Source organism: Oncorhynchus clarkii, chromosome 23 (genome assembly GCF_045791955.1).
Source record: "Oncorhynchus clarkii lewisi isolate Uvic-CL-2024 chromosome 23, UVic_Ocla_1.0, whole genome shotgun sequence".
Classification (NCBI taxonomy): domain Eukaryota; kingdom Metazoa; phylum Chordata; class Actinopteri; order Salmoniformes; family Salmonidae; genus Oncorhynchus; species Oncorhynchus clarkii.
The window spans coordinates 53953279-54014882 of record NC_092169.1 but is presented as its reverse complement, the minus strand read 5'-3'; the positions used below and the strand labels follow the sequence as shown (position 1 = coordinate 54014882).

The 61604-nt window shown below is 42.7% G+C and overlaps 1 protein-coding gene across 3 annotated transcripts; it reads left to right on the top strand.

The window, feature by feature from the left end:
• The first annotated feature begins 7219 nt into the window (after window positions 1-7219).
• LOC139382039 (growth hormone-inducible transmembrane protein-like) lies at window positions 7220-42494 on the top strand. Of its 3 annotated transcripts, none has more exons than XM_071125976.1 (9): window positions 7220-7321; window positions 11148-11291; window positions 18936-19038; window positions 19226-19337; window positions 27798-27939; window positions 31568-31676; window positions 32072-32260; window positions 33719-33890; window positions 41741-42494. In XM_071125976.1, the coding sequence occupies exons 1-9, from the start codon at window positions 7220-7222 to the stop codon at window positions 41823-41825; spliced, it is 1158 nt and encodes a 385-aa protein (XP_070982077.1). In that variant the 3' UTR covers window positions 41826-42494. The 3 variants fall into 3 exon arrangements, with proteins under 3 accessions (XP_070982077.1, XP_070982078.1, XP_070982079.1); XM_071125977.1 differs by having other exon boundaries at window positions 7235-7321; window positions 11134-11291; XM_071125978.1 differs by having other exon boundaries at window positions 7244-7321; window positions 11108-11291.
• The last annotated feature ends 19110 nt before the right edge of the window (window positions 42495-61604 follow it).

Sequence of the window (61604 nt, the reverse complement as noted above, 5' to 3'; positions counted from 1 at the left end):
ATGTGTGTGACCAGGGCGGCAGGGTAGCCTAGTGGTTAGAGCATTGGACTGGTAAGAGGAAGGTTGCAAGTTCAAATCCCTGAGCTGACAAGGTACAAATATGTTGTTCTGCCCCTGAATAAGCATTTAACCAACTGTTCCTAGGCTGTCATTGAAAATAAGAATTTCTTCTTAACTGACTTCCCTAGTTAAATATTTTTTTTTTTTTTTTAATTAGACCATTTTTATTGTCCTTCTAAGCATTAAAAATGTAATGAGTATTTTTGGGTGTCAGGGAAAATGTTTGGAGTAAAAAGTACATTATTTTCTTTAGGAATGTAGAGAAGTAAAAATAAAAGTTGTCAAAAATATACATAGTAAAGTAAAGTACAGATTCCCAACAAAACAACTTAAGTGGTACTTTGAGGTATTTTTACATAAGTACTTTACACTACTGCTCCTGAGAAATCAGTTCCCTGAGCTATGAAAATAAAGACAGTCACCTTCTACAGACCTGGCCAAATGTTTGGAGAATGACACACATATTAATTTTCACAGTCTGCTGCCTCAGTTTGTATGATGGCAATATGCATTCAAGAAGAGCGGTTCAATTGTTGTGAAGAAGGCTTCAGGGCACCCAAGAAAGTCCAGCAAGCACCAGGACCATCTCCTAAAGTTGATTCAGCTGCGGGATCGGGGCACCACCAGTACAGAGCGTGCTCAGGAATGGCAGCAGGCAGGTGTGAGTGCATCTGCACACACAGTGAGGCAAAGACTTTTGGAGGATGGCCTGGTGCCAAGAAGGGCAGCAAAGAAGCCACTTCTCTCCAGGAAAAACATCAGGGACAGACTGATATTCTGCAAAAGCTACAGGGATTGGACTGCTGAGGACTCGGGTAAAGTCATTTTCTCTGATGAATCCCCTTTCCGATTGTTTGGGGCATCCGGAAAAAAGCTTGTCCGGAGAAGGCAAGGTGAGCGCTACCATCAATCCTGTGTCATGCCAACAATAAAGAAACCCGAGACCATTCATGTGTGGGGTTGCTTCTCAGCCAAGGGAGTGGGCTCACTGACAATTTTGCCTAAGAACACAGCCATGAATAAAGAATGGTACCAACACATCCTCCGAGAGCAACTTCTCCCAACCATTCAGAACAATGCATTTTCCAGCACGATGGAGCACCTTGCCATAAGGTAAAAGTGATAACTAATTTGCTAGGGTAACAACATTTCGATATTTTGGGTCCATGGCCAGAACTCCCCAGACCTTAATCCCATTGAGAACTTGTGGTCAATCCTCAAGAGGCAGGTGGACAAACAAAAACCCAGAAATTCTGACAAACTCCAAGCATTGATTATGCAAGAATGGGCAGCCATCAGTGGCCCAGAAGTTAATTGACAGCATGCCAGGGCAGATTGCAGAGGTCTTGAAAAAGAAGGGTCAACACTGTAGTATTGACTCTTTGCATCAACTTCATGTAATTGTCAATAAAAGCCTTTGACACTTATGAAATGCTTGTAATTATACTTCAGTATTCCATAGTAACATCTGACAAAAATATCTAGACACTGAAGCAGCAAACTTTGTGGAAATTAATATTTGTGTCATTCTCAAAATTTTGGGCCATGACTGTATATATAAACTCTATGTAATTTATTAGGTAAATAACCAACATTTCGGTATTACTGTGCCTTCTTCAGGGCCTGGATGGTGACACACTTCTGCTTCAAGCTGCCTGCCTGAATACGGAGGCCTTCAGTGGTACCTTCCCTTCGAGTAGAGCAAGAGTCTCATTATCTCTGTCTCGTAACAATTTAACATGTACTGTATGTAACCACTCAGATTCATACAAACTGCTGCAAACACAACAACTGACTCGTATTCACTTGTCCCTGGCTGCGTTTAGACAGGCAGCCCAATTCGGATCTTTTTTCCAACAATTGGTATTTTTTCAGATCAGATCAGAGCCTATGTTCGAATGCAGTGAATAGGAGCCATTTGGTATACAGGCCCAGACAGACGGCAGCTCCCATTAAAGCTGAGGATGAAGCTCTTGTTGTAACTCCGGACCCAAATACACTGCAGCCTTGGTGTATTTTAGACATTTTCACTCTGACACTATTAGGTTTGTGCTTTGTCATAATAGACTTCCAGTCATGGTGCCATCGCTAGTTAGCATTAGCTTACGAAACTACCTCTAACTTCCTTTGTGCCATCGCTAGTTAGCATTGGTTTGCGAAACTACCTCTAACTTCCTTTGTGCCATCGCTAGTTAGCATTGGTTTGCGAAACTACCTCTAACTTCCTTTGTGCCATCGCTAGTTAGCATTGGTTTGCAAAACTACCTCTAACTTATTTTATTCTGGATGCAGAGGCATAAGAATGGTATCCATGTATTCATCCAAAATCCCAGTACACCTGATGTTCCCCCCTTTCTGTCTTCTGAATTCCCATGATGCCTCAGATTTCCTATCTATTTTTTTGTTGCTATGAAGGCTGAGTTCCAACACCCTGTTGCAACCTCTGTCTGCCTCAGGCTGCTACAGTAGCCTGTCCAAAAGACTGCAACTCTTAACTCCCAAAATGATTAGACAAATCCTGTGAAACCCTCTCAATAAGTGAAGGAGTTATAGGACTTAGAGTAAAAGTTTTCAATTGGAACTAGACCCAGCACTCACTGGTGACGTGGACTAGTTGGTAATCACAAGTTGGACTTACACAGAGTACACTGAGTCTGTGTTTTCTCCAGAGAGGAAATCTCCCTCTGACCATCTCCGTCTTACACCGTCTGCCCACATGACACAGACACAAACGTCTCTCACAGAGTTCACACTGTAAAAAAACTTCTGTCCTGAGATCACAGCATTGCGATCTTTTTCAGCTCCCGAGTGGCGCAGTGGTCTAAGGCACTGCATCCCAGTGCAAGAGGCATCACTACAGTCCCTGGTTTGAATCCAGGCGGTATCACATCTGGCTGTGATCGGGAGTCCCATTGGGCAGCGCACTATTGGCCCGGCGTTGTCCGGGTTTGGCCGTCATTGTAAATAAGAATTTGTTCTTAACTGACTTGCCTAGTTAAATAAAGGTTAAATAAATCAAGTCTCTAAGCAGGGGCACAGCCATGGGGGGGTATAGTTTTTAACTGACCTGTCTAGTTAAATGTACATTTTTTAGGTCACAGGTTGACGTTTATTGCCAATAGTCTTGACTTGGAGGCAGAAATGAGACGCTTCCGACTAGATTGGCCAGCTGCAAAGTCAAAATGATCTACATTGTAAATGTAAGGTTAGGGTTAGGAATTAGGGTTAGCAGAGTGGTTAAGGTTAGGGTTAGGTTTAAAATCAGATTGTATGACTTTGTGGCTGTGTCAGCTAGTGACCACTCTGTAGAGCTGCCTCCAATACATGAATCATCTCAATAAATGCCGACCAGCCCTAGAGTCACCTGCACGTCAGCTGGTCAGAGACTGACAACTCTCCTGGCCTGTTTGGATCCCTGTCATGCCAAGGCCTAAGGTGTTACTCATTGGAAAACCATTGTACTCTCCCAAAGGGTTGTTGGTGCGTAAAACCAGTCAGTCACAATACACTTTGTCCACACAGAGAGGGCCCAGTGTCCCTCAACTGGTTAGTCACTAAAGATCCCAACCCAGGCCTTTTTAAATTCACTCTGTGGCTCTTTCCCAATTCATTCTTTCTCGATTCCCTGCGTCCTTTCTCCTCAAAACACATTGGATGATTAGGTCAGAAGGGATGGACCTTGGATCTTTTCCTCCAACGATGTTTCAGAAGGAAGAGGACGTGAGGAATCATAGAAAGACTAATCGAGGAGGACATTTGAGTGCATGCATGAGAGGTACTCAGCATCATATAGCCACAGACCACAGCCAATGGGAGACATGCCATCCTCATATAGCTACCGACCACAGCCAATAGGAGACATGCCATCATCATGTAGCCACAGACCACAACCAATGGGGGACATGCCATCATCATATAGCCACAGACCACAGCCAATGGGAGACATGCCATCATCATATAGCCACAGACCTCAGCCAATGGGAGACATGCCATCATCATATAGCCACAGACCTCAGCCAATGGGAGACATGCCAGGGGAAATGAGAAGGGAAATCCATTGAGAGCTTCCTGATGATTGCTTAACAATTGCCCATAGCTGGACGAAGATTGCTTCATTTGTTATTTGTCATACGGGTGGTTTTTGGCATAGTTTAATAACACCACGTGACTGTGTTGGGTCCAACGGTTGTTCTCTGACATGTTGTATTTGTATCTTCAGTAAAAACTCTACTACACTACATGTACAACATTGTCGCTAAGTCCCATAGCATGAGCTATAGAATGGAATAGCATTTTTAATTTGTACCTTTTTTTAACTAGGCAAGTCAGTTAAAAACAAGTTCTTATTTTCAATGACAGCCTACCCCTAGACAAACCCGGAACAATTGTGAGCCGCACTATGGGACTCCCAATCCTAGCCGGATGTGATACAGCCTGGATTTGAACCAGGGACTGTAGTGACACCTCTTGCACTGAGATGCAGTGCTTTAGACCGCTTGCGCCACTGGGGATCATAGATTACTGTGCAAACCATCAAAAGAACATCTACAAAATAGTATTTTCTTTCAAATGGTTTCATGATTTATAATGTAAGCCAGTACACACCAATTATCTGAGCTTATTATCCCGTAGAAGCGTGGTGTCAGAAAGAACTCATCTTTATAGAGCTGCCATCGAAACATTCACAACCCACTGAGGCGTATGACACATTTGATGATCAGCTCATGAAGGAACCACCATCTCCCCATTTATCAGCATGTTACAAATGCTTTTAATGGATGCCTCCTTCTTAAGGCTCAAATAGGATTGTTTTTTTTAAATGAAAGGGGACTGAAGATAGAAGAGCCAGCATGACAATCACATTTGTAACCATTTCTCTGTGTGAAATTTCAATTAATGCACTCAGCGAAGCTTGAAGAGCATATGGTTTAATTTTCACCTGTTCTGGCGGTGCAAAGCAGTGTATCAAGTGAAATCTTGAATCATTTCAGAATAGAAACTATCAGCTGTTTTATTTTTTTACCCTACCTTGACAAAGTAATTAACAGTTTACCATTGCAGGTATATTAGGCGACCATAGGCACCACAGACATATAGCAACATGACTTCACTTCGGGTGATTTTGCCTACCCCTATCAACAGACGTTTAGCTTAACATACTGTAATACTGTAATTACACAGGGATATTTAAAGCATGATACTCTAGTCTACTTGCATGATGAAGTAAAGGCTGTGCCCCATGCCCCTATGGCAGCTTGCCTCATACTTACAGAGAGCAGTTCAGTGGTACTCTGTAATGGATCTAGCCTGGACTCAGATATGTTTGTGCTGTCTTACCAAACCCTATGTCCAAGAAAGTACAAACAGATCTGGGACCAGGCTAAGATTAAGATCAAGATGACTTTATTGGTCAATTGCACACAAGGTCCAACCGACATGTCACTTCTGCCTTTAACCAACCCCTCTGAAGGAAACACATACATGTACAGGTTTTGGAGCAGCGCTGTCACACTGGGTGTCCGGGGAGCTGTTGTTGAGAGGGGTTAAGTGCCTTGGTCAAGAGCACAACGGCAGGTAATGCATCTAGGATTTGACACCAGCAACCTTCCAGGTTGCCAGCTCACTTCCAGAAAGATTAGTCCTATCAGACCCGGGATTCAAACCAGCAACCTTGCGGCCACCGGCCCGCCTCTAACCACTAGGCTACCTGCCGCACCAGGCTGTATTGGATCTTGACAGGCTGGCACATTGACAGAGGGCAGAGCTGGTATCATATCATGTGGGTTGTTTGATACCCTAGAAGTCCTCATCCAGGTCCTCATCCAGCTCATGCAGGTATGCCCAGTAGGTAAAATATAGTGTTTGGTCTTTAGAAATCAAGCCAAGGGCTATCAGGTAAGATACAGCACAAATCCTGTGTAGTCATCCACACTGGATACAGTACATCATTTATACAGCAGGAAGTCCTTATACGGTAATTAGTTAATAGGCTAGTAATAAAGTAGGAATACGTCATCAATAAATAATCAATAGACCATGCCATGTTATTTGTTCTCAAATAATAAAAAGTAGCAAACACTTTTTAAAAAGAATGAAAACACTAAAGCAACAACTTAAAAAAGAAAGAAAACATTTATAAAAAATACATTGGTTTAAAACAGGAGCATTCCTTACCATTTTATTGTGACGCTCTCAAGCAAACAGTCGCCTAATCGACAGTTGTGCGCTCGAGGGGTTCCCTCATGGTCTAGTCTTCCAAAAGCACGCTGCCTTATTCACGAACAAAAGGCACCTTGTGTGGGAAAAGTTGATAAACTCCTCCATGTCCGTTAGGCTATTTCTAATATCCCCAAGATGATTCCATAGACGAAGGTGAGCTACAAAAACACGCGAGCAAACTTTGACATTTTAGAAAGAAAAGTTTAGAAATAAAAAAAGTATTTTTCTCAAAATGTCCACACGAAAAATAAAGGGGGAAAAATCCGATCAATAATGAGATGAAATAAACTTGTGAAGATATATGTAACAAACAAACAAAAAAACGCATTAACGGTTGAATAAATATTATTTTACATCTCTAATCCTAACGAAAGGGCAAGAACACACCGTGACCGAGTGTGCCACTTTTCCTCTAAAAATGGACACTGTAGTCACATGTGGAGAGGTTGGCCCCTCACCCATCGCTGTTTTTACATAGCCGCATATAGAGGGCCACTCTTTCTCTGTCTCGCTCGCTTTCGCCTCCCTCTCTCCATCTTTCCCTCTCTCAATTCAATTAAATTCAGAGGGCTTTATTGGCATGATAAACATATGTTTACATTGCCAAAGCAAGTGAAATAGATCAAAGTTAAATAAACAATCAGAAATTACAGTAAACATTACACTAACAGTAAACGTATGTATTTCTTTATCAACGTAAATGTCTAAAGGCCCGTTTAAAAATATATATATATTTCCAAAGAGTCATAAGCAAGTTGAAACTGACAGATATGCTATCCTAAAAAGTTGACTTGCAAAGGTTGCAGCACTTTTTGGTGGATGAAGATGTGCCGCCACCTGTTGGAATTCATTTTACACGTCTTTAGAATCTCTAGAAAGAAAAAAAAATCGACCTAAGAACTACAAGTCACATAATTTCACTGAAATTCGTCCCTTGATTATGACGACATCTGTCAGAACGTTCACGAAATTGCGTCATATTACGTCGGTGAAGTGCGCACTTATCTCAAGGAAGGTGAACAGAAATCTAGCTACACGCTTGGTATGTAATATATAGCGATTTGACTTGTCTTTTAAACATTGTAAGTAGGATTACTGTGTTTTATTGTTGACATGCTCTATCAATGTATATATTTGTAACCTCGTTTCCTCCTTGAATGCGTTACTAACTTGTCAACTCGATATGATTCACAACAGCGACTAGCTACTTACTATAGCGAGCAAGCTGCTAAGTTAAATCACTTACGCAATGGTTACAAAGCAAGAAACATTCTCTGCCAAATTCAATTAAATATATATTTTTTATGACTATGAAAGATAGTTATGGTACTTTTGTGTTCATGATCCTCGTTATTTAATTAAACTTTTCCAAGCTTTGCGATTCTGTAGTTAGCTAATGTTAGCTAACATACTGTGTTATGAAAACCAGAATGATCAGCGTGTAAGCTAGCTATGTTTATCACTCGCCTTTGTATACTGAACAAAAATATAAAAGCAATAATTAAAAGATTTTACGGAGTTACAGTTCTTATAAGGAAATCAGTCAATTGAAATAAATTCATTATGCCCTAATCTAATGAGTTCAAGTTTCTGGGCAGGTGCACAGCCATTAGTGGACATGCCAGGCCCAGCCAATCAGAACGAGTTTTTCCACAAAAAAGGGCATTATTACAGACAGACATACTCCTCAGTTTCTTCAGCTGTTTGGGTGGCTGGTCTCAGATGATCCATGCAGGTGAAGAAGCCGGATGTGGAGGTCCTGGGCTGGCGTGGTTACATGTAGTCATTTTGAGGCCGGTTGGACTACTGCCAAATTCTGTAAAACGATTTTGGATGCGGTTTATGGTAGAGAAATGAACATTACATTCTCTGGCAACAGATCTTGTGGACATTCCTGCAGTCAGCATGCCAATTGCGCGCTCCCTCAACTTGAGACATCTGTGGCATTGTGTTGTGTGACAAAACCACACCTTTTAGAGAGGCCTTTTGTCCCCAGCACAAGGTGAGCCTGTGTAATGATCATGCTGTTTAATCAACATTTCCGCTCATGAAACATGGGAGTCACACTACATGTTGATTATATTTTGTTCATTATAGAAAACGAGCTTGTTGCCTGACAATGACTGTGATAGCAAATATATTTTTTTTATAACTAACCCAAGATAGACCAGAAAATGTTGTTTCCAATGGGAGTAAATGAATCATAGTTTTGGAAATGAACTGTATGGAGATGAGAAAATTCCGGCCACTGGGCATCCTCTCATCACCATATTTGGTAGTGAGTGGAAACGCCAACTGGATGCTGGCCATCCTCTCATCACCATATTTGGTAGTGAGTGGAAACGCCAACTGGATGCTGGCCATCCTCTCATCACCATATTTGGTAGTGAGTGGAAACGCCAACTGGATGCTGGCCATCCTCTCATCACCATATTTGGTAGTGAGTGGAAACGCCAACTGGATGCTGGCCATCCTCATCACCATATTTGGTAGTGAGTGGAAACGCCAACCGGATGCTTCATATTTATACATCCTTTAAAATATCTGGCTCATTGTTCTATCTGTGGTGATACCTCTGGTTCACAGTCTAAGATTATTGGCATATATTTGTCTGTAAAATTTCTTCTCACAAGCTCTACAAGCCAGAATGTTGAATACAATTATATTTTAACTTACTTTACCTGTTCGGTTTCTCCTTTTGCAGGTTGGAATGTGAGACAATATATTTAATTACAAACTTTTCAGAGCGCTGGTATGGAGTTAATATTTCTATCACCTGAAGCATGGGCAGAAACATGTATTCACGTGGACGAACTCTGCAAGCAAAGACCTACAGTATAGAGACAGGCAGAGACTGCTTCTCCAATAGAAATCCCAGATCGTGGCGACGTTGATTAGCTCATACACAGAAACGTCATCGGCTTGTGTCAAACTGAGGATGTGTAGGCCGTCAAATCAAAGGCACTGCTTCGATTTAAAGTTGATTTAGAAGAAAATGAAAACGTGTCACTTTGTCACTTTCACGAGGTTGAAGTAATGACATGTTCAACTACTGAAGACATTGTGCCTTTTTTAGATTGAGAAAGTTAACAACTAAGGAAGATTTGTTCACTTCTCTCGTTGACTTCTCAAACCCCAACCTGGTCTGCTTGGTTTGTTTCGCAAGTGTTCCCGGAAGTCTTGCGACGTTGCTACAAGTATCCATGCTTCTCCTGCCTCTATTTACAAGTATCCATGCTTCTCCTGCCTCTATTTACAAGTATCCATGCTTCTCCTGCCTCTATTTACAAGTATCCATGCTTCCCCTGCCTCTATTTACAAGTATCCATGCTTCCCCTGCCTCTATTTACAAGTATCCATGCTTCTCCTGCCTCTATTTACAAGTATCCATGCTTCTCCTGCCTCTATTTACAAGTATCCATGCTTCTCCTGCCTCTATTTACAAGTATCCATGCTTCTCCTGCCTCTATTTTCAAGTATCCATGCTTCTCCTGCCTCTATTTTCAAGTATCCATGCTTCTCCTGCCCCTATTTACAAGTATCCATGCTTCTCCTGCCCCTATTTTCAAGTATCCATGCTTCTCCTGCCCCTATTTACAAGTAGCCATGCTTCTCCTGTCTGTATTTAAGTATCCATGCTTCTCCTGTCTGTATTTAAGTATCCGTGCTTCTCCTGTCTGTATTTAAGTATCCATGCTTCTCCTGCCTGTATTTAAGTATCCGTGCTTCTCCTGCCTCTATTTAAGTATCAATGCTTCTCCTGCCTCTATTTAAGTATCAATGCTTCTCCTGCCTCTATTTAAGTATCAATGCTTCTCCTGCCTCTATTTAAGTATCAATGCTTCTCCTGCCTCTATTTAAGTATCAATGCTTCTCCTGCCTCTATTTAAGTATCCATGCTTCTCCTGCCCCTATTTTCAAGTATCCATGCTTCTCCTGCCCCTATTTTCAAGTATCCATGCTTCTCCTGCCCCTATTTTCAAGTATCCATGCTTCTCCTGCCTGTATTTAAGTATCCATGCTTCTCCTGTTCGTATTTCAGTATCCATGCTTCTCCTGCCCCTATTTACAAGTATCCATGCTTCTTCTGTCTGTATTTAAGTATCCATGCTTCTCCTGCCTGTATTTAAGTATCCGTGCTTCTCCTGCCTGTATTTAAGTATCCGTGCTTCTCCTGCCTGTATTTAAGTATCCGTGCTTCTCCTGCCTGTATTTAAGTATCCGTGCTTCTCCTGCCTGTATTTAAGTATCCATGCTTCTCCTGCCTGTATTTAAGTATCCATGCTTCTCCTGCCTGTATTTAAGTATCCATGCTTCTCCTGCCTGTATTTTCATCTTGCGCTCATGCTTCATATGATAGAAATGTTAACTCACTACCAGCGCTTTGAAAAGTTGACTTTAATTATACTTTCCTGTAGAGATATTGTATTATATTCATAAAAAAGGAAATAAAGTTAAAATATATGATGTATTTGACATTCTGGCTTGCTGAGGTCGTGAGAGGAAACTTTCCTGATCCAAACGCTCATTAATGCCCGACGTAGAAATCAATGCAATTCAACATTTGGTTTTCAGGCTGGTGAGCTAAAGTTAGCTGCTTTTAGCCACACGTTTGTATTTACATAGACAAGTGTTGCTCCCTATTGGGTTGCACGAAAACAGCCAGTGGGAAGCCAGAATCTTAAATACAATTCAATCCACTTACTGTGCCGATGGGCAGGACAGTTGGTCATTATGACGGGGAATTTGAGACGGCATATCTAAAGGAATGTTTCAAAACGTGGATCTGTTGTAGACCCGTTTCCTCTCTGCTTACCTCATGCTTCAGTTGATAGAAATCGGGACTGTTTTCAGAGCTGTAATTCCAGAGCTTCATCATGACCATGTTGGTGAGGCTAGCATGCCTGCGCAGTCTCCCTGTGTCCGGGCTGCGTCCTGTGTTCACCCAGGGCTCTCCAGCCCTGAGGAGCTCCACCCTGAAGAGCTGCCCGCCCCTCCTCAAGCGCCACCAGGTAACACATCAGGGATGGGCTTTTGACATTGTTGGACTGTTCCAACACTCACATTTTTACTAAAATAAAGTAAGACATTTATAGAACACAATGCCTCTACTGGGGGAAAAAATATGTGCACATTTATCTATATGCCAACAGTTTTTTAAAAAATGCCTTTAATGATCATAACCAGTACAGATAACATCCTAATTGTTAAATAGCCTCATACTTAAACAATAAAAGACAAGTACCTTTTGTTTAATTTATTGAAACCGTAATATCAACTGGTTGACATTCAGGTGCGTCAAAGCAGGGACCGAGAGACTGAAAAACAGCTTCTATCTCAAGGCCATCAGACTGTTAAACAGCCACCACTAATATTGAGTGGCTGCTGCCAACACACTGACTCAACTCCAGCCACTTTAATAATGGGAATTGATGTAAAATATATCACTAGTCACTTTAAACAATGCTACTTAATATAATGTTTACATACCCTACATTATTCATCTCATATGTATATACTGTACTCTAAATCATCTACTGCATCTTTATGTAATACATGTATCACTAGCCACTTTAAACTATGCCACTTTGTTTACATACCCTACATTACTCATCTCATATGTATATACTGTACTCGATACCATCTACTGCATCTTGCCTATGCCATTCTGTACCATCACTCATTCATATATCTTTATGTACATATTCTTTATCCCTTTACACTTGTGTGTATAAGGTAGTAGTTTTGGAATTGTTAGGTTAGATTACTCGTTGGTTATTACTGCATTGTCGGAACTAGAAGCACAAGCATTTCGCTACACTCGCATTAACATCTGCTAACCATGTTTATGTGACAAATAAATGTGATTTGATGAAATTGTATTGTGGAACACTATTCAATAAGGCAGTGATGTCATAAGTGGCGCTTGCTTGTAGAAGCCTATGGCTGTGCAATGGAATAGCCTTGTTTTGTTAATTTAGCAGACAGTATGCTCTTATTTCCCGAGGCCTTATCAGTCAAGACACCTATTTTATTGTAAAAAAAAAAAACATTGTAATGTTACAGAATAAAATAGAAGAGAATTTGAAACGGGGCTCAATTTGGTAAGTAGATTAAAAAATTTAAAAAATCAGGGTTACAAAACACAATTATTTTCAATATACAGCAGTTCAATGTAGTTTATTCCGCCTGCACTTTGGAACTTTTCTAAGTGGATTAGCAATTCCACATTGAGCGCTGCATGGGGATGAATTACGGCTACGACATCTGTTTGGTGAGTAGGCCTAGGCTTAATGATTCTGGTTTAAAATAGGCTTTTTATGAATGTAATGTTCTAGCATATTTTCAGTGTGAAACCTGCCTATGTTTACCACTGGCCTAGGCTATAAGCCTGCTAATCAATCCTGTTAATCCTGTTACCTACGCACTGTGGGATTTGGTTCCAACTGGGCACCACACCTTTTGTATTTATTTTATTTAACCTTTATTTAACTAGGAAAGTCAGCTAAGAACAAATTCTTATTTACAATGACGGCCAAACCCGGACAACGCTGGGCCGATTGTGTGCCGCCCTATTGGACTCCCAATCAATTGTTCAGTATCAGTTATTCCCTAAATGAAACACACAAGGTCTTCCAGGTCAGTTAAATCCAAAACGTAAAGCCAGGGGGGGGGGACACTAACAGTTCACAAAGTAGGTTCATCACTAGTTACCACAGCCACAAAGTCATAAACCCCGCCTATTTCTACAATTTAATCTTGATTAAAATCCGATTTTAAACCTAACCCTAGACCATAACCGCACTGCTAACCTTATGTCTAACCCTAACGAAGACCAAAAGCACTTAAAAAAATAATAATGCATTTTTACTATATAGCCTATTAGCCAATTTTGACTTTGTGGCTGTGGTAACTAGTGACAACCACAAAGTAGCCTAATGAGGAAAATAGACTGGACGCAGTTATTACCAACCTGCAGGTCGTTGTTGGAAATAGATATTCCTAAACTTCAGTCAACAAGTCCAGTTTGAGTTTTGTGAATAAGATGTCGGCGTTTGGCAAGGTATTTAGCTTGTGTATCGATCAAATGTATTTGAAATCAAATCTAAATAAACTGTATTAACATAATCAACAAACAAAAGAGGAATAGTCACAAGCAAACAAGCATACAACATACAAACTATTTACATCGCCAGGAATCGTAAACAAACAAATCATATTCATTAATAATACAACAAGTTTGAATTGCCTTTTTGTTATTCATTGTAGGTAAAGTAGTGCCATATTGTTTAAATTCATTTATGAAGTGAAAAAAGTTAGGTTTTGAATTAGACCATTTGCATTTGTGAATATGAAATGTACCTAGTATTATTTTGCAGTTGAATTAAATATACTACATCTTTATCTATATCAGAATTTCTGAAATAAACCATTATATCAAAACCATTATATAGGACAACCGGTCCTATTTTTTTGGGTAACAACATTCTGTATGTCAATCCAAAACATTCTACTATAAATACAGGCAAAAAACAAACGCAAAATGGTCTCCTTCTCCATTCCACAGAAATCACGTTAATAGTCAACTTGAATCTTTCCAGAACATGTTTCACAGGATAAATTCTATGTAACATTTTAAAATGTTTTACATCAGCAGATTTTTTAATTTTTTATTTCACCTTCACTTTATTTAACCAGGTAGGCCAGTTGAGAATAAGTTCTCATTTACAATTGCGACCTGGCCAAGATAAAGCAAAGCAGTTCGACACATACAACGACACAGAGTTACACATGGAGTAAAACAAAACATACAGTCAATAATACAGTAGAAACAAGTCTATATACGATGTGAGCAAATGAGGTGAGATAAAGGGAGGTAAAGGCAAAAAGAAGAAGGCCATGGTGGCAAAGTAAATACAATATAGCAAGTAAAACACTGGAATGGTAGATTTGCAATGGAAGAATGTGCAAAGTAGAGATAAAAATAATGGGGGTGCAAAGGAGCAAAATATATAAATATGTCACAAAGTGCTATACAGAAACCCAGCCTAAAACCCCAAACAGCAAGCAACGCAGATGTAGAATCAGTTAGACTAGTTTCTATAGGCGTTTATTTCTGTAGGTCTAACGGGAGCTTGTGTATGCACGGGTGTTTACAGGGAGTGGTTGGAAACACAGTTGAGTGAGTGAGACACCGAGGGGAAAGGGAATTTAGGGAGAATCACTGTGGGATGCTTGGCTTGGTTTTCTTTGTTTTGTCCTTACCAGTAGTACAGATAGACATAAAATAGAGAAATAAGTCATAAGATAACAAAGTTAATAATCAACACTAGATTAATTAATTACACTACAAGAAGACACATGGTTGGAATTGATTGAGCCATACAGACCAACTCTTGTCTGTATGTAGTTGCTATATATCTGAGTTTTTTCTGAGAGGGGGAGATGAAGAGAGACCAGTCTCTCTGTAGCTGGTGGCTCCCTGCCCTGTTATGCTGCTGATTTACTCCTTGGTTACCGACTTCTCCAAGTCCAAATGTTTTGGCCCCAAAGCGTGACTGTTTCTATAGCTACTTCACATACATTTCCATGCAGTCACAATGCTGGCACAGGCTCAATGAGAGCTTGAATCTCTCCTAAGGCGGCAAATATTTGGATATGTAAGTCCCCTAAGGCGGCAAATATTTGGATATGTGTAGCTTGTTTTGGAGGTGTGTGTGTGTTTTTCATATTTTCTCTGGTATTGTCTCGGTCACGTGTTGGCACCCTCCAATGCCCCCTTCTTTGCCTCAGGGTCTTTAGCATGTCATGTTTCAGCTGGCATGTCTCAGGGTCTTTAGCATGTCATGTTTCAGCTGGCATGTCTCAGGGTCTTTAGTATGTCATGTTTCAGCTGGCATGTCTCAGGGTCTTTAGCATTTTATGTTTCAGCTGGCATGTCTCAGGGTCTTTAGCATGTCATGTCTCAGGGTCTTTAGCATGTCTCAGGGTCTTTAGTATGTCATGTCTCAGCTGGCATGTCTCAGGGTCTTTAGTATGTCATGTTTCAACTGGCATGTCTCAGGGTCTTTAGCATGTCATGTTTCAGCTGGCATGTCTCAGGGTCTTTAGCATTTCATGTTTCAGCTGGCATGTCTCAGGGTCTTTAGCATGTCATGTTTCAGCTGGCATGTCTCAGGGTCTTTAGTATGTCATGTTTCAGCTGGCATGTCTCAGGGTCTTTAGTATGTCATGTTTCAACTGGCATGTCTCAGGGTCTTTAGCATGTCATGTTTCAGCTGGCATGTCTCAGGGTCTTTAGCATGTCATGTTTCAGCTGGCATGTCTCAGGGTCTTTAGCATGTCATGTTTCAGCTGGCATGTCTCAGGGTCTTTAGCATTTCATGTTTCAGCTGGCATGTCTCAGGGTCTTTAGTATGTCATGTTTCAGCTGGCATGTCTCAGGGTCTTTAGCATTTCATGTTTCAGCTGGCATGTCTCAGGGTCTTTAGTATGTCATGTTTCAGCTGGCATGTCTCAGGGTCTTTAGTATGTAATGTTTCAGCTGGCATGTCTCAGGGTCTTTAGCATGTCATGTTTTAGAATGTCATGTTTCAGCTGGCATGCCTCAGGGTCTTTAGCATGTCATGTTTCATGGTCTTTACTATGTCATGTTTCAGGGTCTTTAGCATGTCATGTTTCAGCTGGCATGTCTCAGGGTCTTTAGTATGTCATGTTTCAGCTGGCATGTCTCAGGGTCTTTAGCATGTCATGTTTCAGATGGCATGTCTCAGGGTCTTTAGCATGTCATGTTTTCAGCTGACATGTCTCAGGGTCTTTAGCATGTCATGTTTCAGCTAGCATGTCTCAGGGTCTTTAGCATGTCATGTTTTCAGCTAGCATGTCTCAGGGTCTTTAACATGTCATGTTTCAGGGTCTTTAGCATGTCATGTTTCAGGGTCTTTAGCATGTCATGTTTCAGGGTCTTTAGCATGTCATGTTTCAGGGTCTTTAGCATGTCATGTCTCAGGGTCTTTAAATCAAATGTAATTTGTCACATGCTTTGTGTAGACTACCAATTACTCATGGGCCCTTCCCAACAATGCAGAGAGGAAAATAAAAATAGTAATACTAGGATTGATAACTTGTCTATATACACGTGATACCAGTACCGAGTCCATGTGCAGGGTTACGAGGTAGATATGTACATATAAGTAGGGATAAAGTGACTAGGCAACAGGATAGATAATAAACAGTAACAGCAGCTGATGTGATGAGTCAAAATAGTTTGTGCAAAAAGGGTCAATGCAGGTAGTCCTGGTAGCTATTGGTTAATTATTTACCAGTCTTATGGCTTGGGAGTATAAACTGTTTAGGATCCTATTGGTTACAGACTTCGTACGCTGGTACCGCTTGCCGTGTGGTAGCAGAGAGAACAGTATGACTTGGGTGGCTGGAGTCTTTGACAATTTTTAGGTCCTTCCTCTGACACCACCTGGTATAGAGGTCCTGGATGGTGTGGATCTCGGCCCCAGTGATGTACTGGGCTGTACGCACTTCCCTCTGTAGAACTTTGCGGTCGGATGCCAAGCAGTTGCCATACCAAGCGGAGATGCAGCCAGTCAATATGCTCTCAATGGTGTAGCTGTAGAACTTGAGAATCTGAGGGCCCGTGCCAAGTCTTCTCAGCTCCCCCTCGGGAGGCTGAACAAACTTAATGATGGTGTTGGAGCTATGCGTAGCCACGCAGTCGTGGGTGAACAGGGAGTACAGGAGGGGGACTAAGCACGCACCCCTGAGGGGCCCCCATCTTGAGTGTCAGTTTGAGGGATGTGTTGTTGCCTACCCTCACCACCTGGGGGTGGCCAGTTATGAAGTCCAGGATCCAGTTGCAGAAAAAGGTGTTCACTCCCAGGGTCCTTAGTTTAGTGATGAGCATGGAGGGTACTATGGTGTTGAAAGCTTGGCTATAGTCAATGAACAGTATTCTTACATAGGTGTTCCTTTTGTCCAGGTGGAAGAGGGCAGTGTGAAGTGCAGTAGAGATTGTGTCAGCTGTGGTTTTGTTGGGGTGGTATGCAAATTGAAGTGGGTCCAGGGTGTCTGGAATAATGGTGTTGATGTGAACCATTACCAACCTTTCAAAGTATTTCATGGCTACAGGATGATAGTCATTTAGACAGGTTAACTTGGCATTCTTGGGCACAGGGACTTTGGTGGTCTGCTTGAAACATGTTGGTATTACAGACTGGGTCAGGGAGAGGTTGAAAATGTCAGTGAAAACACTTGCCAGCTGGTCAGCGCTAGCTCTGAGTACGAGTCCTGGTAATCTGAATGTTAACCTGTTTAAAGGTCTCACATCAGCTACGTAGAGCATGATCACACAGTCCGAACAGCTTGTACTCTCATGCATGATTCAGTGTTGCTTGCCTCGAAGCAAGCATAGAAGGTTTTTAGCTTGTCCGGTAGGCTTGCGTCACTGGGCAGCTCGCCGCTGGGTTTCCTTTTGTCATCTGTGATAGATTGCTAACTCTGCCACATCCGACGAGCATCAGAGCCGGCGTAGTAGGATTCGATCTTAGTCCTGTGTTGAAGCGCCGCCTGTTTGACGGCTCGTCGGGGGTTGTGCTGGAATTTCTTATAAGCATTAGTGTCCCACTCCTAGATTAGTGTCCCACTCCTAGATTAGTGTCCCACTCCTAGATTAGTGTCCCACTCCTAGATTAGTGTCCCACTCCTAGATTAGTGTCCCACTCCTAGATTAGTGTCCCACTCCTAGATTAGTGTCCCACTCCTAGAATAGTGTCCCACTCCTAGATTAGTGTCCCACTCCTAGATTAGTGTCCCACTCCTAGATTAGTGTCCCACTCCTAGATTAGTGTCCCACTCCTAGATAGCAGCAATGGATTACATCTCTATCAAATAATTGTTTTCCCCCACTGTAGGTTGGAGTCATCAAACAACTCATTTTTCAACCACTCCACAAATTTACTCTTAACAAACTATAGTTTTGGCAAGTCGGTTAGGACATCTACTTTGTGCATGACACAAGTCATTTTTCCAACAATTGTTTACAGACAGATTATTTCACTTATAATTCACTGTATCACAACTCCAGTGGGTCAGAAGTTTACATACGCTAAGCTGACTGTGCCTTTAAACATGGCTTTAGAAGCTGCTAATTGACGTCAATTGGAGGTGTACCTGTGGATGTATTTCAAGGCCTGCCTTCAAAATCAGTGCCTCTTTGCTTGACATGCCAGTACAGATGATGATGATGATGATGATGATCAATGGATCGGTTTTAGACAATAGTGAATGCATTACGGGGGTGGGGGGGGGGTCTACTAAGCTAACATATGGAGTAGTTTTAACATGGTCATACCAAGGATCATTTAGCTACTTGAGTTTTAGGACCCTTAAGATATAAAAAAATTATATATATATATATAAAATATTAGATGAAACATTGAATCGAGCCTTATTGCTATTAGCCCATAGAAACACATTGAATAACAACTTCATACATGGATAAACAGAGAGCCTGTACATCTCCAGCTTAAACTGACACATTTTTATGGCGATTAAAAAAATATATAAATAATTTTAATTTTCTACATGCCGTAATATTAACTGATTCTGTGTAATATTAACCTTTTATTTTCCTCTTTCATCAGGGCTATTCCACCAAATCCAGATTTGGTTTCCGTCGTGGGAAAACGGCCAAGGACCAGCTCCAACAGGCAGCTTTCGAACCAGCAACTGATACGGCCATCAGAAGTGAATATATTGACTTACTAAACCATCTTTAAAAATGTCACCTCGTAACACAAGGGGGGCAGGATGGACCTGTCATGTAAACAGTGGCCCGTCTCACACCCCTCACAGTTACATCATGAAGTCAGTGCCTTGTGCCGGTCAGCAGCAGGTTTTAACTGGTGTAAATGTGCTCTGTATTCCCTTGCAGTGGATAACATGGGCAGGATGTTCCTGGCTGGAGGGGCTGCTGTAGGCCTGGGAGCTCTGTGCTACTACGGACTAGGCATGTCCAATGAGATCGGTGCCATCGAGAGGGCAGTGTAAGTGCTAATGCTTCCATTGGTAGTGTGTGTTGTACTAGTAGTGTCCCATGGTAGTGTGTGTGTTGTACTAGTAGTGTCCCATGGTAGTGTGTGTTGTCCCATGGTAGTGTTTGTGTTGTACTAGTGTTGTCCCATGGTAGTGTGTGTTGTCCCATGGTAGTGTGTGTGTTGTACTAGTGTTGTCCCATGGTAGTGTGTGTGTTGTACTAGTGTTGTCCCATGGTAGTGTGTGTGTTGTACTAGTGTTGTCCCATGGTAGTGTGTGTTGTACTAGTGTTGTCCCATGGTAGTGTGTTGTACTAGTGTTGTCCCATGGTAGTGTGTGTTGTACTAGTGTTGTCCCATGGTAGTGTGTGTGTGTTGTACTAGTGTTGTCCCATGGTAGTGTGTGTGTGTTGTACTGGTGTTATCCCATGGTAGTGTGTGTGTTGTACTAGTGTTGTCCCATGGTAGTGTGTGTGTGTTGTACTGGTGTTATCCCATGGTAGTGTGTGTGTGTTGTACTAGTGTTGTCCCATGGTAGTGTGTGTGTGTTGTACTAGTGTTGTCCCATGGTAGTGTGTGTGTGTTGTACTAGTGTTGTCCCATGGTAGTGTGTGTGTGTTGTACTAGTGTTGTCCCATGGTAGTGTGTGTGTGTTGTACTAGTGTTGTCCCATGGTAGTGTGTGTGTGTTGTACTAGTGTTGTCCCATGGTAGTGTGTGTTGTACTGGTGTTGTCCCTTGGTAGTGTGTGTTGTACTGGTGTTGTCCCATGGTAGTGTGTGTTGTACTGGTGTTGTCCCATGGTAGTGTGTGTGTGTTGTACTGGTATTATCCCATGGTAGTGTGTGTTGTACTGGTGTTGTCCCATGGTAGTGTGTGTTGTATGGGTATTATCCCATGGTAGTGTGTGTTGTACTAGTGTTGTCCCATGGTAGTTTGTGTTGTACTAGTGTTGTCCCATGGTAGTGTGTGTGTGTTGTACTGGTATTATCCCATGGTAGTGTGTGTGTGTGTTGTACTAGTGTTGTCCCATGGTAGTGTGTGTTGTACTAGTGTTGTCCCATGGTAGTGTGTGTGTGTTGTACTGGTGTTGTCCCATGGTAGTGTGTGTGTGGTGTTGTACTAGTGTTGTCCCATGGTAGTGTGTGTGTGGTGTTGTACTGGTGTTGTCCCATGGTAGTGTGTGTGTGGTACTAGTGTTGTCCCATGGTAGTGTGTGTGTGGTGTTGTACTGGTGTTGTCCCATGGTAGTGTGTGTGTGGTGTTGTACTGGTGTTGTCCCATGGTAGTGTGTGTGTTGTACTAGTGTTGTCCCATGGTAGTGTGTGTGTTGTACTAGTGTTGTCCCATGGTAGTGTGTGTTGTACTAGTGTTGTCCCATGGTAGTGTGTGTGTTGTACTGGTATTATCCCATGGTAGTGTGTGTTGTACTGGTATTATCCCATGGTAGTGTGTGTTGTACTGGTATTATCCCATGGTAGTGTGTGTTGTACTGGTGTTGTCCCATGGTAGTGTGTGTGTGTTGTACTGGTATTATCCCATGGTAGTGTGTGTTGTACTAGTGTTGTCCCATGGTAGTGTGTGTTGTACTGGTGTTGTCCCATGGTAGTGTGTGTTGTATGGGTATTATCCCATGGTAGTGTGTGTTGTACTAGTGTTGTCCCATGGTAGTGTGTGTTGTACTGGTGTTGTCCCATGGTAGTGTGTGTTGTATGGGTATTATCCCATGGTAGTGTGTGTTGTACTTGTGTTGTCCCATGGTAGTGTGTGTTGTACTAGTGTTGTCCCATGGTGGTGTGTGTTGTACTAGTGTTGTCCCATGGTAGTTTGTGTTGTACTAGTGTTGTCCCATGGTAGTGTGTGTGTGTTGTACTGGTATTATCCCATGGTAGTGTGTGTGTGTGTGTGTTGTACTAGTGTTGTCCCATGGTAGTGTGTGTGTGGTGTTGTACTGGTGTTGTCCCATGGTAGTGTGTGTGTGGTTTTGTACTGGTGTTGTCCCATGGTAGTGTGTGTGTGGTGTTGTACTGGTGTTGTCCCATGGTAGTGTGTGTGTGGTGTTGTACTAGTGTTGTCCCATGGTAGTGTGTGGTGTTGTACTGGTGTTGTCCCATGGTAGTGTGTGTGTTGTACTAGTGTTGTCCCATGGTAGTGTGTGTGTTGTACTAGTGTTGTCCCATGGTAGTGTGTGTTGTACTAGTGTTGTCCCATGGTAGTGTGTGTTGTACTAGTGTTGTCCCATGTTAGTGTGTGTTGTACTAGTGTTGTCCCATGGTAGTGTGTGTTGTACTGGTGTTATCCCATGGTAGTGTGTGTGTTGTACTAGTGTTGTCCCATGGTAGTGTGTGTGTGTTGTACTAGTGTTGTCCCATGGTAGTGTGTGTGTGTTGTACTAGTGTTGTCCCATGGTAGTGTGTGTGTTGTACTAGTAGTGTGTGTTGTACTGGTGTTGTCCCATGGTAGTGTGTGTGTTGTACTAGTAGTGTGTGTTGTACTAGTAGTGTGTGTTGTACTGGTGTTGTCCCATGGTAGTGTGTGTTGTACTGGTGTTGTCCCGTGGTGTTGTACTAGTGTTGTCCCATGGTAGTGTGTGTGTGGTGTTGTACTGGTGTTGTCCCATGGTAGTGTGTGTGTGGTGTTGTACTGGTGTTGTCCCATGGTAGTGTGTGTGTGGTGTTGTACTAGTGTTGTCCCATGGTAGTGTGTGTGTGGTGTTGTACTGGTGTTGTCCCATGGTAGTGTGTGTGTTGTACTAGTGTTGTCCCATGGGTGTGTGTGTTGTACTAGTGTTGTCCCATGGTTGTGTGTGTTGTACTAGTGTTGTCCCATGGTAGTGTGTGTTGTACTGGTGTTATCCCATGGTAGTGTGTGTGTTGTACTAGTGTTGTCCCATGGTAGTGTGTGTGTGTTGTACTGGTATTATCCCATGGTAGTGTGTGTGTGTGTTGTACTAGTGTTGTCCCATGGTAGTGTGTGTTGTACTAGTGTTGTCCCATGGTAGTGTGTGTGTGTGTTGTACTAGTGTTGTCCCATGGTAGTGTGTGTTGTACTAGTGTTGTCCCATGGTAGTGTGTGTGTGGTGTTGTACTGGTGTTGTCCCATGGTAGTGTGTGTGTGGTGTTGTACTGGTGTTGTCCCATGGTAGTGTGTGTTGTACTGGTATTATCCCATGGTAGTGTGTGTTGTACTGGTATTATCCCATGTGTAACTCTGTGTTGTCTGTTCACACTGCTATGCCTTATCTTGGCCAGGTCGCAGTTGCAAATGAGAACTTGTTCTCAACTAGCCTACCTGGTTAAATAAAGGTGAAATAAAATAAATAAAAAAGTGTGTGTTGTACTGGTATTATCCCATGGTAGTGTGTGTTGTACTAGTGTTGTCCCATGGTAGTGTGTGTTGTACTGGTATTATCCCATGGTAGTGTGTGTTGTACTGGTATTATCCCATGGTAGTGTGTGTTGTACTAGTGTTGTCCCATGGTAGTGTGTGTTGTACTGGTATTATCCCATGGTAGTGTGTGTTGTACTAGTGTTGTCCCATGGTAGTGTGTGTGTTGTACTGGTGTTGTCCCGTGATGTTGTACTAGTGTTGTCCCATGGTAGTGTGTGTGTGGTGTTGTACTGGTGTTGTCCCATGGTAGTGTGTGTGTGTGGTGTTGTACTGGTGTTGTCCCATGGTAGTGTGTGTGTGGTGTTGTACTAGTGTTGTCCCATGGTAGTGTGTGTGTGTTGTACTAGTGTTGTCCCATGGTAGTGTGTGTTGTACTAGTGTTGTCCCATGGTAGTGTGTGTTGTACTAGTGTTGTCCCATGGTAGTGTGTGTGTTGTACTAGTGTTGTCCCATGGTAGTGTGTGTGTGTTGTACTAGTGTTGTCCCATGGTAGTGTGTGTGTGTTGTACTAGTGTTGTCCCATGGTAGTGTGTGTGTTGTACTAGTAGTGTGTGTTGTACTGGTGTTGTCCCATGGTAGTGTGTGTGTTGTACTAGTAGTGTGTGTTGTACTGGTGTTGTCCCATGGTAGTGTGTGTTGTACTGGTGTTGTCCCGTGGTGTTGTACTAGTGTTGTCCCATGGTAGTGTGTGTGTGGTGTTGTACTGGTGTTGTCCCATGGTAGTGTGTGTGTGGTGTTGTACTGGTGTTGTCCCATGGTAGTGTGTGTGTGGTGTTGTACTAGTGTTGTCCCATGGTAGTGTGTGGTGTTGTACTGGTGTTGTCCCATGGTAGTGTGTGTGTTGTACTAGTGTTGTCCCATGGTAGTGTGTGTTGTACTAGTGTTGTCCCATGGTAGTGTGTGTTGTACTAGTGTTGTCCCATGGTATTGTGTGTTGTACTAGTGTTGTCCCATGGTAGTGTGTGTTGTACTGGTGTTATCCCATGGTAGTGTGTGTGTTGTACTAGTGTTGTCCCATGGTAGTGTGTGTGTGTTGTACTAGTGTTGTCCCATGGTAGTGTGTGTGTGTGTTGTACTAGTGTTGTCCCATGGTAGTGTGTGTGTTGTACTAGTAGTGTGTGTTGTACTGGTGTTGTCCCATGGTAGTGTGTGTGTTGTACTATTAGTGTGTGTTGTACTGGTGTTGTCCCATGGTAGTGTGTGTTGTACTGGTGTTATCCTATGGTAGTGTGTGTGTTGTACTAGTGTTGTCCCATGGTAGTGTGTGTGTGTTGTACTAGTGTTGTCCCATGGTAGTGTGTGTTGTACTGGTGTTGTCCCATAGTAGTGTGTGTTGTACTAGTAGTGTGTGTTGTACTGGTGTTGTCCCATAGTAGTGTGTGTTGTACTAGTAGTGTGTGTTGTACTGGTGTTGTCCCATGGTAGTGTGTGTTGTACTAGTAGTGTGTGTTGTACTAGTGTTATCCCATGGTAGTGTGTGTTGTACTGGTGTTATCCCATGGTAGTGTGTGTTGTACTGGTGTTATCCCATGTTAGTGTGTGTTGTACTGGTGTTATCCCATGGTAGTGTGTGTTGTACTGGTGTTATCCCATGGTAGTGTGTGTGTTGTACTAGTGTTATCCCATGGTAGTGTGTGTTGTACTGGTGTTATCCCATGGTAGTGTGTGTGTTGTACTAGTGTTGTCCCATGGTAGTGTGTGTGTGTGTGTGTTGTACTGGTGTTGTCCCTTGGTAGTGTGTTGTGCTGGTGTTGTCCCATGGTAGTGTGTGTTGTACTGGTGTTGTCCCATGGTAGTGTGTGTGTTGTACTAGTGTTGTCCCATGGTAGTGTGTGTGTGTGTGTGTGTGTGTGTTGTACTGGTGTTGTCCCTTGGTAGTGTGTGTTGTGCTGGTGTTGTCCCATGGTAGTGTGTGTGTGTGTGTTGTACTGGTGTAATCCCATGGTAGTGTGTGTGTTGTACTGGTGTTATCCCATGGTAGTGTGTGGTGTTGTACTAGTAGTGTGTGTGTTGTACATGTGTTGTCCCATGAAGGTACTGTGGTTTAACAATTCAACCGGTATCAAGTGCTTGTGTCATTGTTATTACTGCAGCTATTTCTGTGTAGTTCCATAGGTTTCACCACAACTCAAAGGAAAGTGTTACTTTATCTGTGTCCCAAATGGCACCCTATTCCCTACAGAGTGCACTCAGAGCCCTAATGATTCCTGGTTGAGTATAGTGCCCTATGTTGGGAACAGGGTGCCTATTGTGCATGTCTATCAACTAGAGGTCGACCGATTATGATATTTCAACAACGATACCGATTATTGGACAACCAAAAACCGCCATTGCCGATTTTAAAAAAATGTATTTATTTTTATTTATTTTAATTCTTTTTTTTTAAATAAAATGATTATTTTTTATATTTTTTTTATATATATGTATTTGTAATAATGACAATTACAACAATACTGAATGAACAATGAACACTTATTTTAACTTAATATAATACATCAATAAAATCTATTTAGTTTCAAATAAATAATGAAACATGTTCAATTTTAAATAATGTAAAAACAAAGTGTTGGAGAAGAAAGTAAAAGTGCAATATGTGCCATGTAAGAAAGCTAACGTTTCAGTTCCTTGCTGAGAACATGAGAACATATGAAAGCTGGTGGTTCCTTTTAACATGAGTCTTCAATATTCCCAGGTAAGAAATTTTAGGTTGTAGTTATTATAGGACTATTTCTCTCTCTACCATTTGTATTTCATATACCTTTGACTATTGGATGTTCTAATAGGTACTTTAGTATTGCCAACCTCGGGAGTTGATAGGCTTGAAGTCATAAACAGCGCAATGCTTGAAGCATTGCGAAGAGCTGCTGGCAAACGCACGAAAGTGCTGTTTGAATGAATGCTTACGAGCCTGCTGCTGCCTACCACCGCTCAGTCAGACTGCTCTATCAAATCATAGACTTAATTATAATATAATAACACCCAGAAATTCAAGCCTTAGGTCATTAATATGGTAAAATCCGGAAACTATAATTTTGAAAAACAAAATGTTTATTCTTTCAGTGAAATACGGAACCGTTCCATATTTTATCTAACGGGTGGCATCCATAAGTCTAAATATTGCTGTTACATTGCACAACCTTCAATGTTGTCATAATTACGTAAAATTCTGGCAAATTAGTTTGAAACGAGGCAGGCGGCCCAAACTGCGGCATATACCCTGACTCTGCGTGCAATGAACGCAAGAGAAGTGACACTATTTCCCTAGTTTAATGTTGCCTGCTAACCTGAATTTCTTTTAACTAAATATGCAGGTTTAATAAAATATACTTCTGTGTATTGACTTTATAGTTGGGTACGATTGTGCTTTTTCACAATGCGCTTTTGTTAAATCATTCCCCCTTTGGCGAAGTTGGCTGTCTTTGTTAGGAAGAAATAGTCTTCGCACAGTTCGCAACGAGCCAGGCGGCCCAAACTGCTGCATATACCCTGACTCTGTTGCACAGAACGCAAGAAGTGACACAATTTCCCTAGTTAAAAGAAAATCATGTTAGCAGGCAATATTAACTACATATGCAGGTTTAAAAATATATACTTGTGTATTGATTTTAAGAAAGGCGTTGATGTTTATGGTTCGGTACACACTGGTGCAACGACAGGCCTTTTTTCGCGAATGCGCTTGTTAACCTGTCTGGTACCAGTGGGATGGTAGCGTCCCACCTCGACAACAGCAAGTGAAATTGCAGGGCGCCAAATTCAAAACAACTGAGATCCCATAATTAAAATTCCTCAAACATACAAGTATTTTACACAATTTTAAAGATAAACTTGTTGTAAATTCAACGACTGTGTCCGATTTCAAAAAGGCTTTACGGAGAAAGCACACCATGCGATTATGTTAGGTCAGCGCCTAGTCACAGAAAACCATACAGGCATTTTCCAGCCAAGGAGAGGGCTCACAAAAGTCAGAAATAGCGATTAAATTAATCACTAACCTTTGATCTTCATCAGATGGCAGTCACAGGACTTCATGTTACACAATAAATGTGTTTTTTTCGATAAAGTTAATCGTTATGTCCAAAAACCTCAGTTTTGTAGGTGTGTTTAGTTCAGTAATCCAAAGGCACAAAGCGAGCTCTCAACATCAAGACGAAAAGTAAAAAAAATACAATAAAACTTAGTAGAAACATGTCAAACGATGTTTAAAATCAATCCTCAGGTTGTTCTTGTCATAAATAATCAATAATATTTCAACTGGACAAAAGCTTCGTCAATAGAAAAGGAGAAACAAAGGCGCGCTCCCGATCACACGCTTGGCTCATGTCTGTAAATGTCCACTGTCCACTCATTGAAAGTGCTGTATCTCCCTCCATTTTTCGGAGTAAAATCCTGAAACAATGCCTAAAGACTGGCCACATATAGAAGAAGCCATAGAGATCGTGAACTGAGTCCTAAAGTCTTTGTATGGTGGATAGGCTTTCAATGGAAAAACAGATTTTGAAAATAATAGTACTTCCTTAGTTTTTTGCCTGCCATATCAGTTCTGTTATACTCACAGACATTATTTTAACAGTTTTGGAAACGTTAGTGTTTTCTATATCCTAGCTTCTAGGCCTGAGTAGCAGGCAGTTTTATTTGGGCACGCTTTTCATCCAAAATTCTGAATGCTGCCCCCTACCCTAGTGAAGTTAAATCACCCGTTTGGCGAAGGAGGCTATGATTCAATGATAAATTAACAGGCACCGCATTGATTATATGCAACGCAGGACAAGCTAGATCAACTAGTAATGTAGTTAACTAGTTATGTTAAGATTGATTGTTTTTTATAAGATACGTTTAATGCTAACTAGTACCTTACCTTGGCTCCTTGTTGCACTCACATAACAGGTAGTCAGCCTGCCTCGCAGTCTCCTCGTGGAGTGCAATGTAATCGGCCTTGATCGGTGTCCAAAAATGCAGATTACCGATTGTTATGAAAACTAGAAATCAGCCCTAATTAATCGGCCTTTCGGATGAATCGGTCGACCTCTGATATCAACGTGCTGTCCTCTGTAAATGTTCATTTTCCCTGTGTCTCCTGCCCCAGAATCTGGCCCCAGTACGTGAAGGACAGGATCCACTCGACCTACATGTACTTTGCAGGCAGTGTGGGGATGACAGCTCTGTCGGCTGTAGCCGTCAGCAGGACCCCAGCCCTCATGGGTGTCATGATGAGAGGATCCTGGCTGGTAATTCACATTGTATTATTTCTCCAGGATTTAACCAGTCAAGACAGCTTGTTTTTATATGGTGGATTCAGCTAAATGACGTTGTCACGAGCAGCACCACAGATATTAAGATGAGCGAGATGCAAGACTTCACTCTCACACAGTTACACAAAGATCTGCCTTTTGCATAGATTTAGTTTTACGCTGTTACAGCAGGGTAGCCACGGGACCAAAACAACAGGGTAGCCACGGAACCAAAACAGCAGGGTAGCCACGGGACCAAGACAGCAGGGTAGCTGTTACAGCCGGGTAGCCAAGGGACCAAAACAGCAGGGTAGCCAAGGGACCAAAACAGCAGGGTAGCCACGGGACCAAAACAGCAGGGTAGCCACGGGACTAAAACAGCAGGGTAGCCACGGGACTAAAACAGCAGGGTAGCCACAGGACCAAAACAACAGGGTAGCCAAGGAACCAAAACAGCAGGGTAGTCAAGGAACCAACACAGCAGGGAAGCTGTTATAGCAGGGTAGCCACGGGACCAAAACAGCAGGGTAGCCACGGGACCAAAACAGCAGGGTAGCCACGGGACCAAAACAGCAGGGTAGCCACGGGACCAAAACAGCAGGGTAGCCACGGGACCAAAACAGCAGGGTAGCCACGGGACCAAAACAGCAGGGTAGCCACGGGACCAAAACAGCAGGGTAGCCACGGGACCAAGACAGCAGGGTAGCCACGGGACCAAGACAGCAGGGTAGCCACGGGACCAAGACAGCAGGGTAGCCACGGGACCAAGACAGCAGGGTAGCCACGGGACCAAGACAGCAGGGTAGCCACGGGACCAAGACAGCAGGGTAGCCACGGGACCAAGACAGCAGGGTAGCCACGGGACCAAGACAGCAGGGTAGCCACGGGACCAAGACAGCAGGGTAGCCACGGGACCAAGACAGCAGGGTAGCCACGGGACCAAGACAGCAGGGTAGCCACGGGACCAAGACAGCAGGGTAGCCACGGGACCAAGACAGCAGGGTAGCCACGGGACCAAGACAGCAGGGTAGCCACGGGACCAAGACAGCAGGGTAGCCACGGGACCAAGACAGCAGGGTAGCCACGGGACCAAGACAGCAGGGTAGCCACGGGACCAGAACAGCAGGGTAGCCACGGGACAAGAACAGCAGGGTAGCCACGGGACCAGAACAGCAGGGTAGCCACGGGACCAGAACTGCAGGTTAGCCACGGGACCAAAACAGCAGGTTAGCCACGGGACCAAAACAGCAGGTTAGCCACGGGACCAAAACGGCAGGTTAGCCACGGGACCAAAACGGCAGGTTAGCCACGGGACCAAAACGGCAGGTTAGCCACGGGACCAAAACGGCAGGTTAGCCACGGGACCAAGACGGCAGGGTAGCCACGGGACCAAGACGGCAGGGTAGCCACGGGACCAAGACGGCAGGGTAGCCACGGGACCAAGACGGCAGGGTAGCCACGGGACCAAGACGGCAGGGTAGCCACGGGACCAAGACGGCACTGTAGCCACGGGACCAAGACGGCACTGTAGCCACGGGACCAAGACGGCAGGGTAGCCACGGGACCAAGACGGCAGGGTAGCCACGGGACCAAGACGGCAGGGTAGCCACGGGACCAAGACGGCAGGGTAGCCACGGGACCAAGACGGCAGGTTAGCCACGGGACCAAGACGGCAGGTTAGCCACGGGACCAAGACGGCAGGTTAGCCACGGGACCAAGACGGCAGGTTAGCCACGGGACCAAGACGGCAGGTTAGCCACGGGACCAAGACGGCAGGTTAGCCACGGGACCAAGACGGCAGGTTAGCCACGGGACCAAGACCGCAGGGTAGCCACGGGACCAAGACCGCAGGGTAGCCACGGGACCAAGACCGCAGGGCAGCCACGGGACCAAAACAGCAGGGCAGCCACGGGACCAAGACAGCAGGGAAGCTGTTACAGCAGGGTAGCCACGGGACCAAGACAGCAGGTTAGCCACGGGACCAAGATAGCAGGGTAGCCACGGGACCAAGACAGCAGGGTAGCCACGGGACCAAGACAGCAGGGTAGCCACGGGACCAAGACAGCAGGGTAGCCACGGGACCAAGACAGCAGGGTAGCCACGGGACCAAGACAGCAGGGCAGCCACGGGACCAAGACAGCAGGGAAGCTGTTATAGCAGGGTAGCCACGGGACCAAGACAGCAGGGTAGCCACGGGACCAAGACAGCGGGGCAGCCACGGGACCAAGACAGCGGGGTAGCCACGGGATCAAGACAGCAGGGTAGCCACGGGACCAAGACAGCAGGGTAGCCACGGGACCAAGACAGCAGGGTAGCCACGGGACCAAGACAGCAGGGTAGCCACGGGACCAAGACAGCAGGGTAGCCACGGGACCAAGACAGCAGGGTAGCCACGGGACCAAGACAGCAGGGTAGCCACGGGACCAAGACAGCAGGGTAGCCACGGGACCAAGACAGCAGGGTAGCCACGGGACCAAGACAGCAGGGTAGCCACGGGACCAAGACAGCAGGGTAGCCACGGGACCAAGACAGCAGGGTAGCCACGGGACCAAGACAGCAGGGTAGCCACGGGACCAAGACAGCAGGGTAGCCACGGGACCAAGACAGCAGGGTAGCCACGGGACCAGAACAGCAGGGTAGCCACGGGACCAGAACAGCAGGGTAGCCACGGGACCAGAACAGCAGGGTAGCCACGGGACCAGAACAGCAGGGTAGCCACGGGACCAGAACAGCAGGGTAGCCACGGGACCAAGACCGCAGGGTAGCCACGGGACCAAGACCGCAGGGCAGCCACGGGACCAAGACAGCAGGGCAGCCACGGGACCAAGACAGCAGGGAAGCTGTTACAGCAGGTTAGCCACGGGACCAAGACAGCAGGTTAGCCACGGGACCAAGACAGCAGGGTAGCCACGGGACCAAGACAGCAGGGTAGCCACGGGACCAAGACAGCAGGGTAGCCACGGGACCAAGACAGCAGGGTAGCCACGGGACCAAGACAGCAGGGTAGCCACGGGACCAAGACAGCAGGGTAGCCACGGGACCAAGACAGCAGGGTAGCCACGGGACCAAGACAGCAGGGCAGCCACGGGACCAAGACAGCAGGGAAGCTGTTATAGCAGGGTAGCCACGGGACCAAGACGGCAGGGTAGCCACGGGACCAAGACGGCAGGGTAGCCACGGGACCAAGACGGCAGGGTAGCCACGGGACCAAGACGGCAGGGTAGCCACGGGACCAAGACGGCAGATTAGCCACGGGACCAAGACGGCAGGGTAGCCACTCAACGCTTTTAGTTGTTGTGGGAATTGACCCACTGTGCTGTTGACTTTCTGCATCTACGTCATATCGCTGAGTTTTACCTTCAAGGAAATATTAGTTTTTACCATGACTATTGCCGCTGGGCCAGTGACTAATGACTAAAAGTATATCTGCATCCACTGAATGTTATTAACCCTTAAAAAGGAATGTAGTGGTTTGAGGGCCCACCTAACCTCATTGTTTTGTGTTGATACGTCTGGTGCTGATTTTCAAACCATTGTTTATGATTTCGAGACACTTTTCAATAGCCACTGTGGGTATTTTTTTGTTGTTCAAATAATACAGACATTTGTCATTTTTTTCCACCAGGCTATTGGAGCTACCTTTGCAGCCATGATTGGAGCAGGCATGCTGGTCAGATCTATCTCTTATGACCAGAGCCCAGGAGCCAAACATCTAGCCTGGATGCTACATGCAGGTGTTGGACTGCTTCACCTTCTCATTTTACCAAGCATTTGTCAATTGAAACGTCCCACTTGCTTGTTTTCGCCACTAGAGGGCAGTACTATAAAGGTTCAGAATACCCTCACTATGCAGCAGCAGTCGCCTTGAATGAAACAGGGTTTTCTAGTACTTACTGACACCGGTGCTGTGCCTGTGAGAATATTCTGAGAAGACTGTTAAATACCAGATCTGTTTTCTTTAAGTAGAACATCTTGTTATATATATAAAACCTCTTTATTTGGACCTCAGATGATAAATAGCTGTGTAGCTAAAAATCTGGTGCTTTTTCATGTTTGATGTACGTACATGGTCCCTTTTTTTTAAACTAACCTAATAATTAAATCCATCCATTTGTCCCTGTGTTTCCAGGTGTGATGGGAGCGGTCATAGCCCCCATGACTCTGCTAGGTGGGCCCCTGATGATGAGGGCAGCCTGGTACACAGCGGGCATAGTGGGGGGTCTGTCCACCGTGGCCATGTGTGCCCCCAGTGAGAAGTTCCTCAACATGGGAGGACCCCTGGCGGTGGGCTTCGGAGTCGTCTTCGCCTCCTCCATCGGTTAGTATCTTTAGATCAATGACCCTGGCAGTGGGTTTCAGTGTTCTCTATCGGTTAGTATCTTTAGATCAATGACCTTGGCTGTGGGTTTCAGTGGTCTCTACCTCCTCTAACAGTTAGTATCTTTAGATCAATAACCCTGGTCCTAGGTTTCAGTGGTCTCCACCTCCTCTATCGGTTAGTATCTTTAGATCAATAACCCTGGATGTGGGTTTCAGTGTTCTCCACCTCCTCTATCGGTTTGTATCTTTAGGTCAATAACCCTGGATGTGGGTTTCAGTGGTCTCTATCGGTTAGTATCTTTAGATCAATAACCCTGGCTGTTGGTTTCAGTGGTCTCTATCGGTTAGTATCTTTAGATCAATAACCCTGGATGTGGGTTTCAGTGGTCTCTATCGGTTAGTATCTTTAGATCAATAACCCTGGCAGTGGGTTTCAGTGGTCTCTATCGGTTAGTATCTTTAGATCAATAACCCTGGCTGTTGGTTTCAGTGGTCTCTATCGGTTAGTATCTTTAGATCAATAACCCTGGCTGTTGGTTTCAGTGGTCTCTATCGGTTAGTATCTTTAGATCAATAACCCTGGCAGTGGGTTTCAGTGGTCTCTATCGGTTAGTATCTTTAGATCAATAACATGGTAGACGGACATCAATGGAAAATAAAATAACATGGTAGACAGACATCAACAAAAAACAACATGGTAGACAGACATCAACGAAAAACAACATGGTAGACAGACATCAACGAAAAACAACATGGTAGACAGACATCAACAAAAAACAACATGGTAGACAGACATCAATGAAAAACAACATGGTAGACAGACATCAACAAAAAACAACATGGTAGACAGACATCAACGGAAAACAACATGGTAGACAGACATCAACAAAAAACAACATGGTAGACAGACATCAACAAAAAACAACATGGTAGACAGACATCAATGAAAAACAACATGGTAGACAGACATCAACAAAAAACAACATGGTAGACAGACATCAACGGAAAACAACATGGTAGACAGACATCAACAAAAAACAACATGGTAGACAGACATCAATGAAAAACAACATGGTAGACAGACATCAATGAAAAACAACATGGTAGACGGACATCAATGGAAAACAACATGGTAGACAGACATCAATGGAAAACAACATGGTAGACGGACATCAATGAAAAACAACATGGTAGACAGACATCAATGGAAAACAACATGGTAGACAGACATCATTGAAGTCCGTTGAACCGTAGCCTTTTGTTTCATCAAACCCAGTAAATTGTTAGTGGATTATTCAAGATACCAGTGTGCTGGAGTTTCTTCTGTCAAACAGCATTATTTAGGATCTGGCTCTCTGGTGACTAACACCCTTGACACATAATTTCCCCTCGGTTATTAATTGAGCTTGAGGACATGGTGTTAATATAATGTCCTCTCCACTCTCTCTGTCCCCAGGCTCAATGTTCCTGCCCCCTACCTCAGCGATGGGAGCAGGCCTCTACTCCATCGCTATCTACGGAGGTCTGGTCCTCTTCAGCATGTTCCTGCTCTACGACACCCAGAAGGTCATCAAGAGGGCGGAGACGTACCCCATGTACGGGATGCAGAAATACGACCCCATCAACTCGTAAGTGACGTCTGCAGAGTAATCTGTCCTGCTGTCTGATTTCTGTTCCTTACTGTTTAAACAGATATGAAGATATCTAGTCCAGTTCTGTCCCTTACTGTTTAAACAGATAGTCAACTAGTCCAGTTCTGTCCCTTACTGTTTAAACAGATAGTCAACTAGTCCAGTTCTGTTCCTTACTGTTTAAACAGACAGTCAACTAGTCCAGTTCTGTTCCTTACTGTTTAAACAGATAGTCAACTAGTCCAGTTCTGTCCCTTACTGTTTAAACAGATAGTCAACTAGTCCAGTTCTGAACCTTACTGTTTAAACAGATAGTCAACTAGTCCAGTTCTGTTCCTTACTGTTTAAACAGATAGTCAACTAGTCCATTTATGAACCTTACTGTTTAAACAGATAGTCAACTAGTCCAGTTCTGTTCCTTACTGTTGAAACAGATAGTCAACTAGTCCAGTTCTGTTCCTTACTGTTGAAACAGATAGTCAACTAGTCCAGTTCTGTTCCTTACTGTTGAAACAGATAGTCAACTAGTCCAGTTCTGTTCCTTACTGTTTAAACAGATAGTCAACTAGTCCAGTTCTGTACCTTACTGTTTAAACAGATAGTCAACTAGTCCAGTTCTGTACATTACTGTTTAAACAGATATGAAGAGAACTAGTCCAGTTCTGAACCTTACTGTTTAAACAGATAGTCAACTAGTCCAGTTCTGTACCTTACTGTTTAAACAGATAGTCAACTAGTCCAGTTCTGTTCCTTACTGTTTAAACAGATAGTCAACTAGTCCAGTTCTGAACCTTACTGTTTAAACAGATATGAAGAGAACTAGTCCAGTTCTGAACCTTACTGTTTAAACAGATAGTCAACTAGTCCAGTTCTGTTCCTTACTGTTTAAACAGATAGTCAACTAGTCCAGTTCTGAACCTTACTGTTTAAACAGATATGAAGAGAACTAGTCCAGTTCTGAACCTTACTGTTTAAACAGATAGTCAACTAGTCCAGTTCTGAACCTTACTGTTTAAACAGATATGAAGAGAACTAGTCCAGTTCTGTACCTTACTGTTTAAACAGATAGTCAACTAGTCCAGTTCTGAACCTTACTGTTTAAACAGATAGTCAACTAGTCCAGTTCTGAACCTTACTGTTTAAACAGATAGTCAACTAGTCCAGTTCTGTTCCTTACTGTTTAAACAGATAGTCAACTAGTCCAGTTCTGTTCCTTACTGTTTAAACAGATAGTCAACTAGTCCAGTTCTGTTCCTTACTGTTTAAACAGATAGTCAACTAGTCCAGTTCTGTTCCTTACTGTTTAAACAGATAGTCAACTAGTCCAGTTCTGTTCCTTACTGTTTAAACAGATAGTCAACTAGTCCAGTTCTGTTCCTTACTGTTTAAACAGATAGTCAACTAGTCCAGTTCTGTCCCTTACTGTTTAAACAGATATGAAGAGAACTAGTCCATTCATCCCGTTATTGTTTTATTTCTTTGTCCTGCTTTGATATATATATATATTCTGAACAGAAATATAAACGCAACATGTAAAGTGTTGGTCCTTTGTTTCATGAGCTGGAACAGAAGAGCCCCAACATATTCCATATGTACAAAAAGCTTATTACTCTCTAATTTTGTGCACAAATTTGTTTACATCCCTGTTAGTGAGCATTTCTCCTTTTCCAAGATAATCCATCCACCTGACAGGTGTGGCATATCAATAAGCTGATTAAACAGCTTGATCATTACACATGTGAACCTTGTGCTGGGGACAATAAAAGGCCTCTAAAATGTGCAGTTTTGTCACACGACACAATGACACAGATGTCTCAAGTTTTGAGGGAGTTTGCAATTAGCATAGTGACTGCAGTAATGTACATTCGAGCTTTGGCCAGATAATTGAATGTTCATTTCTCTGCCATAAGCCACCTCCAATGTCGTTGACAGTACGTCCAACCGGAGACCACGTGTCACCACGCCAGCCCAGGACCTCTACATCCGGCTTCTTCACCTGTGGGATCGTCTGAGACCAGCCACCTGGGCAGCTGATGAAACTGGGGGTTTGCACAACCAAAGAATTTCTGCACAAACTGTCAGAAACCATCTCTGGGAAGCTCATCTGTGTGCTCGTTGTCCTCACCAGGGTCTTGACCTGACTGCAGTTCGGCATCATAACTGACTTCAGAGTGCAAAATGCTCACTTCAGTGGCCACTGGTACGCTGGAGAAATGTGCTCTTCACGGATGAATCACGGTTTCAACACCCGGGCAGATGGCAGGCAGCATGTATGGTGTCGAGTGGGTGAGCGGTTTGCTGATGCCAGCATTGTGAACAGAGTGCCCCATGGTGGCAGTGGGGTTGTGTGGTATGTGTTGGCATAAGCTATGGACAACCAACACAATTGCGCTTTATTGATGGCACATTGTCGTGCCATTCATCCGCCAGCATCACCTCATGTTTCAGCATGATAATGCATGGACCCATGTTACATCTGTACGCAATTCCTGGAAGCTGAAAATTCCCATTCTACCATGGCCTGCATACTCACTAGACATGTCAACCATTGAGCATGTTTGGGATGCTCTGGATCGACGTGTACGAAAGCTTGTTCCAGTTCCCGCCAATATCCAGGAACTTCGCACATCCATTGAAGAAGAGTGGGACAACATTCCACAGGCCACAATCAACATCCTGATCAACTCTATGCGAAGGAGATGTGTCACGCTGCATGAGGCAAATGTCACACCAGATACTGACTGGTTTTATGATCCACGCACCTACCTTTGTTTTTTAAAGGTATCTGTGACCTACAGATGCATATCTGTATTCCCAGTCAGGTGAAATCCATAGATTAGGACCTAATGCATTTATTTCAATTGACTGATTTTCCTCATGAACTGTAACTCAGTAAAATCTTTGAAATGGTTCCATGTTGCGTTTTTATATTTTTGTTCAGTGTAGAATACCACTATGATGCAGTATAATACTGTCAGTACCATTATGGTGCAGTATAATACTGTCAGTACCACTATGATGCAGTATAATACTGTCAGTACCACTATGATGCAGTATAATACTGTATAATACCACTATGATGCAGTATAATACTGTCAGTACCACTATGATGCAGTATAATACTGTCAGTACCATTATGGTGCAGTATAATACTGTCAGTACCACTATGATGCAGTATAATACTGTCAGTACCACTATGATGCAGTATAATACTGTCAGTACCACTGTGATGCAGTAGAATACGGTCAGTACCACTGTGATGCAGTAGAATACGGTCAGTACCACTGTGATGCAGTAGAATACGGTCAGTACCACTGTGATGCAGTAGAATACGGTCAGTACCACTGTGATGCAGTAGAATACGGTCAGTACCACTGTGATGCAGTAGAATGCGGTCAGCACCACTGTGATGCAGTAGAATGCGGTCAGTACCACTGTGATGCAGTATAATACGGTCAGTACCACTGTGATGCAGTATAATACTGTCAGTACCACAGTGATGCAGTATAATAATGTCAGTACCACTGTGATACAGTATAATACTGTCAGTACCACTGTGATGCAGTATAATACTGTCAGTACCACTGTGATGCAGTATAATACTGTCAGTACCACTGTGATGCAGTATAATACTGTATAATACCACTGTGATGCAGTATAATACTGTCAGTACCACTGTGATGCAGTATAATACTGTCTAATACCACTGTGATGCAGTATAATACTGTCAGTACCACTGTGATGCAGTATAATACTGTCAGTACCACTATGATGCAGTATAATACTGTCTAATACCACTGTGATGCAGTGTAATACTGTCAGTACCACTGTGATGCAGTATAATACTGTCAGTACCACTATGATGCAGTATAATACTGTCTAATACCACTGTGATGCAGTATAATACTGTCAGTACCACTATGATGCAGTATAATACTGTCTAATACCACTGTGATGCAGTATAATACTGTCTAATACCACTGTGATGCAGTATAATACTGTATAATACCACTGTGATGCAGTATAATACTGTCTAATACCACTGTGATGCAGTATAATACTGTATAATACCACTGTGATGCAGTATAATACTGTATAATACCACTGTGATGCAGTATAATACTGTCTAATACCACTGTGATGCAGTATAATACTGTATAATACCACTGTGATGCAGTATAATACTGTCTAATACCACTGTGATGCAGTATAATACTGTCAGTACCACTGTGATGCAGTATAATACTGTCAGTACCACTGTGATGCAGTATAATACTGTATAATACCACTGTGATGCAGTATAATACTGTCTAATACCACTGTGATGCAGTATAATACTGTCAGTACCACTATGATGCAGTATAATACTGTCAGTACCACTGTGATGCAGTATAATACTGTATAATACCACGGTGATGCAGTATAATACTGTATAATACCACTGTGATGCAGTATAATACTGTCTAATACCACTGTGATGCAGTATAATACTGTCTAGTACCACTGTGATGCAGTATAATACTGTCAGTACCACTGTGATGCAGTATAATACTGTATAATACCACTGTGATGCAGTATAATACTGTCTAATACCACTGTGATGCAGTATAATACTGTCAGTACCACTGTGATGCAGTATAATACTGTCTAATACCACTGTGATGCAGTATAATACTGTCTAATACCACTGTGATGCAGTATAATACTGTCTAATACCACTGTGATGCAGTATAATACTGTCAGTACCACTATGATGCAGTATAATACTGTCAGTACCACTGTGATGCAGTATAATACTGTATAATACCACTGTGATGCAGTATAATACTGTCTAATACCACAGTGATGCAGTATAATACTGTCTAATACCACTGTGATGCAGTATAATACTGTCAGTACCACTATGATGCAGTATAATACTGTCAGTACCACTGTGATGCAGTATAATACTGTCAATACCACTGTGATGCAGTATAATACTGTATAATACCACTGTGATGCAGTATAATACTGTCTAATACCACTGTGATGCAGTATAATACTGTCAGTACCACTGTGATGCAGTATAATACTGTCAGTACCACTATGATGCAGTATAATACTGTCTAATACCACTGTGATGCAGTGTAATACTGTCAGTACCACTGTGATGCAGTATAATACTGTCAGTACCACTATGATGCAGTATAATACTGTCAGTACCACTGTGATGCAGTATAATACTGTCTAATACCACTGTGATGCAGTATAATACTGTCAGTACCACTGTGATGCAGTATAATACTGTCAGTACCACTATGATGCAGTATAATACTGTCTAATACCACTGTGATGCAGTGTAATACTGTCAGTACCACTGTGATGCAGTATAATACTGTCAGTACCACTATGATGCAGTATAATACTGTCAGTACCACTATGATGCAGTATAATACTGTCAGTACCACTATGATGCAGTATAATACTGTCAGTACCACTGTGATGCAGTATAATACTGTCAGTACCACTGTGATGCAGTATAATACTGTCTAATACCACTGTGATGCAGTATAATACTGTCTAATACCACTGTGATGCAGTATAATACTGTCAGTACCACTATGATGCAGTATAATACTGTCAGTACCACAGTGATGCAGTATAATACTGTCTAATACCACTGTGATGCAGTATAATACTGTCAGTACCACTATGATGCAGTATAATACTGTATAATACCACTGTGATGCAGTATAATACTGTCTAATACCACTGTGATGCAGTATAATACTGTCAGTACCACTGTGATGCAGTATAATACTGTCAGTACCACTGTGATGCAGTATAATACTGTATAATACTACTGTGATGCAGTATAATACTGTCAGTACCACTGTGATGCAGTATAATACTGTCTAATACCACTGTGATGCAGTATAATACTGTCAGTACCACTGTGATGCAGTATAATACTGTCTAATACCACTGTGATGCAGTATAATACTGTATAATACTACTGTGATGCAGTATAATACTGTCAGTACCACTGTGATGCAGTATAATACTGTCTAGTACCACTGTGATGCAGTATAATACTGTCTAATACCACTGTGATGCAGTATAATACTGTATAATACCACTGTGATGCAGTATAATACTGTATAATACCACTGTGATGCAGTATAATACTGTATAATACCACTGTGATGCAGTATAATACTGTATAATACCACTGTGATGCAGTATAATACTGTCTAATACCACTGTGATGCAGTATAATACTGTATAATACCACTGTGATGCAGTATAATACTGTCTAAAACCACTGTGATGCAGTATAATACTGTCTAGTACCACTATGATGCAGTATAATACTGTCAGTACCACTATGATGCAGTATAATACTGTCTAATACCACTATGATGCAGTATAATACTGTCAGTACCACTATGATGCAGTATAATACTGTCAATACCACTGTGATGCAGTATAATACTGTCTAATACCACTGTGATGCAGTATAATACTGTCTAATACCACTGTGATGCAGTATAATACTGTCTAATACCACTGTGATGCAGTATAATACTGTCAGTACCACTGTGATGCAGTATAATACTGTCTAGTACCACTGTGATGCAGTATAATACTGTCTAAAACCACTGTGATGCAGTATAATACTGTCAGTACCACTATGATGCAGTATAATACTGTATAATACCACTGTGATGCAGTATAATACTGTCAGTACCACTGTGATGCAGTATAATACTGTCAGTACCACTATGATGCAGTATAATACTGTATAATACCACTGTGATGCAGTATAATACTGTCAGTACCACTGTGATGCAGTATAATACTGTCAGTACCACTATGATGCAGTATGATACTGTATAATACCATTGATACAGTATAATTCTGGCCTACTATACAGTAGAATACTGGCCTAGTGGTGTTATCCTGTCTTGTATAGTGATATAAAACTGACGGTTGGTGCTCTGTGGTGTTATCCTGTCTTGTATAGTGATATATGAAGCTGACGGTTGGTGCTCTGTGGTGTTATCCTGTCTTGTATAGTGAGTGATATATGAAGCTGACGGTTGGTGCTCTGTGGTGTTCTCCTGTCTTGTATAGTGATATATGAAGCTGACGGTTGGTGCTCTGTGGCGTTATCCTGTCTTGTATAGTGATATGAAGCTGACGGTTGGTGCTCTGTGGTGTTATCCTGTCTTGTATAGTGATATATGAAGCTGACGGTTGGTGCTCTGTGGCGTTATCCTGTCTTGTATAGTGATATGAAGCTGACGGTTGGTGCTCTGTGGTGTTTATCCTGTCTTGTATAGTGATATATGAAGCTGACGGTTGGTGCTCTGTGGCGTTATCCTGTCTTGTATAGTGATATGAAGCTGACGGTTGGTGCTCTGTGGTGTTATCCTGTCTTGTATAGTGATATATGAAGCTGACGGTTGGTGCTCTGTGGCGTTATCCTGTCTTGTATAGTGATATATGAAGCTGACGGTTGGTGCTCTGTGGTGTTATCCTGTCTTGTATAGTGATATATGAAGCTGACGGTTGGTGCTCTGTGGCGTTATCCTGTCTTGTATAGTGATATGAAGCTGACGGTTGGTGCTCTGTGGTGTTATCCTGTCTTGTATAGTGATATGAAGCTGACGGTTGGTGCTCTGTGGTGTTATCCTGTCTTGTATAGTGATATATGAAGCTGACGGTTGGTGCTCTGTGGTGTTCTCCTGTCTTGTATAGTGATATATGAAGCTGACGGTTGGTGCTCTGTGGTGTTCTCCTGTCTTGTATAGTGATATATGAAGCTGACGGTTGGTGCTCTGTGGTGTTCTCCTGTCTTGTAGGTGCATGGGGATCTACATGGACACTCTGAACATCTTCATGAGGATGGTGATGATTCTGTCTGGCGGAGGAAACAGAAAGAAATGAAGACGTTCCAGTCTGACTTTACCTCTACGTTAAACCTTCAACCTTCCACACAGTTGAACAACAACGATATGTTCTACAATTAGCACCGTACATCAGCTGTTACCTACTTTTTAGTTTGAAAAATGTTCAACTGACACAATAAAAAAATGTGTTGCTTTTGTGTGAAGAAGAGGATTGCAATTTCCTAGAGCATATTGACACTCATCCAAGTAAGGACGACATCTTGCTCTGTTCCATATTCAGAATGTTAAAAAATATGTTTTTGTCTTGATTCTGAGGGAGGCATATTTTTATTTCAAGTCAGGATTGTTCATGGGGATATCTGTCAACATCACAGATCGTCCCTCAGTCTCCTCCTCTTAATTCTTCCTTTATATTTTATATATATTTATTTTCACTTGAGGTGGGTGTTCCCATTCCTGGCCAGCAAGACAAAGCTGAGCAAACATCATATTTATATCATCCCTCAACCTTGTACTTCTAGCCTCCACACATACAATACGTGTGACTATGTGCTTAACTCCTTGACAGAGACTGAACTTGGATGTGTTGTATCGGGCCGAGCCTTGGATGGGTGGTGCTTTGACATGTTGTTTCTGTTAGAATGAAAGTGATTGAATGTGATCAACGCTGTTCTGGTATCATTCAATAAAAGTGAAAGAGAATGCAGTCGGTGTATTTACGTTGAGCTATTTCATGAAAACAAATGGACATTTTGGGAAAGCCCTTCTGGATAAATATCACTGATAGGAGGAAAACCTCACCTGTCTGGATAAAGATCACTGATAGGAGGAAAGCCCTTCTGGATAAAGATCACTGATAGGAGGAAAGCATAACCCTTCTGGATAAAGATCACTGATAGGAGGAAAGCCCTTCTGGATAAAGATCACTGATAGGAGGAAAGCCCTTCTGGATAAAGCTCACTGATAGGAGAAAAGCCCTTCTGGATAAAGATCACTGATAGGAGGAAAGCCCTTCTGGATAAAGATCACTGGTAGGAGGAAAGCCCTTCTGGATAAAGATCACTGGTAGGAGGAAAGCCCTTCCGGATAAAGATCACTGATAGGAGGAAAGCCTAACCTGTCTGGATAAAGATCACTGATATGAGGAACGCCCTTCTGGATAAAGTTCACGGATAGGAGGAAAGCCCTTCTAGATAAAGATCACTGATAGGAGGAAAACCCTTCTGGATAAAGCTCACTGATAGGAGGAAAGCCCTTCTGGATAAAGATCACTGATAGGAGGAAAGCCCTTCTGGATAAAGCTCACTGATAGGAGAAAAGCCCTTCTGGATAAAGATCACTGATAGGAGGAAAGCCCTTCTGGATAAAGATCACTGGTAGGAGGAAAGCCCTTCCGGATAAAGATCACTGATAGGAGGAAAGCCTGACCTGTCTGGATAAAGATCACTGATAGGAGGAAAGCCCTTCTGGATAAAGATCACGAATAGGAGGAAAGCCCTTCTAGATAAAGATCACTGATAGGAGGAAAGCCCTTCTGGATAAAGCTCACTGATAGGAGGAAAGCCCTTCTGGATAAAGATCACTGATAGGAGGAATGCTCTTCTAGATAAAGATCACTGATAGGAGGAAAGCCCTTCTGGATAAAGCTCACTGATAGGAGGAAAGCCCTTCTGGATAAAGATCACTGATAGGAGGAAAGCCCTTCTGGATAAAGATCACTGATAGGAGGAAAGCCTAACCCTTCTGGATAAAGATCACTGATAGGAGGAAAGCCCTTCTGGATAAAGATCACTGATAGGAGGAAAGCCCTTCTGGATAAAGATCACTGATAGGAGGAAAGCCCTTCTGGATAAAGATCACTGATAGGAGGAAAGCCCTTTTGGATAAAGATCACTGGTAGGAGGAAAGCCCTTCTGGATAAAGATCACTGATAGGAGGAAAGCCCTTCTGGATAAAGATCACTGACAGGAGGAAAGCCCTTCTGGATAAAGATCACTGATAGGAGGAAAGCCCTTTTAGATAAAGATCACTGATAGGAGGAAAGCCCTTCTGGATAAAGATCACTGACAGGAGGAAAGCCCTTCTGGATAAAGATCACTGATAGGAGGAAAGCCCTTCTGGATAAAGATCACTGATAGGAGGAAAGCCCTTCTGGATAAAGATCACTGATAGGAGGAAAGCCCTTCTGGATAAAGATCACTGATAGGAGGAAAGCCCTTCTGGATAACGATCACTGATAGGAGGAAAGCCCTTCTGGATAAAGATCACTGATAGGAGGAAAGCCCTTCTGGATAAAGATCACTGGTAGGAGGAAAGCCCTTCTGGATAAACATCACTGATAGGAGGAAAGCCCTTCTGGATAAAGGTCACTGATAGGAGGAAAGCCCTTCTGGATAAAGATCACTTATAGGAGGAAAGCCCTTCTGGATAAAGATCAATGATAGGAGGAAAGCCCTTCTGGATAAAGATCAATGATAGGAGGAAAGCCCTTCTGGATAAAGCTCACTGATAGGAGGAAAGCCCTTCTGGATAAAGATCACTGGTAGGAGGAAAGCCCTTCTGGATAAAGATCACTGGTAGGAGGAAAGCCCTTCTGGATAAAGATCACTGATAGGATGAAAGCCCTTCTGGATAAAGATCACTGGTAGAAGGAAAGCCTAACCTGTCTGGATAAAGATCATTGATAGGAGTTAAGCCCTTCTGGATAAACATCACTGATAGGAGGAAAGCCCTTCTGGATAAAGATCACTGATAGGAGGAAAGCCCTTCTGGATAAATATCACTGATAGGAGGAAAACCTCACCTGTCTGGATAAAGATCACTGATAGGAGGAAAGCCCTTCTGGACAAAGATCACTGATAGGAGGAAAGCCTAACCTGTCTGGATAAAGATCATTGATTGGAGGAAAGCCTAACCTGTCTGGATAAAGATCACTGATAGGAGGAAATCCTGACCTGTATGGATAAAGGAGATCACTGATAGGAGGAAAGCCTGACCTGTATGGATAAAGGAGACCACTGATAGAAGCAAAGCCTAACCTGTATGGATAAAGGGGATCACTGATAGGAGGAAAGCCTGACCTGTATGGATAAAGGAGACCACTGATAGGAGGAAAGCCCTTCTGGATAAAAGATCACTGAGGAGGAGAACCTAAACTGGATGGTGTTCAGAGATAGATGGGAGGGGTTGAGTGGAGCTGAAGGATGGGACTGGATGGTGTTCAGAGATAGATGGGAGGGGTTGAGTGGAGCTGAAGGATGGGACTGGATGGGGTTCAGAGATAGATGGGAGGGGTTGAGTGGAGCTGAAGGATGGGACTGGATGGTGTTCAGAGATAGATGGGAGGGGTTGAGTGGAGCTGAAGGATGGGACTAAAAACAAACAAAAGATAACTATTGCAACATATACTGTGTCCATAAAATGTATATTGTATGTATAAGCTGGAAGTAGAAACGTACTTGTTGTCCATTCCTCCAGTTAGGGGATGGGTAGTAGGGTTATCATATATTATAGTACAATCAGATTTAAAAAGCAGGTAAAAATACACCCTATGGACCACTAGGACGGTGAAGTAACCCGAACATAGGCACATGCACACACACACACATGATAACATACACACGTACACATGTATGTTTCGTTGTAGATACAGTGGGTCAAAAAAGTATTTAGTCAGCCACCAATTGTGCAAGTTCTCCCACTTAAAAAGATGAGGCCTGACATTTTCATCATAGGTACACTTCAACTATGACAGACAAAATTATTTTAAAAAATCCAGAAAATCATATTGTAGGATTTTAATGACTTTATTTGCAAATTATGGTGGAAAATAAGTATTTGGTCACCTACAAACAAGCAAGATTTCTGGCTCTCACAGACCTGTAACTTCTTCTTTAAGAGGCTCCGCTGTCCTCCACTCGTTACCTGTATGAATGGCACCTGTTTGAACTTATCAGTATAAAAGACACCTGTCCACAACCTCAAACAATCACACTCCAAACTCCACTATGACCAAGACCAAAGAGATGTCAAAGGACATCAGAAACAAAATTGTAGACCTGCACCAGGCTGGGAAGACTGAATCTGCAATAGGTAAGCAGCTTGGTTTGAAGAAATCAACTGTGGGAGCAATTATTAGGAAATGGAAGACATACATGACCACTGATAATCTCCCTCGATCTGGGGCTCCACGCAAGATCTCACCCTGTGGGGTCAAAATGATCACAGGAACGGTGAGCAAAAATCCCAGAACCACACAGGGGGACCTAGTGAATGACCTGCAGAGAGCTGGGACCAAAGTAACAAAGCCTACCATCAGTAACACACTACGCCGCCAGGGACTCAAATCCTGCAGTGCCAGACGTGTCCCCCTGCTTAAGCCAGTACATGTCCAGGCCCGTCTGAAGTTTGCTAGAGAGCATTTAGATGATCCAGAAGAAGATTGGGAGAATGTCATATGGTCAGATAAAAACCAAAATATAACTTTTTGGTAAAAACCCAACTCGTCGTGTTTGGAGGACAAAGAATGCTGAGTTGCATCCAAAGAACACCATACCTACTGTGGAGCATGGGGGTGGAAACATCATGCTTTGGGGCTGTTTTTCTGCAAAGGTACCAGGACGACTGATCCATGTAAAGGAAAGAATGAATGGGGCCATGTATCGTGAGATTTTGAGTGAAACCCTCCTTCCATCAGCAAGGGCATTGAAGATGAAACGTGGCTGGGTCTTTCAGCATGACAATGATCCCAAACACACCGCCCCGGGCAACGAAGGAGTGGCTTCGTAAGAAGCATTTCAAGGTCCTGGAGTGGCCTAGCCAGTCTCCAGATCTCAACTCCATAGAAAATCTTTGGAGGGAGTTGAAAGTCTGTGTTGCCCAGCAACAGCCCCAACACATCACTGCTCTAGAGGAGATCTGCATGGAGAAATGGGCCAAAATACCAGCAACAGTGTGTGAAAACCTTGTGATGACTTACAGAAAACGTTTGACCTCTGTCATTACCAACAAAGGGTATATAACAAAGTATTGAGATAAACTTTTGTTATTGACCAAATACTTATTTTCCACCATAATTGGCAAATAAATTCATAAAAAATCACACAATGTGATTTTCTGGATTTTTTTCTTCTCATTTTGTTTGTCATAGATGAAGTGTACCTATGATGAAAATTACAGGCCTCTCTCATCTTTTTAAGTGGGAGAACTTGCACAATTGGTGACTGACTAAAGGCCGTGGACACCACACCACACGGTAGGCCATGGACACCACACGCCAGGCCGTGGACACCACACGCCAGACCGTGGACACCACACGCCAGGCTGGGGACACCACACGCCAGGCTGTGGACACCACACGGCAGGCCCTGGACACCAAACGGCAGGCCGTGGACACCAAACGGCAGGCCGTGGACACCACACGACAGGCCGTGGACACCACACGGCAGGCCGTGGACACCACACGCCAGGCCGTGGACACCACACGTCAGGCCGTGGACACCACACCACACGCCAGGCCGTGGACACCACACCACACGCCAGGCCGTGGACACCACACGGCAGGCCGTTGACACCACACGCCAGACCATGGACACCACACCACTCGCCAGGCCGTGGACACCACACGCCAGGCTGGGGACACCACACGGCAGGCCGTGGACACCACACGCCAGGCCCTGGACACCACACCACACGACAGGCCGTGGACACCACACGGCAGGCCGTTGACACCACACGCCAGACCATGGACACCACACCACTCGCCAGGCCGTGGACACCACACGCCAGGCTGGGGACACCACACGGCAGGCCCTAGACACCAAACGGCAGGCCGTGGACACCAAACGGCAGGCCGTGGACACCACACGACAGGCCGTGGACACCACACGACAGGCCGTGGACACCACACGGCAGGTCGTTGACACCACACGCCAGGCCATGGACACTACACCACACGCCAGGCCATGGACACTACACCACACGCCAGGCCCTGGACACCACACCACACGCCAGGCCGTGGACACCACACCACACGCCAGGCCGTGGACACCACACGGCAGGCCGTTGACACCACACGCCAGGCCATGGACACTACACCACACGCCAGGCCCTGGACACCACACCACACGCCAGGCCGTGGACACCACACCACACGCCAGGCCGTGGACACCATGATCGGGGCAAGCATCAGTCAAAACCAGACTCAGCTTAGAGGAGGTGGTGCAACACCAGGGGCTGGTTGCTCGCTAACCTCTACCACGTTTTCTTGGCCTCCTATCTGAACGGACTGGATAGGTGGAAGAACAGCCTTATTACTATGGACTACTGGTGGGCAATTGACTAATTAGTCATTGTAGGTTTTGTAATGCACACACATTTTTGTGCACAAATGGGAGTTTATCAATTTTACTGTCTGGATTTCATTAATACAATCAGATGGAAGGAAAAGAAGGAAATACACTTACATGAGAACATCAAAACATCCTAATATCACATCACAATATCAGAACATCAGAACATCATAATATCAGAATATCAGAACATCATAATATCAGAACATCATAATATCAGAACATCACAACATCAGAACATCATAATATCAGAACATCACAACATCAGAACATCATAATATCAGAACATCAGAACATCAGAACATCATAATATCAGAACATCACAACATCAGAACATCATAATATCAGAACATCAGAACATCACAACATCAGAACATCATAATATCAGAACATCACAACATCAGAACATCATAATATCAGAACATCAGAATATCAGAACATCAGAACATCACAACATCAGAACATCATACTATCAGAACATCACAACATCAGAACATCATAATATCAGAACATCACAACATCAGAACATCATAATATCAGAACATCAGAACATCATAATATCAGAACATCACAACATCAGAACATCATAATATCAGAACATCACAACATCAGAACATCATAATATCAGAACATCAGAACATCATAATATCACATCAGAACATCATAATATCACAACATCACAATATCAGAACATCATAATATCACATCAGAATATCACAACATCAGAACATCACAACATCAGAATATCAAAACATCCTAATATTACATCACATCAGAACATCACAACATCACAACATCACAACATCAGAACATCAAAACATCCTAATATTACATCACATCAGAACATCATATTATCAGAACATCATATTATTAGAACATCACAACATCATAATATCACATCAGAACACAACACAACATCCTGATATTGCATCACATCAGAACATCACAACATCACAACATCCTGATTTTACATCACATCAGAACATCACAACATCACAACATCCTGATATTACATCACATCAGAACATCACAACATCCTGATATTACATCACATCAGAACATCACAACATCCTGATATTACGTCACATCAGAACATCACAACATCCTGATATTACATCACATCAGAACATCACAACATCCTGATATTACATCACAACATCCTGATATTACATCACATCAGAACATCACAACATCCTGATATTACGTCACATCAGAACATCACAACATCCTGATATTACATCACATCAGAACATCACAACATCCTGATATTACATCACATCAGAACATCACAACATCCTGATATTACATCACATCAGAACATCACAACATCCTGATATTACATCACATCAGAACATCACAACATCCTGATATTACATCACATCAGAACATCACAACATCCTGATATTACATCACATCGGAACATCACAACATCCTGATATTACATCACATCAGAACATCACAACATCACAACATCCTGATATTACATCACATCAGAACATCACAACATCACAACATCCTGATATTACATCACATCAGAACATCACAACATCCTGATATTACGTCACATCAGAACATCATATTATCAGAACATCATATTATCAGATCATCATAATATTCTGCCAGTGCCAACTATATAATATATAATGAACTGGATTGATAGTTTTGATGTGTCTTTATTCATCAACATATAGTTTACGTGGCCTGCTGTAATTAACCACTGTGAAAACCGTCTCTAGGCAACGCTGGTGATGTCAATGCAGATCAGACATGTCGCCGTGTTTAGATAGTAGATGATTGTGTGGGTTTTGGTTGGTAATCACCGTCTGTCTGTATTGTATTGGTCTTGTTTCTGTCAACTTCAACTAACAACTGTTAAAGCCTGCATACAGTACTAATTTCCTGGAAGTTAATTTGGTAACATCCTACATAGCGCTCTCCTTCTGTAGTTCCCTCTGGGGTAGTTGAGATCTTTGTCTCTGATTGCATTCTAAATGGAACCCTATTTCCCTATATATAGTGCACTACTTTAGACCAGGGCTGGCACCCTATTCCCTACACATAGTACACTCCTTTAGACCGGGCTGGCACCCTATTCCCTATATATAGTGCACTACTTTAGACCGGGCTGGCACCCTATTCCCTATATATAGTGCACTCCTTTAGACCAGAGCTGGCACCCTATTCCCTACATATAGTACACTCCTTTAGACCGGGCTGGCACCCTATTCCCTATATATAGTGCACTACTTTAGACCGGGCTGGCACCCTATTCCCTATATATAGTGCACTCCTTTAGACTAGGCCTGGCACCCTATTCCCTACATATAGTACACTCCTTTAGACCGGGCTGGCACCCTATTCCCTACATACAGTGCACTACTTTAGACCAGGGCTGGCACGCTATTCCCTACATATAGTGCACTACTTTAGACCAGGGCTGGCACCCTATTCCCTACATATAGTGCACTACTTTCGACAGAGCTCTATGGGTAATAGGGCACCAATTTGGAATGTCGACTTGGTCTTAATTCATTACATTCAGCAACAAATCAGTTTGTCCCTCTAATCAAGAGCAGGAAGTAGTGATGCACTCTACGCTGGTTCCCCAGGAATGACATCTTTTCATCTTTTCCAGAACTTTCCTCTTCTCACCATCCGTCTGTCGCCCAGATTACTGGTGACATTTGTTGAGCTGAGTTTCCTTCTTCCACCTCTTACTTTTCCACCAAATTGTTGATCGTACTCAGTTTAAAGTAGTGTGTCAGCCTTCAGTCCGCCTCACGAATGGAATAGGACGCGTCCAAACAGCACCCTATTCCCTGTGAAGTGTACTACATTTGACGAGGACCAATGAGAAGCAGGGTTCCATTTGCCCAGTCTGCTCATAGGGCCTACGGACATACCAGCATATTGGAAAAATATGGAGGTAATTTTTCTGCCTCTGAAGTCCCTCCTTCCTCCATCCCTCCTGCTCCTTCCTCTATGTGCTCAGTGTAGAAGGCATTAGGTCACTAACCAGGCATTTCAGTAGAAGCACATTTGAACAAACAAACGGCATGTCAAACTGCATGAGGTAACAAGCTCCGCTCTGGTTCTGCTGTGTTTATTTAACCAGTCTGTTTGGTATAGGAGTGGAGCGCTAGGCTAGCTATACAGCTAGCTATACTGTACTGACAGAGAGGAGGGTTGGGTAATAGATGATTTAACCAGTCTGTTTGGTATAGGAGTGGAGCGCTAGGCTAGCTATACAGCTAGCTATACTGTACTGACAGAGAGGAGGGTTGGGTAATAGATGATTTAACCAGTCTGTTTGGTATAGGAGTAGAGCACTAGGTTATCACAGCACACGTTTCACTCAAATTGAGTTTCTCTATTGAAAACAAATCTACAACTACCTTAGACAAACATCAACAAATGTGGGAGCCTGTTGACCTGGCTGAAAAATAAGTAGTTGCTTTGGTCGGTGTAGTTAAGGGTCAGCAGGAAATGTGCTTTTACGGCTTGATTTCTGCTAATGCTGTTCTAGCAAGTCTGCCTTAACTTTCACAACCAGTCAGACTAAGTCTGCTACTTCACAATCAGCCAGACCAGGCTGCTACTTCACAATCAGCTGGACCAAGGCTGCTACTTCACAATCAGCCAGACCAGGCTGCTACTTCACAATCAGCCAGACCAGGCTGCTACTTCACAATCAGCTGGACCAAGGCTGCTACTTCACAATCAGCCAGACCAGGCTGCTACTTTAAAATCAGCCAGACCAGGCTGCTACTTCACAATCAGCCAGACCAGGCTGCTACTTCACACTCAGCTGGACCAAGGCCGCTACTTCACAATCAGCCAGACCAGGCTGCTACTTCAAAATCAGCCAGACCAGGCTGCTACTTCACAATCAGTCAGACCAGGCTGCTACTTCACAATCAGCCAGACCAGGCTGCTACTTCACAATCAGTCAGACCAAGTCTGCTGCTTCACACTCAGCCAGACCAGGCTGCTACACTTAGACTTAACGTTTGTTAAGATATCGAGTCTAATGTTACTATTGTACAGGATGTGAACAGGTGACTACAATGGATTACAGTGAGCAAAAATAAATACATATTTTTTGATGAGTGCTTCAATTAGTTTTTTTTTACCTCAAATTAGTTATTTTTTTACATTTTTCTTGGTAAGCCATTTTCATGATTTTTGTCACTGTTGTTGATCACCCCTCCTTTCCTTAGTTTGCTGAAGCGTGAAGGACCACCTGAACTCTAATATCACTACTTAACACTGATATATGTGACCACATTGCTGGTGGATCTAATGGGTGCCAACAAGATCACAGTTGCAATGAGTGATGGGAGGAGAGAGAATGAGAGGTAGAAAGAAAGAAGGAGAGAGACATACAGAGGTGAGACACACACAGAGAAAGACACACATAGAGAGAGAGAGAGAGAGAGAGTGAAAGAGAGTCAGAGAGAGTGAGTGAGAGAGAGAGTGAGTGAAAGAGAGAGAGAGAGAGTCAGAGTGAGTAAGAGAGAGAGGGAGTGAAAGAGAGAGAGGGTGAGTGTGTGAGAGAGAGAGAGAGAGTGAAAGAGAGAGGGAGTCAGAGTGAGTGTGAGAGAGATAGCAAGTGAAAGAGTGAGTGAGAGAGAGAGAGTCAGAGAGTGAGTGTGTGAAATAGAGAGTGAGTGTGTGAGAGAGAAAGACAGTAGGAGAGAGTGGGTGAAATAGAGAGAAAGAGTGTGTGAGAGAGAGCAAGTGAAAGAGAGAGTGAGAGAGAGAGCGACAGTCAGAGAGTGAGTGAAAAAGAGTAAAAGAGAGAGAGTCCGAGAGAGTGAGTGAAAGAGAGAGAGAGAGTCCGAGAGAGTGAGAGAGAGAGAGAGTGAAAGAGAAAAAGAGCAGAGTCCCTGGGTTTACACTAACACACCAACCATTCCACCCATTCATTTTGTACCACCTTCTACTCAACTTGCCCTGTGAGGACGCCCATATTAATCATGTTAAGAATTAGACTTAGCCTTCCCTCATCAAGCTGCAACGGACAAATTACAGGCTGGCTTCAGACCCTGACTGACCTAGACCAGAGGAGTCTCTCTCTCTCTCTCTCTCTCTCTCTCTCTCTCCGATTCAATTCAATAAGCGAGGTAGATAATATATAAAGTGAAATAAACAATACAAATGAACAGTAAACATTACACATACAGAAGTTTCAAAACAATAAAGACAATCCAAATTTCATATTATATATTATATATACAGTGTTTTAACAATGTACAAATGGTTAAAGGACACAAGATAAAATAAGCATAAATATGGGTTGTATTTACAATGGTGTTTGTTCTTCACTGGTTGCCCTTTTCTCGTGGCAACAGGTCACAAATCTTGCTGCTGTGATCTTGCTCACCCTCTCTCTCTCTCTCTCTCTCTCTCTCTCTCTCTCTCTCTCTCTCTCTCTCTCTCTCTCTCTCTCTCTCTCTCTCTCTCTCTCACACACACACACACCAGTTTGGTTTCTATCCTTTACAACATACTGTAGAGGCATCACCAATCCATATACACACTCTGATCTAGGATCAGCTCACCCTTTCCTGATTCTAAACATAACCTCTAGTGGGAAAAATATGCACTGTCCTTAGATCAGCCGTTATCCAGTAATATACCATAATGTGCACCAGCCGTATAATGATGTTATGCTGTCATTCTACAGAACAGCCAACTCTGAGGCTATGTCACAAATAGCACGCTATCTGGTCAAAAGAAGTGCACTTCATAGGGATTAGGGTGCCGTTTGGGATGCGTGTGTCGACTGTTGATTGATGTTTACCTCTGACTTGGCCCTGACCTAGCCTGAAAACCCCCAAGCCCATATGGGTGCAACATGAAATCAGGACTTTTCCAGCTTAAAGCGTGGACTTCCTCAACACATAAAGACTTGATCAGCTCTCTCCGTGGTTGAGGAACGCATTTACTCTCTGATACACACACACACACACACACACACACTCTGATCTAGTTGAGGTGTATAATGGACTTGATCCTCATAATTCCTTTGACAGTGGTGCATTCTCTGTCTGTACAAACACACACACTCACTCACACAGTGGTGCATTCTCTGTCCGTTCAAGCAGATGAGACCACAGCTGTTGGGATGTAAATTTCCAAATGAATTCTCCAACCTCTAAACTGAAGGCCGTGAATGTGGAATTCTTCCCAAATCACAGATCATTGTTCTTAAGGTGTGTGTGTGTGTGTGTGTGTGTGTGTGTGTGTGTGTGTGTGTGTGTGTGTGTGTGTGTGTGTGTGTGTATACACAGCTCTATGGGCCTGCTGAGAGTGTGTGTGTGTATTTAGGGGTATTGTATGTGTGTTTGCTGTGTGTTTAAGGGTATGGTGTGTGTTGTGTATTTAGGGGTATTGTATGTGTGTGTGTTGTGTGTTTAGGGTTATGGTGTGTGTGTGTGTTGTGTGTTTGGGACAGGGATGAAGTGGATCAGTCTGCTCTCAGAGGTCCTCTCTCTGATGTCAGAAGGGTGTGTTGATGTTCCGACAGATGGAGCAGCTCTATGGTTACCTCTCAAACAGCACCCTGGTCCCTATAGTGGTTACCTCTCAAACAGCACCCTGGTCCCTATAGTGGTTACCTCTCAAACAGCACCCTGGTCCCTATAGTGGTTACCTCTCAAACAGCACCCTGGTCCCTATAGTGGTTACCTCTCTAGCAGCACCCTGGTCCCTTTAGTGGTTACCTCTCAAACAGCACCCTGGTCCCTATAGTGGTTACCTTTCAAACAGCACCCTAGTCCCTATAGTGGTTACCTCTCAAACAGCACCCTGGTCCCTATAGTGGTTACCTCTCAAACAGCACCCTGGTCCTTATAGTGGCTACCTCTCAAACAACACCCTCAAGTTTTTAATAGGATTGAGGTCAGGGCTTTGTGATGACCACTCCAATACCTGGACTTTGTTGTCCTTAAGCCATTTTGCCACAACTGTGGAAGTATTCTTGGAGTCATTGTCCATTTGGAAGACCCATTTGCGACCAAGCTTTAACTTCCTGACTGATGTCTTGAGATGTTGCTTCAATATATCTGCATAATTTTCCTACCTCATGATGACATCTATTTTGTGAAGTGCACCAGTCCCTCCTGCAGCCAAGCACCCCCACAACATGATGCTGCCACCCCTGTGCTTCACTGTTGGGATGGTGTTCTTCAGCTTGCAAGCCTCCCCCTTTTTCCTCCAAACATAACGATGGTCATCATGGCCAAACAGTTCTCTTTTTGTTTCATCAGACCAGAGGACATTCCTCCAAAAAGTACGATCTTTGTCACCATGTGCAGTTGCAAACCGTAGTCTGGCTATTTTATGGCGGTTTTGGAGCAGTGGCTTCTTCCTCGCTGAGCGGCCTTTCAGGTTATGTCGATATAGGGCTCGTTTTACTGTGAATATAGATACTTTTCTACCTGTTTCCTCCAGCATCTTCACAAGGTCCTTTGCTGCTGTTCTGGGATTGATTTGCACTTTTGGCACCAATGTTCGTTCATCTCTAGGAGACAGAACGCGTCTCCTTCCTGAGCGGTATGATGGCTGCGTGGTCCCATGGTGTTTATACTTGCGTACTATTGTTTGTACAGATGAACGTGGTACCTTCAGGCGTTTGGAAATTGCTCCCAAGGATGAACCAGACTTGTGATGGTCTACAATTTTTTTTTCTGAGGTCTTGGCAGATTGTTTGACGTCATGGGAAAATCAAAAGAAAAGAAGCACTGAGTTTGAAGGTAGGCCTTGAAATACATCCACAGGTACACCTCCAACTGAAGCAAATGATCAGAAGCTTCTAAAGCCATGACATCATTGTCTGAAATTTTCCAAGCTGTTTAAAGGCACAGTCAACTTAGTGTATGTAAACTTCTGACCCACTGGAATTGTGATACAGTGAGTTATAAGTGAAATAATCTGTCTGTAAACAATTTTTTTTTGTAAACAATTTTTTTATTGTGTCATGCACAAAGTAGATGTCCTAACCGACTTGCCAAAACTATAGTTTGTTAACAATACATTTGTGGAGTGGTTGAAAAACTAGTTTTAATGATTCCAACCTAAGTGTATGTTAACTTCTGACTTCAACAGTACATGCCCCCCCCCCCCCCTGTAATACACTACAGTATAATACATTAGAAAAATTAATAAAATAGAATCCAATACTATACAATACAATATAATAAAAATAAATATAATACAATACAATATAATACAATACAATATAATACAATACAATATAATACAATACAATATAATACAATACAATATAATACAATACAATACAATACAATACAATACAATACACAACAATACAATACACAACAATAGAATACAATATAATATAATACACAACAATAGAATACAATATAATACTATAACACAATACAATACAATAGAATGCAATAGAATAGAATAGAAACTAATACAATGCAATAGAATGCAATAGAATATAATATAATATAATACAATAGAATACAAAACAATAGAATACAAAACAATAGAATACAAAACAATAGAATACAATATAATACTATAGAAAATAATACAAAAAAATAGAATACATTACTATAGAATACAACACAATATAATCAAATGAAATAGAATACATGACTATAGAATACAATACAATATAATCAAATGAAATAGAATACATTACTATAGAATACAATACAATATAACCAAATGAAATAGAATACAATAAAATACAACACAATACAATAAAATACAATACAATATAATACAATACAATACAATAGAATATAATAAAATATAATATAATATAATACAATATAATAGAATACAATAGAATATAATAAAATATAATATAATACAATATAATACAATACAATAGAATATAATAAAATATAATATAATACAATATAATACAATACAATAGAATATAATAAAATATAATATAATACAATAGAATATAATAAAATATAATATAATACAATAGAATATAATAAAATATAATATAATATAATACAATATAATACAATACAATAGAATATAATAAAATATAATATAATACAATAGAATATAATAAAATATAATATAATACAATAGAATATAATAAAATATAATATAATATAATAAAATATAATATAATACAATAGAATATAATAAAATACAATATAATATAATACAATATAATAGAATACAATAGAATATAATAAAATATAATATAATATAATACAATATAATACAATACAATAGAATATAATAAAATATAATATAATACAATACAATATAATATAAGCAAATAAGATACAATACAATATAATACAACACAATGCAATACAATAGAATGCAATAGAATAGAATAGAATCCAATACAATAGAATGCAATAGAATAGAATAGAATCCAATACAATAGAATGCAATAGAATAGAATAGAATCCAATACAATAGAATGCAATAGAATAGAATAGAATCCAATACAATAGAATGCAATAGAATAGAATAGAATCCAATACAATAGAATGCAATAGAATAGAATAGAATCCAATACAATGCAATAGAATATAATACAATAGAATAGAATCCAATACAATGCAATAGAATATAATACAATAGAATAGAATATAAACTATTCTGTAATACATGTGATAACCCAGTGCGGTGTATGACTGTTCTATAGTGTTCAACTCTGTATTGGATGACTTGAGGCATATGTGAGGCTTTTTCTTCCCTCTCAGTTTTGACGAGCGGAACATTTACTGTGAAGACAGACCGATAAACAGAGAGGCCTCCTCCTCCTCAAGTAAATAAAGGGTATGTCAATAACTCCCCCCCCCCCCCCCTTTTCTCTCTCTCACGCCGTGGTTTACTGCTGATGCGGGGGTGCACTCAGCCCTTGATGGGGAGGCTAGCTAGTAGCTAAGCTAACGGTAGCATGGGGGACAGTAAAGTGAGGAGGCCCTTGCTTTTACGATGATGTGAATGATGTAGCCGGGAGAGTAAAAAGGAGAGAGAACAGCTTGTGTGTCTGTGTACAGCACTACAGTACATTCAGGACGGGTGCATAGACATTGGAACAACGAGTAAAATCACTCTGGTCTAATTAAATGATATTGTGAGATTGACTCTGATTAGCAGCTGTGGAAGATGTAGTTTCCTCAAGTGTTTCACTGAGAGAAGGATCAGACAGAGTGAGAAACATGAAGAGGATACATGCCAACTGAATTTGCTGCAGTACCTCAGACACACCAGGAGAGGGCAGTCAAAGACAGCTGTACTGGACCAGTCCGCTTCAAATCCGAGTTGAGGGAGAACGAGGGTTTGCATTTTACCCAACGACAGAGAGATATGGGCAGATTAGTTCCCGTTTGGGTGACAATCACCCTTATCGCGCAGAGAAAACAACAACAATACTAATAGTTTAATGATAGCGGTGGAAATTATTTAGGAAAGAATGTGCAACGCTTCAGAACTAATGTGATAACACAACTCTGTGTGATGGATGGATAGGGCAATGTATTGCTCTGCAAGGAGATTGGGGGGGGGGGGGGAGGTCAAGGACGTTATTTAAAAACACATTCATCAACTGACTTTCTCCTCTAGTTAGTTTAAATAAAAGTGTTTTACCTCGTTTTACTTCAGCCAGTGAAGTATTTTGGCTTGTAGGTGAGGTTGGCACAACGGAAGGAGGGGTCACCATGCTAAAGATACTCGATTACTACTTGTTGTACCCCCCCAGCAATGTTCCCTCTAAACTCTGTGGGCGTGCAGTTGCCCCCGAGACTGCCAAGCAGAAATATCATCCCACAGAGAGATGCACACGATTGAATTTCACTCAACTTTCTAAAGCAGTGGTCACCAATCAGTCATTGCGATCTCCAAGGCATTCCTAGTAGATCACCAAACATTTCTGTAAAAAACCCAACTATAAAGCCTTATATTCCTATGTTTTTTGTCTTTGTCTCGGGCTGTTGGAGGGAGGTGCACACCATGCTGCTGCCCTGCACGCCCGGTAGGTGAATTGTTGCCATTTTGAACCATTTCATGTCTGAAGGTACAAAATCTGCCTTCTCAGCATGTCTGGAGAGCAAATGAACTGTAGGTTTACCGCTGGCTAATAGCATGGCTCAGATTACCGCATCTGCAGTAATGTAGCAGGCAGAAAACAAAGCTACAGCAAAACTGAGATTTCAAAATGTTTAAAACCATGACTAGAGAGAGAGACTAGTCAACGGAATACAGCGAAGAGATGAGTTCATGTTTACGTTCTTACTCAGAGCCGTCAACACTTTGTCTTCTACACTTTTATCAGCCATAAAATGTGTGTTATTCTATTTCCACTCAGCGCTACAACAAGCACTGCAGCAGTAATGAACGACTGGGAACCTTAGTTTATACAGGCCTGAGTTGTTATTATTAGCAGCTTGGGTCTTTTTAATGTCGAGGAATATTTCACTTTCTCTGTTCATAGGAGGAACAACATGAATTTGTGCATGAGGCAGAAATAATGTGGTGCGAGTGGAGTTTCACCATCCCTTTTCGGTCAGTGTCAGCGGAGGAAAGGGAGAGATGATGAGAGGAGGACCCTCAGTCTGCTGCTTTCTCTGTCCGCTGAGACTGACCATGATAGATGCAGGCACCACCAGCCCAGTAAAATAAAAACCTAATGACTTAAAAGTATGCTCACTCAGCTGTGCCTGACAAAAAAAAATAAATAAAGATGAAATGCCCTTTATGTTCATGACTTTTTTGCAAACCCAATCCAATTTCTATTGGATTCAATTCAGCGTTATCACATTGTTTTTGGGGGGGGTTGAAATGATGTGGAAACAACACTGATGCAACCAGTTTTTGCCCAGTGGGTACCCCCCCCCCTCTTTTTTCTGACAACCATTTAATGATCATTTTCCCCAGTGTATTATGTAAAGGGTTAACTCATTCCTCCCCGAAGTCTTCTGAACCCATGACAATGTCTACACAACAAATATTAACTTTAACCCTCAATGAAATGTCCTTTGACTTAGTAAAAATAAGTTGTCAGCAAATGCATCTGTCTCGCAGGCAGGTTTATCAGTTTTGAGGACCGACATCTACGTTTTTTTGGCCCTGGAGCGAAAGCGGGACGCGAGAATGACGGTCTAGACTCTGCAGCTGTTCTCAGGGTGAAGCCTTCTAAAAAACCTTCACTAAAACATGTCTGCCTTTTTTCCTCTGGAGAAAACAAGCCATTGATGTCAATCCAAGTGTAAAGGCTGCACATCAGATTATACTTAACTCATAGCTAGTGGGCCTGTGGTGTATCGTCTGTATGCCAGGTATCAGATTATACTTAACTCATAGCTAGTGGGCCTGTGGTGTATCGTCTGTATGCCAGCTATCAGAGCCCAGATTGAGGTCTTTTCATGCGTATAAACCTTCTGAATCCGTTGTAAAGGTGTAATATTAACCTCCAATCAAGACTTACATTGCATATCTTGCTCAAAGAATGTTGCCTGCATTGCATTCTCTATGCAGATGAAACATTTTGAATAGGACACGTTAGACGTGATGAGTGATGCTGAAAAGACTGAGATAAGACAGAGAGATAAAAATAGATGAACTCTACATTGTGTGGGTTGTGTGAATGTACATTCTCCACGTAGTGTCTTGACAGGTCGGCTTAATCAACGTTGATGAAGATATGCGATGCACACCCATACGATTAGCGATGAGGCTGGTATAGGGTAGAAATGCATTCATTATTCAACTCGTATATGTCTCTATTTGTCTCCATTGGTCTCATATTGGCTAAAGTGTGAGAAAAGTGTAGGGACTCTTCCCATTGCTAGTGTAGGGAGTATTCCCATTGCTAGTGTAGGGACTCTTCCCATTGCCAGTGTAAGGAGTATTCCCATTGCTAGTGTAGGGAGTATTCCCATTGCTAGTGTAGGGAGTATTCCCATTGCTAGTGTAGGGAGTATTCCCATTGCTAGTGTAGGGAGTATTCCCATTGCTAGTGTAGGGAGTATTCCCATTGCTAGTGTAGGGGGTATTCCCATTGCTAGTGTAGGGGGTATTCACATTGCTAGTGTAGGGAGTATTCCCATTGCTAGTGTAGGGGGTATTCCCATTGCTAGTGTAGGGGGTATTCCCATTGCTAGTGTAGGGAGTCTTCCCATTGCTAGTGTAGGGAGTCTTCCCATTGCTAGTGTAGGGAGTATTCACATTGCTAGTGTAGGGAGTATTCCCATTGCTAGTGTAGGGAGTATTCACATTGCTAGTGTAGGGAGTATTCACATTGCTAGTGTAGGGAGTATTCACATTGCTAGTGTAGGGAGTATTCACATTGCTAGTGTAGGGAGTATTCACATTGCTAGTGTAGGGAGTATTCCCATTGCTAGTGTAGGGAGTATTCACATTGCTAGTGTAGGGAGTATTCCCATTGCTAGTGTAGGGGGTATTCCCATTGCTAGTGTAGGGGGTATTCCCATTGCTAGTGTAGG

Coding starts and splice junctions, on each gene's coding strand:
- LOC139382039 (XM_071125976.1), top strand. CDS start 7,220: ATGACGACATCTGTCAGAACGTTCACGAAATTGCGTCATATTACGTCG. Junction 11,292..18,935: donor CCCTCCTCAAGCGCCACCAG/GTAACACATCAG, acceptor CTCTTTCATCAG/GGCTATTCCACCAAATCCAG. Junction 32,261..33,718: donor CGTCTTCGCCTCCTCCATCG/GTTAGTATCTTT, acceptor CTCTGTCCCCAG/GCTCAATGTTCCTGCCCCCT.